Source organism: Chaetura pelagica, unplaced genomic scaffold (assembly GCF_000747805.2).
Source record: "Chaetura pelagica isolate M959 unplaced genomic scaffold, ChaPel_1.0 scaffold10, whole genome shotgun sequence".
In the NCBI taxonomy this organism is placed as follows: Eukaryota; Metazoa; Chordata; class Aves; order Apodiformes; family Apodidae; genus Chaetura; species Chaetura pelagica.
In genome coordinates, this window is record NW_009952263.1 from 5428759 (window position 1) to 5491695 (window position 62937).

Genomic DNA, 62937 nt, shown 5'->3' on the forward strand with positions numbered 1-62937 from the left:
TGCATTATTTGTGTGTATCCACATTGACTGATGTCGCCTTCAAAAAGCAATATTGTGCAGGTAATAAGATGTTTGTGACTGTCCATTGCACAGTTTACCTTCTTTAAAAGCTAACCTTGTTTATGCACAAGACAATCAAATGTAAATCTACATCAGCACCCGGGTGTAGATTAAATTTGTGTAAATTACTGAGCACAATGTAAAACATTAAAAGAAATTTTATTTAATTACACATTTAATGTTGGTAAAGATAGTATCAGGGCATGAACTAGCTGACATACTGTAATTTCTTTTTCTCTTTTCCTCCTTCTTTCCTTAGCACTCTTCATTTCTTAGTTTGCTCATAAATACATCAAATTACTCATTCGTACTTTTTTTGAAGAGAAGGGTGGTTTGGGTTTTTTATTTGTTTTTATGCAGTTGGTTGGGAGGACTTCTTACTTTGTCTGTGAGGTCTGTGGGTTTTGCTTATTTGGTTTATTTTTTTATATCAGTTTCATGCCCTGAGGGTAAGGCAAACGTTACACCATGCGATACAAAACAAAGTATCTTGGATGATGTATTTTTTTGCAAACAGTGTTAAGAGTTATGCTAGATTGGTAATATTTTTTCAGCCTAAAATATATTAAAAAAAAAAAAATCTGTGATCACAAATGTTTTAAACTCTAAAGAGAAAATTTGTATATTTGGGGAAAGAAAATAATTTTTACATAGCTTTTGTATGCAGATATTAAAATGTAATTATGAATATAGTGGGCATAGATAACTGTGTAAGCTTGAATTCTAAAAAAGAAAAAGCTTATAACTCAAAATTGGTCTTGGTGTCTCCTTCTCTTTGTTGCAGGCTCTTTCATCAGCTCTGTCACACGCTTCCAAGCTGTTGGAATGGGAAAAGGAGGACGCAGAGCACAATGTTGTGTCGGCTCTAACCTGTTCACGTTTCTAATCTCCTGCATCCCTTTCATCACCTACCTCTTATCTTCTCTCCTCTCCTCCCTTGGGCACCCAGTCAAAAGGTTTCACTTCCTTGATGTTCACGTCAGCCAAACTTACTCCAGGGAACTGACTCTAGATTTATGTCTCAATTAAATGTTTTAAGGGAACGCCCTTTCTTTCCTTCTCCATTCCCAGTCTAGATGTAAATGGTGTGACAGGAGCAATAGGCTTCCTGTCTCTTCACACTTTCCATTCCTCCATCTCCTACATGTTGGAGAAGGCCTCCTCATTCAGGTGTTCTCTCTGTTCTCACATTCCTTTCCAGTTTTGATTTCTCCAATTCAATCATTCCCCTCAGGAAGAAAAGCAAGACCTGGTGCCTGGATCCAAAACTCTTCTTGACCTGTCCCAGACGGGAAACCTCTTCAAGGCTGTTGCTTCACCATCAGTTCCACAGGCATCTCCTGGCTGGCTGCCAGCTCCTGGTCCTGATCCCATTCCACGGGAGGTGCTGGGAGCCCTCAGATGGATGCTGAGCTCACTGGCCTCCCTCTGCCCGGCATCAGTGGGAGCCTTCCCCACACCCGGCTCAGTATCCCAGGAGAGCGCTGTCGGCAGCCCCAGGGTTTCTTCCCACTGTTGCCCGTGGGAATAGGGTCTGCCTTCAAAGGCAGAAGCTCCTTCTGAGGAGCCTGAGGGAAGGCATGAAATCCATGCTCTGCCTCCACTTAAATCCCTTCAAGCCCTTCAGTTCAGGCACCTGAGTGAGGAAGCCTTGCCAAAGCCTCTGGTGGGGTTGCTCTGAACTAGCAGTGATGTGGGCTGCTCAGGCCCTCCAGGGGCAGCTCTGGAGCAAGGAAACAGCTTGTTTACTCAATGTGAAGAAATTATTTTGTTCCCACAGACCCCAGTGAATTGGCTGTGGCATTTTCAGGCTTTGTTTGTAGTGCTCAAGTCTGCATTTTTCAAGAAGTATCATGATGTCTGTGGAGAGGAGCAGTGTTCTGGCAGCCACGTGTGTTTGTCTCAGTGCATGTTTGTCACTGCAGAGAAGGATATAAAAGGTGGTGTGTTCCCCCCAGAGCACTGGCACTGGCAGCAGGGCTGTGTCTCAGTCTCATGTGAGCTGCCTTGTACATCCTGAGCCTGTTGTTGAGTGTATTGCTGCAGTTTGCCCTTCCTCTTGGTGACAGTGGGTGAGGGTTTTCTCCCCTTGAAAACTGCGCCACCTCTGAAGGATTTTCTCACTGTGAACTTAGGAGTCTTACATTAAACAGTCTTGTACTCATGATTATGTGTGCTGTGTGGTATTCCCAATAGCACCAATGGTTTCAAAATGAAGCATGTTCATATTAAGAGTAACTGCAGATACCTTTGAAATAAGTAAAGGAGAAGTACAGAAGTCTCTCTTCTCTATTTATCATATTGTACCACTCCTTTACTGGGTAGAGAAGACTCCTTTCCAGGTGGGATCACAGGGTATCTTTCCTCTCTCATGCCTGTGTCTGGGGAGGTAGCACTAACCCTGCAGGTACTGACTCAAGCTGCCTTGCACAAAGAAAGATGGGCCAGAAAACCACTTTGCCAGGATCAAAAAGCAGGTTTCAAGAATAATTTTTTTGAAAATGAGGAAGCCCCTTTTAATCTTTTAGGAGAGCTGAAGTCAAGAAAGACTGAAAGACTTCTGGGATCCCCAAGTCAGAGGTCCCAAAGAGAGGAAAAAAAGGCTCCAAAGTTATCCTGGTCTTGTGGTGCCTTGGAATATCACTAACTTGGAAACATGGTTCAAGTTCTGAACCCTGCTGTGCAGAACCAGGGAAAACAAGAAAATCTGTAGCAGATTGTGATTGGAAAAAGTGTAAAAGAAGTAGAAAAAGATATAGGCAAATCAAAAGCAAAGCCACAAATAAGTTATTTCCCAAATACCATTGGATTTGGAATTTGCATGAGGCTGAGTGGGTAGAGGGGAAGCTTTAAGCAGTGTCGCTCTGAGCAGAAATGCTCTAGTTCCAATAAATAAAAGCAGTTTTGCAAAATCCAGAGGAAAGTGGTATTTAAAATGGAAGAAGTATGTGTTACATGTAGCAAGGTCTTTGATAACCTCCCTGCTCAGAGTTAGGAGCAAAAAGGGGAAGAAATTGTCTTTGCTGGAAACTAGAGGCAGAAAGCTTTACAGTCTGATGTAATGCTTAAGATGGATGTGGAAGCTTGCACATACCTGAATGTGCATGTAAAGTTGCAGTAGGAGTTGGCTAGGACTGAAAACACATCCAAAGTGAAATCTCACAGACATATTATCCACTCTTAAGGAGCAAGCACCCAAGAAATAAAAAGTTAAAAAGTCAAACACCTGGAAAAAAACCCACAAATACAGCAATATCTGAAGATGAGACAATTTCTAGCAAGTGAATGAAGCACTAAATAAATGAAGACTGATGAAAGAGAAAGAAAGGGGAAACATCACTATTGGAAGAGCAGAAAGTTCAGAACAAAATGTGTGCCCGAGGATGAGCAATTCAATGTGCACGGGGACTTCACATGCTCCAGACAACCTGAAATTTCTTTGCTCATGATGAAAGCATGCATGCTGGCTTCAGATTGTTATTTTCTCTCTCCAGAATTGTCCTTCTTGAGAAAAGGCAATGTAAGCTAACCTTGCACCTTGGATCAGTGTTTACTGAGGTGCAGAAGTGCAGCTGTGATAACTGCAGGAAAGGGGCTTTTGCAGTGTTGCACCTGCACCTGCTCAGCCCTGTGCTCTGTGCTCTGAGGACCAGGGGAAAACTGTAAAAAGTTATGGAGAGAATCTGAAGGGTCAAATGTCATCTCCTGCTCTCACACTACTAAATTACAGACTGGCATCCACCAAGCTGGGACCTTAATTTCCTGCACAGTCAAATATAAAAAACAAAGCTGGAAGGGGGTCCGAGGCATCAAATCTTGTCTCCCCAGAAGCCAGAGCTGTAGATAATGGCAAAAAGTGGGAACCAGGCTGTGGTCATGGTGAAGTTGTTCCTTGTGCCTGTGACGTGAACACAAGTACCATCAGTTGCTTTCACAAGAGGCACAAAAATGTGTTTGGTGACTATGATACCAAAATGTAATCCATGAATTCAAAGCAGCACATCTTGGCAAAGCTGGTTAGAACCTGTGGACATGAGCAGCAGAGTGCCTGCAGGATATGCAACCATGTACATCCCAGAGGACTGAGTCAGTGAGGGGTTTGGAATGATTGTCTGATACCCTTGTGTTGCCAGGAGTTCCTTCCTCTGGATGGGAATCATTGTCCTCCTCAAAGACTCGGTGGAGTCTGTCTGGCATCAGCCACCAGTGTCTTCCCCTCTTCTTCCTTGTCTTCTGCCAACAGAGGGTAAAGGTTTTGCCTTGCAGCTCCTCTCCTGCATCGCCAGGGTCCTCTTGGGCTGAGCCCATGGGGTTTATCAGTCTTTGCCACCTCTCCTCATCTCTCAGCTGAGATCTTGCATGCTCTGACCACTAGTGTCTGCAGACCAGAAGCCACAACCTTCTGCTAGCCTCTTTGATTCCCTCTCCTTATCAGACCCATTTGCTGGAGGGACTGGTCCAAGCTGGAGTCACAGCAACTGGGCCCCAGTGCCCACGCTGGCCCCAGTGAGAGCCTGGGCCATCTGCCCTCTCCTGTGGTGAGCATCTGCCCCATGAGCAGGCATGAAGCCTTGCTCTGAGACAACTGCATCTCCCAGTGGAGAGCATGGGGCTTGGACCTGAGCGCTGGATGCAAAGCTTAAGGTATGTGGGGCCGTGCAGGGCCTGACCCTGCATCCCTACCCCCCAACACTCTGCCCCAACAACAATAAGAAGAGTGTCAACAAAGCAGTCTGCAGAGCAGGGGGGAAATGGTCTTGCTTGTCACTCCCAGGGGAGAGCTCAACTGAGCTGCTGTTGCCCTGTGTGCATGTCTGGGCAGCAGGGAGGGACCTACTGTCTCCTTCCTGGCATGGCTCATGCCTCTCCGCTGCCTTGGCAGCCTTCCTCCAACTTGTGCATCAGGAGAACTGCAGCCCAAACTGAATCTCTTCTGCAGATCTCCCCCGGCAGGAGCAGTCCTTGAGCCAGCTGGTAAATTCCTGTGGGCTGTAGGGAGACAAAGTGTGCTGCAGGAAGGAGCAATGGGCATTAACCCTTCATGGCCAGATTGAATGACTTGGATATCCTGTAGCTCATGTCAGTCTCACCCTTTCACTACTGTGCTCCTCCTGCCTAAGAAATAAATGGGCCTGCATTGCCTGCCATCTGCCAGTGGTGGGACATTTGCAGGAGCTTCCAGGAGGTGTCACAGCAGGGCTGCAAGACCAGTGTGAAGGAAGAAGACACTTGATACAGATGGTAAGAAGTGCAGTGAAAAGACTACAGCTAGCACTGGAGTTGCATGTATCAGGTTGTATAGCAGAGTTAAACAGTCCTGTCCCTGCCTGTCACCTGCTGATCACCAGCACAAGGATGCTCTGGCCAAGCTGAAAGTACCTGCTTTCAGGCAAAGCAGTGGCTGATGGTGAACTGGAGGCTCCTGCTACAACTGCCAAGTGTCATTTTCTTGTCTCCATGATGCCCAGGTTGTCCTTCAAATGGAGAAGTCAGTGCTGGAGGTGCAAGTTGCTGCCCTGTGGTGGCACTTGAGGCAAGTGGGAAGTGGCTCATGCTCCCCGGCCGCTGGGTGCTTTGTGAGCCACCTCTCCATGGCCAGATGCAGAGGCACGGAGGGCTGACACATTTACTTCAGAGGAAGGAGTGAAGTCTTTCACTTCACTCTGGATTACTCTAGTAGTCCCATCTGAAGCCTGGTTATTGTTTTTTCCCTTGGTCTGGGCATCTCATCTCTGTGACCCAAAGCCTCCTCACCAAACATGCTTTGGTTGTGCTGCCCAAAAGCTCCCTGAGGAGCCAAGTTTACACAGATGTAGCCCAAAATACTCCGATGTGACTCCACAGAACAGGGCATGACCTGCATTTGGCTGTGCTGGGCTCAGGGATAAGAAATGGGCCATTCTGTCTGTGTGTACCTTGAGGAGTTGGAAATGTGGGGCATGTAACAGAGAGACTCTGACAGGTGGGCCAGTGAAGCTGCCACAGCACCCAGAAGCTTGAACCTTCTCTTGGCAGGGCTTGCTGTGAACGAGCAGAGCCCTCGGTGGTGCTGCCTTGACTCGTTAACAGAGGCCCTGGCTTTGCTTGTGGTTCCAAAAAAGCCAGGACATGCCCTCCTGTGGGAAGGAAACGCCAACCTCAGGCTGCTAAACTGAACAGAGAGCAGAGGGACACGGGCAGCTGATGCCTGTTCTGCCAGGGAGCTGTGCCCGCCGGCTGGTTGGCGGTGGCTGAAGGGACCGGCTGACCTGTTGCCAGCCAAGCATCGGGGCTGAGAACCCCAGCTGGAGAGGCTGAGCTGAGGTGTCCAAGCTGCTGCTGTTGGAGGAGTGGGGACAGCAAGTGGGTCGCCAGCTTCAGGAGTGTCCAAGCCAGGTGCCTAAGAGGGGAAGTCCATTGGTGTGACTGCCTTGCAGCATGAGCAAGGGGCTTTCCCATTGCCAGTGGCTTCGTTATCTGTCACGTGCAGATCATCTCAGCCCTAAATGCAGTTCTTTGGGAGGATTTCTCTGCCACTGCCAGGTCACTACCTGCATGGTGAGAGGGCATCTGACAGGAAGCAATCAGGCAGGGGCTCCACCAGGTGGCTCTGGAGAGCCCACAAGCTGGTGCATATGGCAGCCCCTGGCTCCATCTGATGCTTTGCAGAAGACATGGCAGCCTTCAGCTCTCAGGAAACGTTTTTCTCAGCTTGGGTTGTCCTGTCCCTTTCCTGTACCCCTGTCTTTGCAGCATGGCAGGACAAACAGGCCCTCAGCTCTACAAATGCCCAGGGAAGGCAGGTCCTGACATCAGTTGTGCCTATCAATCCAGAAATGTATGGAAGAGGCATAAGCCTTCCTTCCCTGGAAGTCCTGCTGATGCCAGAGATGGGATGAGTGGCACAAGGATGTGCTTCTACTTACCAGTCCAAGAACTACAGAGCTGGAGAGACAATCAGAGAAGTCTGCCTGGTGGAAACGGGTGGTGACAACAGAGACAGATCTACTGCCTCTGAAGCCTGTGTGCAAAGCTCAGGAGTAAAGTATTCTTTGTCAGGATCTTGTAGTGTTAAAATGGGCATCTGTTGCTGTTATTATCTGTTGTTATTAAAACCCTGTATACACTCATCTGTGCTCCAAAGAAGTATCCTGTCACCAGAGTTTACAAGTTGTGAATATTTTTCCTAAGACCCAAGGGAGAAATGAGTCTGTGGGAGAAGCTGTCCTGGCCAGGAGGACTGGGGTTTGAGCTCCCAGCAGACTGTGTGTTTGTACAACTTTGTGTTCAGCACAGGGCTAAAAACCCAAACTGGACTGATCTATTTCTAGTCTATATCCCCAGAAACCTTGCTGAAAAATAGGAGCTACTTGCCCTTTGCATCAAAGCTCTTCTGGGACTGACTGCTCATTTTCACAGCCAAGGACAGCTTCAAGTCCCAGGCTGCCCTGCACTGAGGGTGAGGGAACACATCAGGCTGGGAATATCCTTGGTGAAATCACCAGGTGCCTCAAGCAGCCCATGGGCATGCAAGCCAGTGAGTCTGGAGCCCTTAGAGGTGGCAGCAGGGCTTGGCTGCTGGGCTGAACTCATAGTGGAAAGGGCACACAGACGCCACTCCTGGGATCCTTCTTAATTTCATTTTTATTTCAAGTTTAAAAAATGAAATTAAGTAATCATGCAATGTTAATTATACCTAATCACATTTCTAGCTGATCTGATCTGATTTGCCTCTAGCCTTGGCTTCAGACAGTTGAACGCACCTACACGCTATTTTTCCCCACACGTTTTTTTCCTGAACTGGGCATGATGACAGTGTTTAGACTTCAAAACAAAGCTAACAATCTCAATTTTTTTCTATAGTGGAAAAAAACATGGTTATAATGATTTTAACCAGGAGATGTGAAGGCAAGATAGGTGCCTGGGACAAGACAAGAGCCTGGACAAATAAGCTGGGTTTCAGAATCACTTTCATGAGCTGCAACACTGAACTTTCCACAGCTGCAGGAGACTGATTCCAGCAACATTTTCATTTTCACCAAGAAAGTAAATAACATTTTTTTTCCCCCTTTTTTTTCTGGGGTTTAGAAGAGACTTAAGTAGATGTTTGACTTTGAGTAAGTCAAGTTGTTTGACTTCTGCAAAGTCAAGTGAGCCTCTCTCAGATGTTGACATTTTGTGTCTGCTGCAGATTAAACTCTCCTCCTGACCTGTGTATATTTTAAGCAGAGAGGTTGATCAGTAAGAGGGAACACTTGGCTGCACCGACCTTTTGGCCTTCACACCTACACGCCACACATATGCACACACTGACCCCTGGGCATTTTCTTTTTCAGCCTGCAGTAGCAGCACCTGCCCTTGGATGGGAGGTCAAATGACAAGGTTTTGGAAGAAGGACAGCAGTTCTGGGTAGATGCTAATGCTCTCCAAAGAGTGGAAACTGCCATCACACTACAAGTACTGCAAAAACTTACATTATTTGTGAGCAGGAGCAGATTTTTCCTATTGTGTTCAGGAGGCTGCCGGTGATCCCTGCTGGGGACTCACAACTGCACCTGAGCAGGGACGGTGGCTGCTCTGAGTCACAGCGCCCTCGTCACCCACCCTCTGCACTGAGCCTGCTTAACGGGGCAAAAACCCAGAGAACCCGGGTTTTACACAGCATCTCACTTGCTTGGAAAGCCATCTTTCTAGCTAACCCGGTTTGAAGCCTCATGCTACAACCATCCCAATGCACAATCACAAATTAAGATATAAAAGAGGGTGATTTTTCCTGAGCCCTGATTTTGTGGCAGGAGCCTATTCTGTGTGTGGTCCAGACCATGCCAGGGCAGAGGATTTGCACCTCAGTTGTTTAAAATTCTGGGAGTCTTCCCACATGGAATGGATGGTGCATTATGCTGTGAGTCTTGATTTTGCACCTGGGCAGTAAGTGATGGCTTTGGTGACAGACGCACCGATGAATAAATGTAGGGCATCATTTATCATCTAAAATTTCTCTGCTGAGGAACACAGCCTGGCTGAGTCTTGATGAACCAGGACTGCTGGCAGAGCATCTGTAAGCTCTGTGATTTTAGTCTGATTCCACACAGACTGTTTGAACTGCTTCATGTTTCTTGAAGCGCTTAGCTGGTGTGGACACGAGTGAGTGAGGCAGGAGTTTTTTGCTGTCTGAAAATCATATCATATCCACAATACAAATGTCAGTTAAATGCTTTGTGCCTGGGCCTCGTCCATTTGAGGAGCCTAGGCAGAGAAGTGCACTGACAAGCCCAGGTAGTTATTTCCTTTGGATCTTCATTTGTAACTGCACAGTGGGCAGGTTGGAAGATTGTGTTCCAAACGGTGTCAGAGAAAAAGCTGGGTTTCCAACTAAATTAGATGTTTTGTGAAAACATTCCTCTTTCCAACTCTCTTCATTCTGCAGCTGAGGCATTCTTCTTCAGATAAAATGTTGCAGTTTATCCTGGGACTATAATATGGGCATGAAAACTAGGAAACAAACACCTTCAGCTGGAACAAAGCAAAAACTGCCTTTGGAAATACATCCATAGGATCTTATGCAGCTTGTTGACAGCTATCTCCCTAGCCAGACTCCCTCTGTCATTTTTTATCATCAGGCCTCTTTGCTCAATGCCAGAAACTCAAAGGAACTCCAAGCTCCAATGTCCCCAGCGTGTGCAGCAGAATGGGGGCACATAACACCCACACCATGTACTGCTAGAAACCAGCTCTGACATAAAACTGCTATAGGAGAGAGAGCTATTGGCAGCTGTTCTTACAGCTACCTTCTTTCCCAGAGTACTTTGCCAAAGTTGCAGGAGTCATAGGAAGGAGAAAACTCCAGCTAATCTAAACTACAGCAATCCCCAGGACAAGGAGCCTTCCAGATTGTATGATGAACAGGATTTAGAAATTACCTACTTAGATTTACCTTTCTGCCTCCTCTCTGCAGTTATTTGATTTCGCAAGTTTGACTAAGGAGATTGTAGTTTAAATACAGGGGCTTTGTCCAAACCAGTAGCAAAAAGTACCAGAGACCTTAAAGTGAAAAACAGGAAACTTCTACACCACAGGAATCTTGAATGTTCATCTTAAAGAGGGTTCACTGGTGATTGAAGGCAATAAGAATGAAAACTATTCAGAAAAGGGGACATTTATTTGTTTATTTGTTTGTTTGTTTTTAATGAGGAGAGGTAATCCAGCTAAAAATATGTTTTACCCTTCGCAGGGGGGGTAGAGATCTAAAATTCTGTGACTACCCCGAACCCCTGGGATAAATGTTTCAGACTTCACAGGTGGCTGAGGAACTCCATTGAATAGCTTTGCCTGGCCTCCAAAGCTTGAAGAGAGATGATGAAGCCATGCCAAAAAGGCCATAATATGTCCATTTACTTTCTTCCAAGTACCAGACAGACCCTCCAGAGATGGGAACAGACCTCACCTGTCACAGCCCCCAGCTTCCTCTCTGAACATCCCTCAGAGCTAAGCTGAGGGCTGCTGTTTGTAGTGGGCTTTAGTGGGCTCCATACAAGCAGGTATAACTTTCACTCCCTCTTTTTGTTTTCCTTGACAGGGATAATACAATCATTTTTAATTCTACATAAACGTCATGTTGCTGCCTGCAGTAATAAATTAAATTATTCATCATGTATGGTTTGCTTTTATGATCATGTGTTCATCCACCTGTGTTCAGCACAGGGCTAAAAACCCAAACTGGACTGATCTATTTCTAGTCTATATCCCCAGAAACCTTGCTGAAAAATAGGAGCTACTTGCCCTTTGCATCAAAGCTCTTCTGGGACTGACTGCTCATTTTCACAGCCAAGGACAGCTTCAAGTCCCAGGCTGCCCTGCACTGAGGGTGAGGGAACACATCAGGCTGGGAATATCCTTGGTGAAATCACCAGGTGCCTCAAGCAGCCCATGGGCATGCAAGCCAGTGAGTCTGGAGCCCTTAGAGGTGGCAGCAGGGCTTGGCTGCTGGGCTGAACTCATAGTGGAAAGGGCACACAGACGCCACTCCTGGGATCCTTCTTAATTTCATTTTTATTTCAAGTTTAAAAAATGAAATTAAGTAATCATGCAATGTTAATTATACCTAATCACATTTCTAGCTGATCTGATCTGATTTGCCTCTAGCCTTGGCTTCAGACAGTTGAACGCACCTACACGCTATTTTTCCCCACACGTTTTTTTCCTGAACTGGGCATGATGACAGTGTTTAGACTTCAAAACAAAGCTAACAATCTCAATTTTTTTCTATAGTGGAAAAAAACATGGTTATAATGATTTTAACCAGGAGATGTGAAGGCAAGATAGGTGCCTGGGACAAGACAAGAGCCTGGACAAATAAGCTGGGTTTCAGAATCACTTTCATGAGCTGCAACACTGAACTTTCCACAGCTGCAGGAGACTGATTCCAGCAACATTTTCATTTTCACCAAGAAAGTAAATAACATTTTTTTTCCCCCTTTTTTTTCTGGGGTTTAGAAGAGACTTAAGTAGATGTTTGACTTTGAGTAAGTCAAGTTGTTTGACTTCTGCAAAGTCAAGTGAGCCTCTCTCAGATGTTGACATTTTGTGTCTGCTGCAGATTAAACTCTCCTCCTGACCTGTGTATATTTTAAGCAGAGAGGTTGATCAGTAAGAGGGAACACTTGGCTGCACCGACCTTTTGGCCTTCACACCTACACGCCACACATATGCACACACTGACCCCTGGGCATTTTCTTTTTCAGCCTGCAGTAGCAGCACCTGCCCTTGGATGGGAGGTCAAATGACAAGGTTTTGGAAGAAGGACAGCAGTTCTGGGTAGATGCTAATGCTCTCCAAAGAGTGGAAACTGCCATCACACTACAAGTACTGCAAAAACTTACATTATTTGTGAGCAGGAGCAGATTTTTCCTATTGTGTTCAGGAGGCTGCCGGTGATCCCTGCTGGGGACTCACAACTGCACCTGAGCAGGGACGGTGGCTGCTCTGAGTCACAGCGCCCTCGTCACCCACCCTCTGCACTGAGCCTGCTTAACGGGGCAAAAACCCAGAGAACCCGGGTTTTACACAGCATCTCACTTGCTTGGAAAGCCATCTTTCTAGCTAACCCGGTTTGAAGCCTCATGCTACAACCATCCCAATGCACAATCACAAATTAAGATATAAAAGAGGGTGATTTTTCCTGAGCCCTGATTTTGTGGCAGGAGCCTATTCTGTGTGTGGTCCAGACCATGCCAGGGCAGAGGATTTGCACCTCAGTTGTTTAAAATTCTGGGAGTCTTCCCACATGGAATGGATGGTGCATTATGCTGTGAGTCTTGATTTTGCACCTGGGCAGTAAGTGATGGCTTTGGTGACAGACGCACCGATGAATAAATGTAGGGCATCATTTATCATCTAAAATTTCTCTGCTGAGGAACACAGCCTGGCTGAGTCTTGATGAACCAGGACTGCTGGCAGAGCATCTGTAAGCTCTGTGATTTTAGTCTGATTCCACACAGACTGTTTGAACTGCTTCATGTTTCTTGAAGCGCTTAGCTGGTGTGGACACGAGTGAGTGAGGCAGGAGTTTTTTGCTGTCTGAAAATCATATCATATCCACAATACAAATGTCAGTTAAATGCTTTGTGCCTGGGCCTCGTCCATTTGAGGAGCCTAGGCAGAGAAGTGCACTGACAAGCCCAGGTAGTTATTTCCTTTGGATCTTCATTTGTAACTGCACAGTGGGCAGGTTGGAAGATTGTGTTCCAAACGGTGTCAGAGAAAAAGCTGGGTTTCCAACTAAATTAGATGTTTTGTGAAAACATTCCTCTTTCCAACTCTCTTCATTCTGCAGCTGAGGCATTCTTCTTCAGATAAAATGTTGCAGTTTATCCTGGGACTATAATATGGGCATGAAAACTAGGAAACAAACACCTTCAGCTGGAACAAAGCAAAAACTGCCTTTGGAAATACATCCATAGGATCTTATGCAGCTTGTTGACAGCTATCTCCCTAGCCAGACTCCCTCTGTCATTTTTTATCATCAGGCCTCTTTGCTCAATGCCAGAAACTCAAAGGAACTCCAAGCTCCAATGTCCCCAGCGTGTGCAGCAGAATGGGGGCACATAACACCCACACCATGTACTGCTAGAAACCAGCTCTGACATAAAACTGCTATAGGAGAGAGAGCTATTGGCAGCTGTTCTTACAGCTACCTTCTTTCCCAGAGTACTTTGCCAAAGTTGCAGGAGTCATAGGAAGGAGAAAACTCCAGCTAATCTAAACTACAGCAATCCCCAGGACAAGGAGCCTTCCAGATTGTATGATGAACAGGATTTAGAAATTACCTACTTAGATTTACCTTTCTGCCTCCTCTCTGCAGTTATTTGATTTCGCAAGTTTGACTAAGGAGATTGTAGTTTAAATACAGGGGCTTTGTCCAAACCAGTAGCAAAAAGTACCAGAGACCTTAAAGTGAAAAACAGGAAACTTCTACACCACAGGAATCTTGAATGTTCATCTTAAAGAGGGTTCACTGGTGATTGAAGGCAATAAGAATGAAAACTATTCAGAAAAGGGGACATTTATTTGTTTATTTGTTTGTTTGTTTTTAATGAGGAGAGGTAATCCAGCTAAAAATATGTTTTACCCTTCGCAGGGGGGGTAGAGATCTAAAATTCTGTGACTACCCCGAACCCCTGGGATAAATGTTTCAGACTTCACAGGTGGCTGAGGAACTCCATTGAATAGCTTTGCCTGGCCTCCAAAGCTTGAAGAGAGATGATGAAGCCATGCCAAAAAGGCCATAATATGTCCATTTACTTTCTTCCAAGTACCAGACAGACCCTCCAGAGATGGGAACAGACCTCACCTGTCACAGCCCCCAGCTTCCTCTCCGAACATCCCTCAGAGCTAAGCTGAGGGCTGCTGTTTGTAGTGGGCTTTAGTGGGCTCCATACAAGCAGGTATAACTTTCACTCCCTCTTTTTGTTTTCCTTGACAGGGATAATACAATCATTTTTAATTCTACATAAACGTCATGTTGCTGCCTGCAGTAATAAATTAAATTATTCATCATGTATGGTTTGCTTTTATGATCATGTGTTCATCCACCTTGAGAGAGTGGGATTTATGCAAAAATAATTGGGTAAATTAACTATCTAGGAAATCTGAAGTAGAATTGAATAATGTCCTTAATATCCTTTTGTGCTTAACCTTTAAATCTTCAAAGCTCTAACATAAGCAGTTCCTGTTCTTTCTCACCTTTTTGTATGACAACATAGCACCTGTTACAGACAGATTTTTTGTGAGGCTTGCCAAAATCTCAAGAACATGAAAAACATGACCATCATCTGATCCAGTGTGTCATGGAGGAGATGCCCTTCCCAGTGGGCACAGGCACTTCAGTACTGCAGAGCCCTCATGCTCTGGCCTGTCTCCTGTTCTGGCCTGGCCTGCTTGTAAAATACACCCATCAGCAGACTGCAGACTAAGCCAACCAGCCTTTTCTGGCAAGTGAGGCCTCTAATGATAAAAGAGCTCTCCTCTCCTTGTTTTCAATATACTTTGAAGAAAAATAGTAGACTGGAGCCAATGACAGTCTGTGCCCAATGTGTGACATCGGACAGGTCTAAAAAAAACAGACGGAAAGAACTGGTAAGACTTTGTTTATATGCCAGTCAGGACATGTCCTCAAAAACAGAGATGTCATCTAGCCTTATCTTGCTGGTTTGCAGCAATTCAAGGCGAAGAAAAATTATGTAATGAGAAGATATAAAAATGCCAAAGAGCACATACACTCTCAAAAATAAACCCTGGCCATTGAAGATCAAGATGGCAGAGAATGATGCAAGTTCCCCAGGCTTGATTACAGCAATTACAAGAAGTATAACACAGAATCAGAAGCCAGAGGATCTTCTGCTGTTAACACTTCTTTAATTAAAATGTCCCATACATATGGAGAGGAAAGCAAAGAAACATACTGTGAGGAAAGAGTTGCTAATCTCAGCACAGTACAGAGGAGCTCTTTATAGTTTGCCACCCTCTCATTTTTCCCACTTGGATGTCCTGTGTTTTACACTGTAGATACATTAAGTCCTTTCTCACTCCTATGAAGATGGGGGAAATGACAGGTATTTTTAAATATAGATCTAGCCAGTAAATATATAATAATGTAAAATATTTCACAGTTTAGCATCAACAGTCTGAACTTCTTTAAGCAGTGCCAATTCAGAAAGGGATAGCTTTTGGTTGCACCTCACACATTTGCACATTAATTACCAAATGCATCTCCACTGCACTTCTATTTCAACAAAAGGTAATAGCTGTTCCCTCGGCTGGCAAGACCTTTGCTTCTCCTATGACACAGCAGCTAAAAGCAAAATCGTAAAAGTTTTGATTTCTCAAAAGAATTAAGTCCCCTGGTTCCCGATTTTTCTTTCTTCAATGTGCCATTTAAAAATCCTGACTTTAAGACCTTTTTCATAAACCACGTGTAAGGCACATTGCATTTGCAGAGTGATCTGGCTCCACCAAGTGACGGATGCTGTGTTTGCTGCTCTTCACCTGCAGCCAAACCAGCACGAATCTGGCCCGAGATCCTGCAACAAGCCGGTGACACCAGGATTTCACTGGAAAGCTGTCGACTCCAGCAATCCAATGCCCCCTGGATTATTTCACTGTAATACCTATGGGAGAAATCGGGGTGGTGTGGAAGGGATGCAGAAAAGCAAACTGTTTCCCATAGACTAATCTTGCAGCCTTCCAAATGCTAGGTGAGATACGTATGTCTACAAATGTGATGGGAACTTGAGGGCAGTGTAGAAATGACCGTACCCTGTGGTCTTTTTTTCATACAAAGATCTGCAAGAACAAGCACTGGAAGGGGCAAAGAAGTAGAGAAGCTTTCTGGAGCACAGCCATGAAGCAGGATGCTCTCATACCTGCTCTGTATAACTGTATCACTTTTGAATGGAAAGCTAGAAAAGGTAGAACAGCAGAGCTGGTTTGTTCAGGTACAATGGCAGTGTGCACGCAGAGCACTGGCAGCAATGTGCCTGTCCTTCATTGTGTTACACTCTGCTCCACCAGCATCCAGGTTTCTGCACCTGTTCATTACTTAGTTAATATTCAGCTCTCAGATGGCAACAGGCATTACAACAGCTCTACTCCAGGACACTGTTTTATCTATGGGTGAGTTTGCTTTCTGTCACATCAGGTATCACCATCGTTGAGATCTGTTGTACAGATCAGACACAATTTTGGCTCACCACTGTTCTACTCAATTACCAAAAAAAACCACCAGGGAATAATTAGTGGACAGCCACATATCTTTAAACTTTTAAACTGTTTAGAAAAGCATTTTTTTAAAAACTATAAAGAAAAAAAAAACTTGTAATAATTAATACTGTGTTCAGCAGTTACTGGGGGGTAGGGAGAAGAAATAATACAAGTCTTTTGCCCATTTACTTACTGAATTCATTCTGCTCATATATGTATGTATATGTGCTGGGGGGGTGCTTGAGGCACACTTTGAGATGACAGTGCTATGGATTTTGTGTTTGCTTCCTTCTGGCAGCATATTTTGATACTGCTGTGTAATGGAGAAAGCAAGAGGCCTAGTGAACTGGTGGATTGTTTAAAGATTCCTCAGTGGAGGAATGCAGAAAAGTGAAGGGCTAATATATATTTTACTCACATCTGTTTCTCCCTTTGTTCATTATATATACCAACATTAGAGATGTTACTATTGTATTATTAACAATATCAATGTTACTGATTGGTATATGTATTTTTGTAACAGTGCCATGGGATTAGGATATCCCTTTTGGCATTCCAGATTTTATCTGAATTTTGACCAGTATTTGCCAAAGTATTAATAATAAATTATGTCTGTAGTAGAAGAGACAACTGCATCTGACCTATATAATGGCCCCTATATACATTTTATTTGGAATTTTCCCATAGATAAATCAAAGTCTTTATGCACCTTTTCCCTACTTATTTGCACTAAACTGTTGAGTAACTGAGAACATTTTAGAATAAATCTGTAGATCAAGGAGACAGTGATATAATTAATGTGGCTGTGATGATTTAGAGCATATGCGTTTTACCTTAATGAGACATATGTTGTCTCATATTAAATTAACTTGTGTGTATTTGCTTTTATTGTATCATGGAATCATAGAATATGCTGAGTTGGAAGGGACCCCTCAGGATCATCGAGTCCAACTCCTGTCTCTGTGTAGGGCACCCCAAGAATCACACCATGTGCCTGAGAGCATCATCCAAACATTTCTCAAAGGCAGGTTTGGTGCTGTTGAGAGCTGGTTCCAGTGCTCAACCACCCTCTGGGTGAAAAACCTTTTCCTGATATCTAACATAAACATCCCCTGTTTCAGCTGGGAAGACTCTGAAGTAGATCATTGAAAGAAAAACATTCAAAGTTTTTTAAAAAATAATAATGAAAAAAAATCCAGAAGAGATTTCAGCCATAGGAACTGAAGTTTTATTCTGTAATTCTAGAGGCAACTGACAGCACCATGGTCCAAACTGCCATTCACTAACCAGTCCCTCCTTCCATCCTGAGGTGGGAAACATTATAGTGTCCTCCAGCTAAGGAGGGGAGCACAGACAAGACTGTGTAGTTTGCAGTGTAATGACATTTGATTGTACACGTAAGATTGTACACGATTGTACACTATGCTTACTTTTTTCTACATCCTTACAGTTTGCACCATCTTGTATCCATCAGTTTTCAAACTACCTCTTGCTTTGATAAAATTGATGATGTATGGATCAGATCTGCCACCCTGTCCAAGCTGAGTTACCCCAATGTTTCGATGCCATCATTGCTGGTGCCTGACGTAAGACATGAGGCAGCTGACATCATGGGTGGAGGATCTTAACTGAGTTTCTGCAGGACAACCTGCTGCCTGCGTCAACAGAAGCTTGCTATGAGTCACCCATGCACCCTTCTGCCCTGGTCGTTCCCTACGTGATTAATGGCTTCATCAAAAATGAGTTGACAAAACCAAATACAGTGAGTCTGATCATATGAACTGACAAAGCCACTGAAGTTGCTCCTGTTATTGAAACCAACAGAAATTTTTAAATAATTTTTTGTCAAGGACTGTATTATCAATTTCTCTTACAAACATCCAACAGGATTGTTATAGTTTCACTTATATGAAGACTTTGATCATGGAAACAACCGAAGCAACCATTGCATAGAATATTTCAGATCCAGCTTCTTGCTTAGATGGATAAAGTAACTTTCTGACTTAAAAGCTCTTTCCTTAGACCTCTAGCAGCACATGTTGAACAACAGAAAGTAGCAGCTGATTTGAACTCTGATGAGAAGTATCTGGAATGCTCCCAGAATCACAACTCCAATTCCTTTAATTTAATGTAACTGTATGAGGTAACTCTAACAACATGACTTAGTAAAGTGCAATCAAACCTGAACTGAAGTTAATCCTCCAGCAACTCTGGTCTCAGTAATAACTCTTTTGCCATGTGAGTATACCTATCTGCAAAAAAAACAACTCAGACACAATATAGCATCATCTTCATAGAGAAAAACATTAATCTCCTTACAATAGAGAGTCACTTGAGCTAGAACTATTGGCTACTTTGGAAGATGAACTATAAAATACTGAATAATGCAGAGGAGGCAGCTTGCAGATTAGCTAAATAGAGTAACAAAAAAATACAAATGTTTTCAGATATAAATAATCTAGAAATTAGCACAATTTGGTAACAGTTCTTCAAAACCATTAATACCAGAAGTAAGAAAAATGTGATGAGAAAATATTTTCTATTGTTAACTTTGGGGGGAAAAAAAGGAGTGATTAACTAGGACTGCCTTTGGATAGCCAAGAGAAAAGCTTAATTTAATCCTAGTCAGTGTGTTTGTGTCAAGCAAATGGATGACTAATGGCTAAAAGACCTTATCAGCATTGCTAGAAACCTCTAATTGCTAGCTGGCCAAATGCAAAATGTGTTCACCATATGTGACGCCAAGTTTATAGGGAGATGTACCATTTTGGTTAGACCAGCTGCTGTTTGGCTGGAAAAACTAGAAAGCTCAGTCTGGTTTAATTATCAACCAACCAGATAATTTCAGAGGCAGTTGCTTGCAAGGGGACACATAAAGATGTTGGTACCTATAGCATGGAGGGTTATGCCAAACTGTTGGGTTAAACAGAGTGGAAGGTTGGTGGGGTGTTAGGATGGAGATAATTGAACAATACTGTAAAAGCAACACTGTGCTAAGCACTTGTTCCTTACCCAGTGAAGTCCTTTCTCACCCCAAGCTTGTGGGGTCTTTTTGAGGTTTGTTTGGAAGGAGGTTTGTTCATGTTCGTAGGAGCTAAGAGTAAGGAGGGGGACAGAAAGGAGGAGAGGGAAGTGCAGAGAAACTAAAATGCTGGTTTGGATTTCTGTGACATTATGAACTAGAACCAAGGCTCTAATTACCTAATTTGCTTGTCATTTTTCACCTTGCCTGAGAGATCATGAATTTTTATGTTATCATTTAATATCTCAAAAAGGAATCTTCACTCTGGATAATGAAATGTGTTCCCACAGCTACTTATCTGACAGAAGGAAAGCAAATCCCAGCTTTTTTGGAATAAATTAAGAATAAGTTAAATAAATACAATTATTAGATTTACACCACTGTAAAATCTATGCAGACAAAGCCAGTGATTTTGAGCTGAAGCAATGAGAAATACAAAAAATTCCAAGGAATGAGTACATAGAAATGAATACATAATGTGACTGTGGTTTCCATTCTCAATCCATGGAAGGCTTTTCCAGTTTGAAAGGTGTTCCTGCCCATGGCAGGGGTTTGGATGTGATGATCTTCAAAGGTACCTTCCATCCTAAACCAGTCTATGATTCCATGGTCCTATGTTCCAGGTAAGTACCCCTTCTTAGCCTGTATTTAAGTTTGGAAATTGTATCAGTACACTTATTATTCTTATTAGAAAAGAGAAGGAACACAATGCACTATAAATTTTTTGCTATCCTAAAAATGTTGTTATTCATTAAATTCTACCTTTTTTGCTTGAAGGACTTTCACAATGTGCTGTTGAAGATGATGAAATACTTGGAAGGTTGATAGTAACAGAAATGAGCCTTCTCATTTTATTTGAGAGTTCTGCCAACAGTCTGACAATGCCATTTCCTTAATGAAAATGGTTCCAGCCAAACATAAACAAACCCAAGTAGAAATTAGGCATTGTTTTAAAAACATAATTACTGCTTTTGAAGTAATTGTGAAGTAATTTTCACTTAATCTCGTAAAAAGAGTACGTTAATGTCAGTAAAGGATAAACCTTTTGAATGGAGATGCCTAGCAGAAGAGAAGAACTTAAAGATGGGCTTTCTTATATCTGCAGTCTCTTTTCATCAATATAGACAACTACTGTTCAGTGGTGCAATTAGTATTTACGTAATGAACAGCTGTTACAAAGTAAAAGATTCAGAAAACCTATTTGGAAAAACAGATGTGGCCTGCAGCTAAAACTCCCAAATTGTAGGAGTTGAGAGGAATTCTCAATCATTAGTCCATTCGTGAGTTGCTTTCCAGAGGATATCTTAAACAGAAAAATATTTTGGGTACTGCATCCAAGTCTTTCTAAAAAATCCCTATTATTCTAATTGTTTACAGGTTCCAAATATGAACGGAACTCCTAATTTTTTTTTTTGTGTTGTGTTCAATTAGAAAGGCATGCATCAGATTTTCATCTGTACAATGTAGTGTCAGAGGTGGAAGATGCTTTTTGAAGTGCAGAAGAGAAGCCCTTTTACAGTGTATTACCAAGAAACACGTCCACTGGGCACTACTACTCAAGGGCAAGAACTCAGGCTGCACATTGTACGTGTGACTTTGACCATTCAGAGACACCTGATTCAACTAGAGAGTTTTCTAACTGAGGCAATTGAACAGTAGGAAATACAATTCCAATGTTTTTCCAAGACATATCCAGGATGAAGCATATTGGTTGTACAGATTGAGAAATATTAGGAGGATTGGTGTAAGTATTTATTTAATCTTCATTTAAAGTTGCCTCTACCACACACAGCCTGGAGTTCCTGTCTGACACCTTCATGGATTGTCTGTTAAAATCCACATTTGCCTGAAACATCCTAGTGCATAATGATACAGCATGCCTTACATTTTGGAACAAGAGAATCTCCGGAGCCATTTTCTGCCACTGTCAAAAATGCTTCATCACCACAACATCTGATGGTAGATAATCAGAATTGCCTCAAAAAGTGAAGACCCAGCAGCTCCAAAAGACATGTAACTTTACTACAGTAACAGGCAAGTATCATCATGAAATTAAGATGAAAATAAGAGTATTGAACTTCTAAATCTTTACATGCAGGCTTGGAGGAAGAGATATTTAAATACGAAAAATATATTATTAATTAAAACATCAACAGCAGGATTGGGTGGTAACAAAAAAAAAATAGTTCAAGCAGAAACAGACTTCCTGCACTGCCAAAAATTGTTTCATGTTCTACTAGCTGTTGCAGAAAGTGACTTCTCTGTCCTAATATCCTTTTGCAGTTTTGGCTTTTCCTCCAATTCAATCATTCCCCTCAGGAAGAAAAGCAAGACCTGGTGCCTGGATCCAAAACTCTTCTTGACCTGTCCCAGACGGGAAACCTCTTCAAGGCTGTTGCTTCACCATCAGTTCCACAGGCATCTCCTGGCTGGCTGCCAGCTCCTGGTCCTGATCCCATTCCACGGGAGGTGCTGGGAGCCCTCAGATGGATGCTGAGCTCCCTGGCCTCCCTCTGCCCGGCATCAGTGGGAGCCTTCCCCACACCCGGCTCAGTATCCCAGGAGAGCGCTGTGTCGGCAGCCCCAGGGTTTCTTCCCACTGTTGCCCGTGGGAATAGGGTCTGCCTTCAAAGGCAGAAGCTCCTTCTGAGGAGCCTGAGGGAAGGCATGAAATCCATGCTCTGCCTCCACTTAAATCCCTTCAAGCCCTTCAGTTCAGGCACCTGAGTGAGGAAGCCTTGCCAAAGCCTCTGGTGGGGTTGCTCTGAACTAGCAGTGATGTGGGCTGCTCAGGCCCTCCAGGGGCAGCTCTGGAGCAAGGAAACAGCTTGTTTACTCAATGTGAAGAAATTATTTTGTTCCCACAGACCCCAGTGAATTGGCTGTGGCATTTTCAGGCTTTGTTTGTAACGCTCAAGTCTGCGTTTTTCAAGAAGTACCATGGGGACATTTGCAAGAGGCTCCAGGAGGTAACAGAGCAGGGCTGCAAGACCAGTGTGAAGGAAGAAGACACTTGATACAGATGGTAAGAAGTGCAGTGAAAAGACTACAGCTAGCACTGGAGTTGCATGTATCAGGTTGTATAGCAGAGTTAAACAGTCCTGTCCCTGCCTGTCACCTGCTGACCACCAGCACAAGGATGCTCTGGCCAAGCTGAAAGTACCTGCTTTCAGGCAAAGCAGTGGCTGATGGTGAACTGGAGGCTCCTGCTACAACTGCCAAGTGTCATTTTCTTGTCTCCATGATGCCCAGGTTGTCCTTCAAATGGAGAAGTCAGTGCTGGAGGTGCAAGTTGCTGCCCTGTGGTGGCACTTGAGGCAAGTGGGAAGTGGCTCATGCTCCCCGGCCGCTGGGTGCTTTGTGAGCCACCTCTCCATGGCCAGATGCAGAGGCACGGAGGGCTGACACATTTACTTCAGAGAAAGGAGTGAAGTCTTTCACTTCACACAGGGTGACTCGAGCAGTTGTTTTTTCCCTTGGTTTGGGCATTTAATCCCTGTGACCCCTCGCTGGAAATGCTTTGGCCATGAGGCTGTGCAGGGGAAAGGCATTGCCAAACTCCTTGAGGAACCAAATGTACACAGTTCTTCTTTCAGCTAGGATATCAATAAACACTGTGAGGCCTGGGTGATTTGAAAGCCTGGGTTGGCCAGTGATGTTGTGCTTTGTATCAAATGCCCTAGACTGGGAGTAGACTTAGCTCTTTCAGTTGTTGTCATTGAAAGCAATAATGAGGCCCTGGCTCGTTCATGGCTTTGCTGTGAGTCTAAGAAAAGCCAGGGCATACCCTCCTGTGGGAAGGAAATGCCAACTTCACACCGCTTCGCCAAACAGAGCAAAGGGACACAGTGGGCAGCTAAGGACAGCTGTGTGGCACCTTGCCACGTAGCTGTGCCTGCAGGCAGTTTGGCTAGTCACCTTTAACATCCCTCAGACTTCTCTGCTTGCCCTTTGCATGAAAGCTCTTCTGGGACTGACTGCTCATTTTCACAGCCAAGGACAGCTTCAAGTCCCAGGCTGCCCTGCACTGAGGGTGAGGGAACACATCAGGCTGGGAATATCCTTGGTGAAATCACCAGGTGCCTCAAGCAGCCCATGGGCATGCAAGCCAGTGAGTCTGGAGCCCTTAGAGGTGGCAGCAGGGCTTGGCTGCTGGGCTGAACTCATAGTGGAAAGGGCACACAGACGCCACTCCTGGGATCCTTCTTAATTTAATTTTTTAAAATTCTATTTGAAAAGTCAATAGTGAAATTAAGTAATCATGCAATGTTAATTATACCTTGTCAAATTTCTAGCTGTGCTGATCTGATCTGATTTGCCTCTAGCCTTGGCTTCAGACAGTTGAACACACCTACCCACTTCATTATTCCCACGCATATGTTTTTTTCCTGAACTGGGCAAGATGACAGTGTTTTCAACTTCAGAACAAAGGTAACAATCTACCCTGTTCTTAATTTTTTGGTGGGAAGGAAAGCGGTAATAAGGATTTTAACCAGGAGATGTGAAGACTAGATAGGTGTCTGGGAGAGGACAAGAGGCTGCACTAATAAGGCAAGTTTCAGAGATTCTTTTGTGAACCAGCAACTTCAGTGCTGCACTTCTACTCAACTAGTGCAGCAACCCAACCCAGGGCTGTTTTCAGGACTACTTTTCCAATTCCCCTGATTTTAATAAGGAAGAAAAGAAGTCTTTTCTTTTTCCTTTTCCCAGGCTTCAGAAGGAACTTAGAGGTTATTTGACTTCCATTGGTGAGCCCCTCTCAGTTCTTCAGGTTTGTAACAGTCATCACAGAGAAAGGAGGAATCCCTTTTTGTAATGTGTCTGCTGCACATGAAGCACTCTCTTCCTGTGAATGTTATGCAGCAGTTTATTTGTAGGGGAAATACTTTTCTGCACTGAACATTTAACCTTCATTTCTACATCTCACACAGACACATACCCTGACACCTGGGCATTTTCCTTCTTGGTGAGGTGCAGTAGCTCCTGTATTTGGATTGGAGGTCAGGGGCTAAGGTTTTGTAAGAGAGGGGGCTACTCTGTGTGTATGCCAGCACTCTCCACAGAATGGAATCCACCCTCATTTTAAAGGTTCTGCATTTGCAAAAATGTATGTTCTTCATCAGACAACTAAAGTTTGTCTGTTGCTTTTTTAAAATGCCAAAGGAAGTGGAAGTATGGGTGTTGGTGAAGCCTGACTTTGTCCTTAACACAAAGCTGGGATTTGTGAGTAGGAAGCTGGTGCTTGAACTGACCGTGGCAGCTGTGGGGCACAGCATTTGCATGTCAGTTGTTCAAAATGTTCTTCTCACATGGAATGGTTGGTTATTATGCTGTGAATCTTAGTTATGCACCTATGTAGCATAAACAGTAGCTTTTGTCACAGACGTACCAATATGCTGATGCAAGGAAGCATTTCTCATCTAAAATTTCCCTGCTGAGCAATAGAGCCTGGCTGTGAGTCTTGATGCACCTGGGTTACTGTCAGAGCTCCTGTGAGGTCCAGGATGATTTTAGTCTGATTCTTTCCAGACTTTCTCATACCATGCCATGGTTCTTGCAGCACACAGCTGGCATGGACATCATGAGCTGCCTGAAAATCACGCAGTATTTTTTAGGTCTGCAGCCAGATGACTATGTCCTGACCTGCCTTTAAGCTACTGAAAGGGACATAAGCTGCTGGGCATGACAAGCGCAATTGCCAGATGTGACCGCTACTGATGTGAGAAGCCAACAAAAGTTAAATATAGAGCCATGAAGAATGGATGGATTTCACAGATGGTTAAAAGTGAATTATGTGAGGAATAGCCAGACTTCACAGTTAAGTGTAAGGGAAGGCTGGGTACCTGCTGGGGGTTGGAATCTTGAAAGGCATTCCATGCCTATCTATGTAAGAGTACCAGTAATGTCATATAAGGTCAAGATTATCTATGTGTTATTATCTGAAGTACAGAATTTGGGTAGGGATGTAGCCAAATTTGGACTGAGGGGGGAAAAGGAATTAGGGGTGACTTGTTTATTTGGGAGGAGACGAGGGTGGAGAAAGAAGGATCAAAACAAGCGAAAAGAGCTAATAGATGTAAATGACATAATCACAGCTGTCCATGTGTACCTGCCCTTTATCATTACAGCCTTAAGCTGGACAAATAACCAATCCTGTTGTTCTGATCATACCATGCATGTCTAACTTGTTTCCAGAGTCAGGAGGCCCAAGGTGCATTCACTTGCCAGCAAGAGAACACCCAGGATGGACAAATCGAGCATCCCAGCATCACCATGTTGGTATCTGTTCCAGGTCTGATGGTATCAACAGCTCCCTATCAGCCTGACATCAGTATTTACAATACACATGTTGATTACGTACTTCATAACAGGTTGATTGCTCTGCTTCAAAATGCTGTGAGTGGTTTACTGACTCATAAAGTTTATTGTTACTGAGCCAAGATACAATGGAGAGAGCGAGGACGGTCTCCAAACAGGCTGCAGTTGTCCCTTTGAGGACTCTAGACACAGAAAAGCACTGAGAAGCTCAGATAGTTTTTGTATTGTTTCCTTTGGATCTTCATTTCTGACTCCAGGTAATCTAAACTGCAGCAAACCCCAGGACAAGGAGTGTGCCAGACTATATGATAAACAGGATTTAGAAATTACCTCTTTACATTTACCCTTCTGCTTTGTCTCAGCAATCTTTTGATTTCACAAGTTTTGTTTTTATTTAGAGACATTTTGGCTGAGCCAGTAGAAAAAAGTACTAGAGAACTATAAAAAATCCAAAGTCTTACACCAGAAAGATTTTGACCTTCAGCTGAGCATGTTGATCATACAGCAGATCATGTGCACGATACATGTTTGTTACTGCACCCTGGATTGTGCCTTCTCCTTTTAGCACTCCATGTCTGGAGAGGTGATCTTGTTCATTGCTTGGCTTACCTGCTTGTCACAAAATGAGCATTGAAAGGGGGAGGATGGGGATGTCCTGTCTCAAGTATATTGTTTGAGAACAGGAATCTAGGAACGTAGTTCAGTGAGAGATTCCTTGAGTAGAGGTTTCTTCATGTGGTTCTCAGTTGGCTCCTGGGCCACAACCAGCCCAAGTGAACTCCTGCTTCTCTGCCTGCAGCTCTTGAGGCGCAACAGAAAGTGAAGTCTGCACCATCTCTCACCTCTTACTTGTCCCTTGTTTCCCTTTGAATTCCGACTTGAATTATGCAGTGGACTCTGGTTGCCATTTGAGTATAGACTCTGCTCAGCATTATTGAGAAAGAGAAGAAAGGGGCTGATGGTGACGGGAATGGGAATTCTGGAGCACCAAAGTACATTCCCACCTGAGCCAGGGATTCTTTATGTGATCCTGGGCCCAGGTCTTAAGTTAACTGTCTGCAAAATGGAAGTAACATATCCCTGCCTTCCTGGAGCACTGACAATAGCACTGATAGAAAAAGCACAATAATGAGAGTCATGTTTACACCTTTAAGAGCAGTGTAGGACAGCCTGGTCTTTTCCATATCTGGGACATGGAATGTCACCCTTTGAATGCAACACTGTTAGCAAAACTCCCTGCCAGCATCTGAGTCAGCTTTGTTTGAATTAATTCCCCTGGGTAGTGGATTAAATACAGCTCATTTTATCAAACTTCCCTAGGCTTCTGATGGGGCAATTAAGATCAGAACACATAGAGAATTAGTAGGTTTTTCATGGCTCTTATTGCGAAACAGTTGTATTGATGAAACATTTTCACTTGAGGCACTGAGGACTGAGTCTGTAGGGTGCTCATAAAATTAATTAAACATAGTGAATAGAATCTCTGGGAGGGCAAGACCTTCCTTCTGGCAAGTACAGTTGTTCTGAAGTGTAGTGTGCTGTTCTGACAGAGGAGCAAGAGCAGTGAAGTAAAAAAGGCTGTAGGTTTCCAGGCAGAGAATGGTCTAGTCCTTGCTCCCCAGACACTTTATCATGTTTCCAGCAGATGGAAGTGCCTTGAACCTCTCCAGCTCTCCCATCCCAGCGTGCTCCAGTCTTACTGCATGTCTTACTGCCAGGAAGGAGCCATGTGGAACAGAAAGTTTGCTCTTCTGTTACACTTTGGTGTTTTTCTTTCACAGGTTGAGTAATGTAAATTTCACCAATATTTTCCCTGTGATACTTTGAACAGTTGCATTAATGAGCACGTATTAATGCTGAGGAAGAAATGCTTATAGTATGAGTTTTAGGTTCAGGATGTGTTTCTCATTATAGTAATTTATGACTGACATTGCTGGCAGAATATCTACAGTGCAATCACAGAATGAGTTCATTATTCTGCCATTCGGGAGCTTGGATAAATTGTTTATCTCAGGAAAAGACTGGCTGCCTCCAGAAACTGGCATTTTCATGTTTGATGTGATATATAACACATGGACTTGGAGGAAGGCAAAAATGCTACAGGTTGAGGTGATCTCTACTAGTATCCTGCAAAGGACAGCAAAATTAATTCAGCCCTGCAAGTCCCACGAGGATGAGGAAAGAAAAGGCATCACGAATATATGAAGACGGGAAATGAAACACACAGAAGCTAAACATTTTTATTTTAAATCCCAGATTCCTAAAAAGCCTGCAGTCACATGCTCTCACTTGCTCTCTCCGTCTCCGTTTTTGTGCACCTCTTCAATTTTACCCTTCTCTCCCATCAATAACTTTTGACTCTTGGTGTTTTCTAGAGGAACTGAGATCTCAAGAATGCCTGTCAAGAGGCCTCAAGGCAAAGGAGTGTTTATTCAAGAGAAAGGCTTCCACGTGGGAGCAAGAGAAAGAGGGAGTGTGGCTGAATGCCCCGATTGTGGAAGAGCTTCAGTTGAAGATTACATGAAGTTGCAGCTAATTATTGTCAATGTACTCAACACTTTTTGCAGCCCATGATATATTCTTATTAGCCAGCATGGAATATATTCTTTAGCAGCAATTAATGAGGTCAGATAAGATGTACATAATGTAGTTCTAAGGCTGTTGGACTGACAAGATGGAGGTACAAGCTTCTGGAGGGGGAAGTGAATGAGAAGGGGAAAAGGAGGTTAACAAGTTAATTTAAGATTTTAGGCCTCATATTAAATTTGTTTTTTATGTTCTTTCTTGATAAGGATGAAGTGAGTTGTTTAAATTACTTAGACGTGATACACCCCAGTGTTACAAGGGCTGCCAGGGAGATTTAGAAGAGGAGGGCTTCATGGCTGAACTACACCTTCAAGGGTTTAAACTAACAGCTGTAGGGTATCCTAAGGGGCATGTGATCTATAGGCATGTGCAGCTGTGTAGTGGTTTTGAGGGATGTGTGGCATCCAAGTGGTAGACTTTGGAGTCTGAAGAGGGATTTGGATGCTTTTGAACTACACCTAAATATTATTCCTGCACAGTTTTGTGGTTCCAGAAAGTTCAGAGAAACTATTTACCTTTGAAGAGCTTTAGAACCAAAATGTCAGGTGTTTTTTTCATCGTTAACCCCAGCCCTCAAAGTGATCTAGATATTCTGCAGATAGGTAAGAGGGCCAGGGAGATGATTCAGCAATCTTTATTCACATTAGCAACCTCAACAGTAAAGCTTACTCTTCTCTGAGGGATTTATGATCTCTGTAGGGAAGGGCCAGCTAAAGAAAGGAATAAAATAAAGTGATGGTGTGGGAAAGCTTAGCTGGGCCTCCCTCAGCCAGCATATTCTGGTTTGATCTCATTTTGCTGTTAATATTTTTATTTGGCATCTTTCTGAAGTGTTTCTTATCGCAATGAAAGCACAAATCATGTTAATTAATGAGAGCAGCAGCCAAAAAAAAAACCCAACCAAAAAAACACCAGAGCTAGCACGTCTTTACCATAGTCAAGAGCTCTTGAAAAACTTGTCCTTGACGTTGTTTTGGCTGAAAGAAAATTAGATGCATAATCACTATTAGACTTGATTGACTTGATCTTTCTTTCTATTACACCGATGAAAAGTAGATGGCAGAAATTCTTAGCCTTGTAAAACTATATTGCCACATACACCTGTGACTAAATAGCCGAGCATCATCTCCTCGACTTGGCCATCTGTCACTGAGGGCACTGAAATGCCTGAGATAGCCCACAATAGCTTCAGCATGATAGAGAAATGACTGCCTGGTGACGCAAAATCTCTGCCAGGCACAGGCTTAGGGTATGTTGCTGTGAATCACCAAAGCGTGGCCGGAGAACCCATTCGTTCAAAACCTTGGGTGTTTTCTCATACTCATCTGCTATCATCCAGTGAACATTAATTTAGATAACCTTCTTCCTAACCTCACACTGCCCGCTGTGGGATGCTGTCCTGTCCCCCTGGTTACAAGACACCACGAGTAGGCTTCAGTCACAAGTAAACACCAGCGCTAAATGTAGTTGCCCAGCTCAGCAGAGAAGGGAGCAACCAGTAAAGATCTCAATGAAGATGCCATGTGTTGTGTTAAATTCATAACCTATCAGCCATTCAGTGGTTGCTTCCTAACATTCCCATATCAGCCAAACATTTTCTTGTGGGCTCAGATCTGACGGTGAAAGAGAAACAGAAAATTAACCACCAGAGTTTATGCAGATCCAGCTTCAGCTGAGAGATGATGAAAACATCTGGCTCACTCACCACCACCACAGCAAAGGAATGCAACTGGCTTAGCAGGGACACATAGTGGTTCTCCTAAGAATAAGATTAAGATAATTCTTACAGCTCCTGAATAAACCACCTGTTGCAGGGGTGTGAGATGATTATGGCAATTTAGACCAAACTAGGCAGGTATTATCTTTTCAAATCTTTGTGAATCCTCTTGGAACTTTTGAATCAGCTTTATATGCAGCCAGTAATTGCCTCTCTGAATGTCCAAGGGTTGGAGGGTTAGGGATCAATCTTCTTGATTTTGTGATTACACATACCAAAAATCATTGGGTGGCCAAGAGCCACAGGAGATGTACCACACAGAGCCAGAAGCAGTGACAGATGGCAGCAGGTCCCTGTATGTAAAGTGAAGGTGAGCAGAAAGTATGGCAGGGTCTCAGAAAAGTCTGCTTTGAAGGCCTCATTTGGGTTACCTTCTTTTCCAGCTGAAAGGCTGTGGTTATCCAGCAGCACCAGCACAGCCCTGTGGCAGACACATGGCATATTGCCATGGAAGTAATTTCTGAACTGCAGATCCAGGGGCAATATTGGAGTCATAGGGTGTCTGAAGGACAGACATTCCTATCCCCTACTCCTATTAATCTCAAAGCTGAATCAGGATTATATGTAAACAAGGAAGAAAGTGAAAGATCCGTGTAGCCTGAAGATCTTAAATGCAAGACTGGTCCTGAAGAGCCACTTACAAACTTTCTTTTAAAGTCTGCCATCATTCAGAGCTGCTGTCTTGGCATGAGTTCCATGGAGCAAAACAGAATTTTTGTCCTCCCACCTAAACAGATGATCTGAAAACTCTCTAATGCAGTAAGTCTGGTGCTCAACTTAAAAAGCTTAACAGCTGTATCTGCAACAGCTGAGTCCATAATATTACAGAGCTGTCAGTCACGTAAACTGTTCAGCTCTTGGTATGCCATTTCTCTTGACCTTGTCATAAGTCAGCCATTGGTCCTTTTTCCCTCCTTGATCACTTTATTTTTAATAAAATACTATCAGTTGCTATTGGACTTCCAAGACACAAGCTGAACTCTCAGAGTAAACAGAAGAGTTGCCTCTGTTGCTGGTGTGGCTTGCATGGTGGGATGGGAGATGCTGGAGGGGATCAGCAACAAGCAGGCAAGCAGAAGTAGGAGGGAGAAAGCTCCAACAGCCCCGAGTCATGAAAGACTTCACTTCCTACTGAGGAAGGGGGCTAGAACAGGCAGGACAAAATGGGATGAGGGCTGAAGCTGGTGGCACACCTGCCAGCTGGCTCCTAGATGCTTTTTGGCAGGTAGGTGAGGAGGGACCTGTGGAGGGCTGCTCAGGGGAGGAGTGGGTAAATGACCAGAGATGCTGGACGATCACAGCAGACTTCTCTGCTCTTTGTCCAGCAGATGGGTAGAGCAGGTACAAAAGCTGTAGAAGACACAGTACAAATACAGTGACCTCATTTGACAAGGACGAGAGGTACTGCTGGGTGTGGGACTGCATAGCAGGGACTTGAGGGCAGTCACAGAACAGCTGAATTGCTCATTTCCCTCAGCTAAAGCCCAGCCACAACAGAATCCAGCAGCACCTTCTGGAGCTGTGGCCTGGCATAAGCAGGTCAAGAGCTGCTGCTCATGGAAGCAGTGAAAATAATCCAAGGAGCTTGCTCCACAGCTCTGATCGGTTGCACACAAAGCTCTGTTCATATCTTCCTACACAACCAAGTGAGCAGTGATTAAGAAACACAGGCCGCTCCCAGCATCACAAACTAGACTTACTGTTAATTAAAAAAAGGGGATGGAGAGGAAAAGAAAATGTTATCCAGCTCCCCCCAGTGCCTCTTCTCTGTCTTTGCTTTATTCTCACTCTTGCTGGCAGACTTCATGGCCTGACTCCCAGAAGTGACTGAAAGGTTATATGATTCTGTTAGGACTGGTTTGTCTTATGGGGAAAACATCATCCTCTGGGAAACTTAGGCTAGTGCTGCAAGTTCATGCCTGCATGCCCACAGTTGATGGCCTCCACCAAGTCTGGGGTGCTGGAACCATGTTAGAGAGTGTGTGTGTGTGAGCATGCATGTGTGTGTGCGCAGGTGTTTGTGAGCACACTCACACAGTCACACAGTGGCTAGGTAGGGGATGGGAATCTCTGTATTTAGACATGCAAAAGTTTTATTGTGAGGCCTCCTGGTTTGAGAAGAAAAGAAATAAAGAGACTCAGAAAAAGGTGGATCCTGATACACAGATACATAAAAAAAATCAACAACAAAAGATAAGGAAAATTAAAGGTATTTGGTGGTATTATTATTATTATTACTACTATTATTAGGCCCCAGATTGACAGGAAGCATAAAAGCAGCTGTTGAGCCCCATTCTGTAGAGGGCTGCTTGCTTTTAAGGCTCATGCTCCCACCTCTCTCTCACTGGAATAAACTGGCTGCAAGGAGAGAAGAGGAGCAGGAACAGGGGGCAAAGGCTGAGGCCAAATAGCACAGTCACTTCTATACACAGGCTCTAAAGCTGCAGCATTCCAGCCCCACACCCTGCCACTTCCCCAGCCCCAAGAGGGGCTCAGCAGACTGTGTTGTAGTCCTGATTATGCTCAGCAGTGATTTAGGGCTCTTCCCCATTTTAATTCCCCCCAGGCCCTCCCCCAGGGCCAGTGCTGCAACACGGTGCTGTTTGCAGGGCTGATGTTCTCCCTGGCTCCAACACGGAGGCTGCAGTGAGAAATGGCAGTGCATTGCTGAGCAGCTGGAAGCAGTTATTAGCTGAATTTGGCACCCGAGCTGAACTATGTATGCATCTGGGTGGCTTGAATTGTTCTTAATTATATTTTTGTTTTATTGTTTTCATTTCGAGCTGTGCTCTACCACTGCTTTCTGTACGTCTCTGTGCTGTACGTTTTCTTTCCTTCCAGCCTGGGGTAATTGCTCCTTGTCGTGCTGTGTTTGCCATTTTAATTTTTTATCATCTCAGTCACTTTCTTTCCTTTCCCCCTTTTGATTATTTGGTTATGTCATTCCCATTTGCCCTGACATTTCAATAAATTCACTGCTACATTATCTTTGTCCCTAGAGCTGCGGTTCATCCTTCTCTTCTAATGTCTCTGTCTCAAAGTTGGAAATAAGCTGTTTATTTTTTTTTCCTAGCAGCTTCCCTTTCGGGCAGAGGAGCCAAGAGCAGCGGAGAGCAGCCCTGGCGCAGAGAGCTGCCTGCTGTGCTGCCAACCCTGGAGCCAGAGTGCCCCCTTCCAGAAGTACTGGGGAATGACACGGCTTCTCTTCCTTAACGGGAAGGACTAAAATCTGAAGCTGTTTGGTCATAGAATCATAGGGTAGAATAATAGAATAGTTTCGGGTTGGAAAGGACCTTTAAGATCATCAAGTCCAGTCATTAACCCAGCACTGCCAAGTTCACCACCAAACAGTGTCCAGAAGCACCACACCCGTGTCTTAAATGCCTCCAGGGGTGGTGACTCCACAGGTGACTCCACAACTTCCCTGGGCAGCCCGGCACAGTGACAGCCTGCCTGCCTGCCCAGGGTTTCTGACAAACCATTCAATAAAGAGATTTTTTTCCTAATATCCAGCTGAAACCTCTCCTGGCACTACTTGAAGCCATTTCCTCTTGTTCTATCACTTATTACTTGGGAGAAGAGACTGCCTCTAGTTGTAGAGAGTGATAAGGTCTCCCCTGAGTCTCCTTTTCTTCAGACTAAGCAGACTCAGGTTGACTATAGGTTAACCTATAGGTACTTAGGTGAGACTAGCTGAAAGGATGCTGGTGCAAATGTTGCATAGAGATATGAGGTGTGTGGGAGGGGGGCCTTTATATTTTCGGGAATGCCCTTAGCCTGAATGCACGTGTCTCTCTCTCTCTCACTGAGGTGCTTGCATTTTCCTTTGTAACACTTGCTTTTTGTCCATGCCAGCTAAGAGCTCACAGGTGAGGTGTCCAGTGGGCAGTGAGCTGGGCAGTGGGATCTACTCCTGCACACTCATCCTGAGCATGGGGAGGTGGTTCTCCTGCCAGGAAGTACTTTTTCCCTTTGCAATAGTTTATTCCACCCCGAGCAGCTAGTTTCTGTTTGATCAAGACTTGAGGCTTTAGCAGGCACTGAGCAATCTTGCTCTGTGAGTAAAGACTGCTCTGAGCTGGCCAGTCCACCTGCTCATAGAGAGAATGGCCTCTCTCGTGGTCTCAGCAGGGTGGCATGAGTGGAACTGCTTGTGGGCCTCAGCTTTGGCTGCTGTGGAGCAGCCCAGTTTAAAGGGATCAATGAAGCTGAGTTTCAGCTGAGCTGCTGGTCTTTGTGCAGACGCAGGGGAGGCACAGCCAGGCACTGAAGCCCAGGCTCTCTGCTGCATGTGGGGGAGATGCAGGATGAATAGATGATGAGTGGAGAGGCAAGGGGTTCAGAGGAGTATGATGCTCTCTTAGCCTGCCTCTTCTGGGGCTGAGTGCTTAAATGGTCAGCACTCTCTGAAGCAAGATCCTCACAAATAGTTTGGTTTCTGTACCAACAAAATGATTAAAAATTTGAGCTGTGGTTTGAAGTGTGAATTCAGTACAGCAACAGCCCTTTCTAAGCTGCTCATGTTGGAGACATTGCCCATGCAAAGCCACAACATGGAAACTGAGCCAAATCTTCATGTTAAAACTATTCTCAGATGGGAGGCTGTGGTCATATCTGCACAAAGAGGAAGTGTGTGGGAAATGTATGGTAACTGTAACACTATGTTTAAGGTGAAGTTAACACAGAATCAATTTCTTTTTAGTAATTTTAATTTTCAGTTAAGCCTCATTAAGTAACTTTGCTTTCTGAAATTAATACCATGTTTTTCAGTCAGCATCTGCTTCTAGAACTTATGATGCTCCATGTTTATAGTTATTGCTGGAGAATGGATTGCACAACCCTTTTAAAATATTCATCTTATTGCTGTTAAACTTTATTAATGTATGAGAAACACCATGGTCCTTCAAGGCACTCTTTTTAGACTTCATTAAAGTCTTAATGTTTTAACAAGTTAAGCCACTTCTTATGTCTTTTAACACCCTCCAGAGGAGAGAAAACCCACCCTGCTAGACACTTGTTTCCAAGTTCTGGTGCAGGAAAGCTCTTCAGAACTTCAAGCAACACAAAAGCTCCTACTGAGGTTCTCCCAGCAGTCAGCAAACACTATTGAATGAAACCCCTGAGCAAGGGTATGTGACATGTCCAGAAGCACGTAGCCAGTGAATGACAGACTAGAGACCAAAACCCAGCTGTTCCTCTCTAGACCTCACTTTACTAGACCAATTTCTCATTTTAGGCCATAGCTGCAACAACACTGAGAACATCACCCATGGTTGCCTTCATTCAGGTCTTTCCACCGTGAGCCTGGCCAGTGCTGCAGACTCCTGAGGACACCTCCCCATTCCCAAGCTGGCCCAGGGGCTGCCGGGTCTCCGCGTGCACGGAAGCACACGGCAGTGGCGCGGCTGAGCTGGGAGGGCATGGGCAGGGAAACACAGCTGCGCCCCAGCAGGACAGGGTGAAAGCTGGTCTCTCCTCTGAGGAAACTTCAGCAGTTGGTGGACATCAGGTGGTTTGTAAAGTGCAGAGTATCGTGGTTAGGTCACTGGGCTGCACTAGCAACCGAGCCTGAATTACGCCAGTCTCCAAGCCAAGAGGTAGCCTGGCTGTTGTTACATACATGACAGTGAGGGGATGTAGGGATGTCTGCAGGCACACGGGAATGGGTAGGAAAAGCTGTCCCCTGGCTGGGACTAGAAAAGGAAACTGTTGCAGCACGAAGGCAAACTTAGCTCTGTCCTAACTCCAACAGTATGGTTTCTGGCCATTTTGGGCGGTAAGCAGGGTAAAGAGGCAAAGCAAACGCTCACCATAGCAGCATTTCTGAAGGCCAAGCCTTGTCCACAGAGCTACACCACAGAAAAGTACAAGGACATCAGAGCATGCAAGCACTTTGCTTTTCAGCTTCAGAACCATTTTTAAAGAGCCTGACCTGTTTCAGAACATGCAAGAAACCTGGCGGGTGGGAAGGAGCAAACACAGGGACCTTCTCCATTATTTGAAAATAATTACTAGCTGTGGATGCAGTCATTTAGCCTTATTATCCCCACCCATCCCATGTTTGTCTTCTCCAACCAGCTGAACATGACACCCTCTTGCCTTGTCTCCAGTGCATTTAGAAGGCTGAGGCCAGGGTTAGGGTACATTGTGAGCCGTGGTGCCGTGGGGCAGCCGGAGGGAGGCTGACACCCCTCCAGTGCAAGAGCAAAGGCTGAGCCTGAGTAGCTCCCTGCAGCCTGCTCCTTTATGCCAAGGAATTTTTGGCTGCAGGTGCCAGGTAGTTCCTGGTATCGCTGGCAGGCAATCCTCCTGGCTATTTGCAAGTTTTAATTCAGCCCACCCATGTTCAGACAAGGCTTCTGTGAGAGAATGACCCTGTGCAGGGCTTACATGAAGTGAGCTGCCCGGAAAGCTTTGCTTACAGTGAAGTTAGAAAGTGACACCCCAATTAGAAAACCATGGAGGAACCTCTCCTATGGTGAAGGACTTAAAAGAGTAAACAGGACTTCTATGCCCAGTTTTATCACAGAATTTACTCTATGCACGTAAGTAAAGTGAAAGCAGTCACTGAGGGACAGAACTGAGTTCCCCAATACATTGTTATTTTAGCACAGTTCCTCTGTTAGACACACAGCAAGCAAGTGCCTATAATTATTGCTAAATTTCCCTTGTGAAATGTAAGAACAAGCACTTGTTTTCTGACTTGTTAACCCAGCGGTTTTGCTTATACTCTTATAAAGGGACTAACAGAACAGATGCTCCCCTGCAGATGTCAGGGGGTTCACTTTGGCCTTGCACCAAACTACCAACAAGGGGAAGCTTGTGCATGGGCAGAGGGCAAATGCACACTGCACAGTAGGTAATAGGGTTGCCAAGCCACACACACCACTCTGCAGCTTAAGAGTAAGCCAGAGAGGCTGCTATCAGGCAAGGATAAAGAGGTGAAAAGAAAAAAAATGCTCCGTGCAGCATGGATTGATTCCTGCACCACCGTCCGTCCTAAGAGGTACTAGTTCAGACATTGTGGAAATACAGCATAGTTAAATAATTTATCTGCCACTGGGGACCCAGACACACACATTAGGTGGCCATTTATCCACGTTTTCTCTATTCTAGAGTGTTGTGCAGAAGAGAAGTCATCTATCAGGATGTCATATCTGTGCACAGATCTAGATTGCTTCCCAGTGCTTCTGCACCTACATTTGGGCCAAAGGAGCAAAGGGAAGGGGATGGAGGGGCACCCAAGTTTCTCCTCAAGATCCTCCCACATTCAGGGACTGTGTGAGAACTGAGTCAGCTTAGGTCAAAGGCAATCCTCATCTGTGTGTTGGCAACTGACCTACCAAAGTGGCATAAGAGGGGGCATTACTGTCAGCCTAGTTTTATAAACCATCACCACTGCTTATGCATCACGTTGTCTCCACATTAAGAAAATGAAAACCAAGGTGCAGCTATCTAGACTTGCAGCTTATCCCAGGCTGCCTGCATGAGGTTTATGGAACATGGTACATGAAGGAGAAGAGATGATGTACAGCAGTAACCCAGCAGACCTCTCTAGATGTGTTTCATTTTGAGCTGCATCTTCTGTGCCAGATGGGATTTAAACACATCACATAAACCTTTGCTTTTCTACTACCTTGTAAGTAGCATACACTGCTGTTCCATGAAATAATTTGAGCCATAATCTCCTCAAGCTAAGGTACAGGGGCTGAGCAGAAATACCCTTGAAGACACTCACCCAAAATGAAGTATCTGACTTTACCAGTAACACCCTGATGGTCCTTCTCAAGCCAGAGCTAAAGGCAGTTCTGAAGAGCAATGCAGGGGAGCAACCATCACAGATAGCCCTGCAGCCTGCCATGGGGATTCAGGCCAGGCAGAAGCAGTTTGTTTTTATGGCTATAGGAAATGGTAGAGCTCAGCCCTCTACCATTGCAAGCTTCAAAGAGAAGAACCAGAGTGTATGTTTGCAGGGGCCTGGTGTGGCAGAGCAGTGTCTGCATGGCGGGAAGCTTTGTTAGCGTGGATGGATCTGTTTGTTTCTGGTATGTGCAAATCTGCAGCCTTCCAGCCTCCATGCAGGACTGCTCAGCTGCTCTTTCTCTTGCTAGTGACACAGCTACATGCTTGACCAACTTTCCTGCGGGCCAGCACAGCCTCCACAATATTTTTCTCCAGGCTGCCCATTAAAGCCCAGTCAGCTGTCGAGGTTGGGTGTCTGGGCATTCCTCATACTGGCATGTCCCTCCCTCTCTACTCCAACCTTCAACCTTAAAATTAAAAAAATAAAAAAAGAATAAAAAAAGAATGTATTAGCTGATTAATGCTCTGGTGGCCACTGGCAGCATTCATCAAGGAAAAGGAAGTGCCAATTATTTCCTTGTACAAACTGTTTCTGTTGTGGTTCAGTTGCGAATCCCGATCCCCTCCCACCCCAGACACAGCCCATGGGACATGAACCCAAGCAGGAAGGAGCTGGCTGCCCACACCCTCACCAGCTTGTACTTTCACACAGTGACACTCAGACCTTTGTTTTCCTTGTGATATTAGCCATTTCTTTGTGGAGTGAGGACAGAGACCGGGCAGGCTGCTGCAGGAATGTTCACTTAGAAGTCAGCGCTCTTGACTCCAAGACCAGCAAGTTTCCCCACAAACAAGCCCAAACACTTCATGTCTCCATCCCCAGATCATCTTGCCAAACTGGGAGGGCGGGAGAGGCAGAAAGCAATTGTGTTTTACTGGGAAGCATCCCTCCCACCCCCCAATTTGCTCTGGTAAGACTCTTGCTGCCAAACAGGGAAGAATTAGACCATCTGGAGCATCCAGGCAAAAGCCAGGAAAAGCCATTCCCAAGGACCTCCCAGGCCCTGAGGCCTCTGTGGCTCACAGCCCCATGCACAGGGACTCAGACTTGGTTGCAACAAGGGAAGCCATATGCAAACATGCCAACAGAGAAAACATGCCAAGAACAATAACAGGGGTCTGTGCAGTTTTTTCCAGTGCTGGCAGTTTTAATTTTGTTTTGTTGAGTTTTTTTTGAACAGCAACAGATACAACAGTTCCTTGAGAAACTTAACTCCTAAAACAGTAAACATTTAAAAGTAGGAAACTAAGTTGGAAAAATCAATCTTCTCCAGACAGCTTTCTTGTAACCTAGCTTTAAGTCTGTCTCTACAAAAAAAAAAAAACTAAACCACATACATTTTTTCAGTTACAAGGTTATATTCTTGAAATGCAAGTAAGATGTTTAAAATTACTATTTTAATGAAGCTATTAAAAAAGCCCGTTGACTGTAGTAAGCAAAGTGCACCAGAAAACTCCGTCCAACCACCTGGCAAGACAGACCAGTATCATGGGCAGACCAAGGTACCGGCTCCAACAACCATGCACCAGTGCAGCTTCCATGACCTTACAGTAGCTGCTGTTCTCATCCACTACTGCTGCTTTGTTCCTTTTGGTGTGCTGTCCCCCCCTCCAGATTTCACACAGAAAAACAGAAAGAACACAGAAACACAGCTTAGCTTGCTGACATAATGCCCATATTTAATCTTTTGAAACAAGAACAAAATCAAGAACAAAATCAAGAATAAAAATTTCATTTAAGTCATACAGTACATTAATCTTTCATCAATGACCCAATCTACAGTACTCGAATGCCTGGCATGAAGTCTATTATCTCAGCGTTTAACAAGTGTATAACCAGTGACACAGTAAAAGAAAAGCTCACAATACACAGCTAACACAATGAGTTTAGATTTTCTTCTAAGAGTCCAGCTAGGGTCTGTAATACGTGGGTCACTTTTGAACCGTACTTCAATCAACTCTTTTGTTCAGTCAATCTGTTTGGGGCTTTTTTTCTGTTTTTTTCCATTATGTACAGGAAGATTATTTCGAATGAAACCGCACAAGTTAGATTATCTATCTATAGGCATACATGGTCAATCTAACTAAAAATTTAATAAGCAGTTATTACTCAGTCCTGGTTATACATTCCTAAAGGCTTAATAATACAGTTTTAAGAAGAAAAAACAAACAAACAAAAATGAAAACAAAATGAAACACAACAAAATACAGTTATAGGGTGGCGATCTCTGTAAGAAGCCTCCTTCCCTCCCAAAACAAGCAAGAGTTAACTCACTTTCAACGTTTTAAATGGGGTCTACAAAGAAGTAATTTCAGCTCCTAAATAATACAAAACATGTGACTGTGTCCTTTCTAAAGTCCGAATGGTTCAATGTGTGATTTGGTGAAGCTCTCAAATAATACTGGTAGGATGCAGTTAACAGAAATTAGGACAATATGCCCTGACAGCACATTTTGAATAGCAAAATTGTATGTACTCAGGGGCTGTTACCCGGCCATTAAAGAAGCTTGAAGCAGGAAGATGGCTCTCCCTGCAGCAGCTGCAGAGGAGGGGAATGGGTGGGCTCTTCTGCTCCTCAGCCAAATCTTTCCCAACTCTTACTCTAGTACCCGCCCCCTCCTGCTCTTGGTCCCCCGGCCAGCATTCCTTACCACTTTCTGAGGGGAAATTCCCATCCCAAAGGTGACTGGAGCCGTGGCAAGGCGCACGTGCCTCCCCTCCTCTATGCGGCTGCTGATGCTCAGAGATCTGCCTCTGCTCTAGGTCCCACAGCAGGAGAGCAGCTTCTGTGTGGCAAGGAGGAGCTCTGGAGAAGCTCTGCAGTCTGGCAGCTTTCTGCCTCCTGGCCTCAACTACCACATACATCTAAATGCAGTAGCAAACTGAGAGGGTTCTCCTGCCCCAGAGTAGTGTTACCAAATGCTAGAGACCTCTAAGGAAAGTTAACTGAACACAAGGGTAATGGCGCATCTTCTTCCCACGTTAGCAAAACACAGGCATAACTAGTTAACACAATGGCTTTGACTCTTTTTTAATCTCTCTTTTCTGATGCCAAGTCCTGCTACAAATGGAGAAAACCCAGAGAGAACTGCTTTCCTACATGAAAACACAGCAGAATCTTAAGCCTGGAGGAGCTGCTTTATAATTTGTTACTGGCATAAACAACAAAAAAAAGTCCCATTTGTTTGGTTGTTTTTTGTGGTGTTTTTGTAAGAAAAAAATTCTGACTATCCTGTGAACCTTCTTTGCACATACACACACACACACAAACCAATGGAGAGCTCCAGATCAGGCATGGAAACCACAAAGCCCAAACTGTGAAAAGACATGGGGAATCTCACATTTCTGTGTTCAATTCTCATTAAGCAATGAAGCAGCAAAATGATGTATTGCAAGAAATAAACGGTCACAGAACACACATACACCCAAACGTACTCATGGATACATTTTTCCCATTTTTTTAAATTTATTTTTTTTCCCTAATAGATGCTGTTACTCATCTGATAGTTTGTTTCTGGCTGTGCTGAAGTTTCTGAAGAGCATCTGATGCTTCTCTAACTTTAGCAGACCATTAAGAACCTCAGTGGCAATGGAAAAATCAATCTCATTAGTGCCACAACAAACCACCTCGACTTGAGATTCTCACAACCCCCTACCCCAAGTTGAAACTGACTCTGCCCCTCTAGTGCCACTCTGTTGTTTATGGTTTGTTTTGTTTTCTTAAATTAACGAACACAGCATATTAATGCAAATTTGATGTTTTCTAAAAATTAGAAATGCTCAGATAATTAGTTCAGCAATATGCAAAGTGCATCTATTTGGTTCTTTCCATAGATCACCTTCTGTTTTAAGTTTAAATTCCTTCACAGTTTAAAATATTGTGAAGAAATTATATGTATACTTTATGTATAGAACTATTTATATACATACACATATATACACACAACTCTGTACTTTATATAGCCATAAACACTCATTACTTAGCTATTTATATTATATACACATGGCATAAACACACGCTCAGTGAAGAGTTGGTGCAGGCTGAAATCATTCCATCAGGTTTAATGGAATAACAACAGTGAAACCATGAGTGAGTTACCAAGAGACACAGACATACATCTATTAGATAAGTGAAAGACCAATTAAATCAGCTCTTCGATTTTCCTATTAGCGCAGATTGTTCCCACCCACATACACAGCTATTCTGCGTTCAGTTTACATGAGAGGGCAGTGGTGGTTCTTTTTCCTAAGTGAAAGAACAGTCCATATTTACTTGGGCTCATCACAACCTCTTCCGCAGAATTGTGCCACAGCTGGGGCTGGATGTCTTGCAGGACTCTGCTGTGCCACCCTTAGCTGAAAGCACCTGCTGAAGCGTTGCTGCATGGTTATGGGACAGATATTAGTTGTTCACAGTCTGTGAACTCTCTTCAACAAGTGGTACAACTGTATAAATACGTATTTTAGCACAAAACAGTTTAACACGAGGCAAGTCCAAGTACAAATGAAACCTAAAGGCCTATGGGTGAACTTTAAAGGCCAAGAGTTCTTCAGAGTGCATGTTGTTTAAGGAACGCAAATCAGGTAATTTCAAAAGAAGTTTTGTGAAAGTAGAAGCTTCATTTGGGTGATTTTTCATTATTAAGGTCCTTAGTGCACGGATTAGTGTTTCCTGAAGTGCCTCCACAGAATTGACATTTTCTATTCCAGAGCGATCTAAAAAGGAAGGGGGTTGGAGGGTGAAGAAGGAGGGAGAGAAAGAAAAAAAAAACAGGAAGGGGGGGCAAAATTAAAATAAAAAAATATACTGAACAGATCTACTTTGAAACATAAAGCCACTGCAAGAATCACTCACTAAATGAACAAGAAAAATTACTTATGGCAGAAGTTTCAAACCCACCAAAAGTCTTTCAAATATTATTTAGCATCAACTTTGTAAAAATATTAAAAGCTTGTGCCGCACTGGCAGCGTCCAACCACTGTTCCCGTATTTACTTACCCACGTTTCCAGAAAAGGACATGGTTAAGTATTTTGCTGAAACACAACTTTCAAGGCAAGGAGAGAGACAGGGGCAGGTGGAAGTAAAAGTCTCAAACATTTCTCAAGGCTGGAAACAGAACCCTAAACTTAAATGGGAGGTTTGAGGAGGAAATCCCTCAGGGCAAGCCACACTTTTATCTGCACAATGGGATCCCCAAGGGCAAAGGGAGTACAGGCCTTGACATGACTGGGTACTACTCAAGTGTGTTCTGAAGCACTTACAAAATGAAACATGATGCACACACAGAAGAATCCCAGTTGAGGAAGAGAAGAATTTCAACATCAAGAAAAATACTATGCTTTCATATAGCACTCTCCCCACACGTGAAGCATCTTTTCAAGAGAGCTGTATTTAAGAACGTGCCTGCCGTCCTTAGGTGGAGCCTAAGTAAGCAGCTTAAAAGGATGAATTTTTAAACAAAACATCTCATCTAATAGTAGATGCATAGTAGCTCTTTTTTCCAAGCTGTAGCCTCTCTTAAACATTATGCAAATTCAGCAGGGCATGTACATAGACAAGTGACGGACACAAACAGAAACGTGCTTTGATGCGTACATGTACTAAAGCACTTTGCAGAACTAGGACACAAATGACAACAGCTTTCTGGAATAGCACTGAGTCAGACTGTACAGTCAGAGTGGGAATCCCTTCCTTATGCTGTCAGTGTGAATCCAAAAGGACTTCTCAGGTGAACAGAGCGTAGGAAGCCCTATTCACTGCAGTTTCCTACTGCTATGGAAAAAAAAAAAAAAAAATATATATATATATATAATCCACTTAAGGATCCATCTTGAAGCAGTTGCTATTCTTTGCTCCTTTAGAAGGATTGTTCCAGAACCTTCTTACCCTAACAGTTATGAACCTTTATTAATACCAAACTGGTATTAATCCACTCTTTTATGAAGACTGTCCATTAGGCTGCTTTCCAAGACAGCACTGATTAAGATAAACCTCTCTGCCTGTATTTGTTAAGCTAACTATTCCACTTGCCCCTCACTCTGCAAAACCTTTAGGTTTGCTCTGTCCAGAGAAGGGATGACAACATTTGCATACACTGTGCCAGATGAAGTTTCCCAAAAGCTCTATACAGGGACAGCTGTACTGCCCTGCCTCTGAAGGCAGAACACAGTCCAATCTCTCCTGGTTGCCTCAAGTGAGTTAAGAGCCTCTGCTCTTCAGTTAGTCCACGTCTGTCTTCTCCCTCTTGGTTGACTTCCAATTGCTCCCAGCAGCCAGCAACAGTTTTTGTTAGCACTGTCCCAGTAAGAAAGACTAATAAAAGGCTTGCTTTTTTTACTCTTCTACGACAAGGCAGCACCCTGAGTTAAAAGATTATCTGATCTCTAGACATGCACAAACCATTCTTTCCGCTTTGCTTCAACCTTCCTTCCTCCTTCAGTGCCCATGATCCACGTTGCTCTTCCCCTTCATTTTCAACACATCCAGGTCACTGAAGCTAGAGGTGAAGCACTCTTTCGGAACAGTATCAAGGTAATTCCTCAGCATCACAGAAACACTTCTACATCCTCGCTGTATAACTATCCTTTTTTTCTTTCTTTGCCATATGGCAGCAAAACCAGACAACATATACAGTGACATTCCTTGCTACTACTCCTGCTTCTTCTTTCTGCATGCTCTAAATAGCCCTCAGAAGAGTGGTTATTCATCCAATGTTACATACAGATGCTTCTGACAAGCGTTGTCCCCACCAGCACTATTTAGAGACTTTTTTTTTTTTCACTTCCACATTTCCTCCTCAAAAAATACTTAAACAAATGAAAGTCTTTTAAAAATATTCTTTAAATAGTGCAGCATGGTATTTTATGTTCTTGATCGCTTTATCAGGATGCAACAGTCACACAACCTGCCTCCTTCTGCAATCGATGTGGATTTTTACTATCTTCCTTTCAGTCTTCTCTGACTTTCATTTTGAAGTAAATTAGGCCTAACAGCCTTATTCTTCCACCTTCGGTTCTACTTCCAGCCACAGCATCTTTTGCCTCTGCTTCAATCTCCGTGTCATTCTTTGTGATGCTGTTTCTCCGTTTTTCCTTCTCCTTTAATTAAGCTCCGCCTCCACATTATGAGAAATGCCTCTCTAGGTCACACTCCTTGAAGTGTGGAGTGTGGGGGAGATCTGCCTTTCAACATCTGCTTAATTGACAAATGCCCACAATCCTTCAGTTCTAGAGGCACCTTCTGGCAAGCCCTCAAACTGTGAGCATATTTCCCAGGAGCTGTGTTGGGGGCACTTCTCAGGTATCTGCTCAAGTGTCAAGCTTGCTCACTTATTCACTTGTGCAAGTGATGACAGCAGCATTTCCAGTCAGAAATCAGAAAGTCACGGGACTCAGAGCAACCACCAAGGTTACTGTTATGTCTGTAAAATGGTACAAATGTCAGTTTGGGCCCAAGTGCTAGAAGAGCAATGATGTTGTGCTTCGTAAAACTTCAGAAGTATCTAGTGAAGACATCCAGGAAGGCTGTGATCAGATCTGTGTAAGATCTGGAAGCTAAGATAGGTACTGCTAACATCCAAAGACATGATCTGAAAAATCCTTAGCCACTGCAAGAAGCCTGAATACCGAACACCTCCTTTTTTGTCCTGTTGCATGACTCTGACATTACATGCTGGGTATGTGATATACCATCCCTAAGCTAAGCCCCACTGGGAGCTAGCAACAGCACGGAGCAGTGCTTAAAGGGCTAAGCGGGGAGGGCTGACTCTGTGCTAGGAGGACATTTAACAGAACAAATATGCCCACTTACATTCAAAACTGGTGGCACAGAGATTGTCATATTCTAGGGCTCATAAGCTGAGCAAGCAAGACTGACTGTAGCCTAGATATGACACTGCAAAAAGAGGGAACAGGCTTGGTTCTCAGTCCTTATTCTAAAGGCTGTCTCCAGTTCTCATCAATTTAGATTTTCAAAGATAAAATATGCAAAGCACAATCTAGAAAAGCAACTAAATCCCCAGGTTTGTCTCTGCTACCTGAACATGTTGACTAACAGACTACAGCACTATGCTTAGTTCACTCCACCATTGGTCCTGGCTTTTGCAGCTTGTCAGCTTCTTACCACCCTCTGCTCCTCACCACCACTTCCAAATGGAAGTGGCTACATCTGCTCCATCCTGTGCTACACCATTTCAGTCAGCCCATGCACAAAGCTATTAAGACTGCCCTGTTCTGCCTTGTTTACAGAGGCTTCATGTGCATACAGCACCATGCCTGGGGTGCCCTTCCCTAAGAAGAAAGATGTGGGTATAACCCACATCCACTCCTGTGGAAGAGGTGCACTAAGAATTGAGCAGCCCCCAAATGCTGGCTTGTTGTGTAAATGGGCACTACTAGCGTTCCTGCTAGCTAGCTCTAGAGAGCTCTTTACCCACCAAGCAGGGATTCTGCATCTTGTATTCCAGGCATTATATGCAGAGCTAATGTGCCTAATTTGAGGCTTTAGATAATACTACAGAAGTAGGTGCTTAATCCTTCTTTGAATCTGGGCCAGGTTGCTCTGTATATCCAGGGACTGAAACAAGATACGAGGCCGGAGAAGATGTCAGTGGATTGGCAGACCTTGAGCAGTAAGAAGTCACAATGCAGCTGGATGGGCTTTCTTGCTGACATAGGCAGGGATCAAACTCTTGGATTTAGACTTAAGCAAGATACGCAATAGACTTCAATGACGATGCTTGGGAGTAAAAATATCACCTTATCCCAAGACTTAGGCTGTGCAAGTCAGGAGTAATTTCAATGATGCTGTCCTGTGAAACTCAGATGAGTCAGACAAATAGCTTCTAAAGAGCCATGGGCAGCTATAAGATGTATTTCTGCATTCTATAAAAAGCAGAAGGAAAACATAAGGCCTTTGCCACACATTTTTCCAAAAGGCAGTATTAGAGAGAGCAGGTATGGAAGAAAAGGAATTACAAGTTGCTAACAGCTTATAACCTACTAAATTGCAATAACAGGGTATGTATTTTACAGAAATCTTTGAATAGAGAGCCAAATTCAAAAGTTGGCAAAGGTATAAGTTAACTTTCTCTCCTTACCAGCAGATACCAGGACAACCGCTGTAAACAAACTCATTTCCTCATCACTAAGTTGCAGGGCATTTAGTTTCTCACTAAATTCAAACATGGAGTTGAGCAGATCACCAGCTCCCATTGAATGCAAGTCATCCACACTGTACTTCTTTCCACTCAGGAAGGTGACAGTACGTTCCTTTGCATCAAACAAAGACGCAAACCGTACCATTAAAACCTGTTGAAATAAAAAAAAAACAAAAAAAACCCAGATAAATACAGGTGGATTTCTAGAAAAGCCAAAGGAAAAAAACCAAACCTTTTAGCATCATTCAAACTGTCCCATTAACTGCTGTACAAGCACTCTATACAGAAACTGTCAGCATGCTATTGAGTTGTAAAAAACAGTGCAAGCTCTGGACCAGTATTCTGAGAGAAAAAAACACGAGAAAAAAATTAGCGACTGGATGCAGAGGAGGGGCTATAGCACATGAAAGAGAGGAAAATGAAAACGTAAGCCTCAGCCTGAGCCATGAAGACAATGCCATTCCTAAATATGCCAGTAGGACAACTTGCTTAAGCCACAGAACAGCCAAAGGCATCCAGAGCATTAAAATATATGTTTTCTTGGCTACACTTATGAGGAGCAAAATGAAGGTATTGAACCAGATTCCCTCTTGGCGTAAACTGGAGCAGCTCCATTGAAACAATGCTGATTTACACCACCTGATGATCTGGCCCACTTGGCATTCTTTGGGAAAGTACCATGCCGCATTGCTGCTCCCACAGGAATGTTAATGAGCTCTGGTAGAAAGGAGCCACATGTACAGTCTTCAAAAGGCTAAGGAAGCAGGGCTTGAAATGGCACCTGGTCTGGAGCTGCAGCTGGGAATACCCTTTTGGTACAAGCACCTGGGCTGGAGCAGTTGACGTGTGCTGAACTTACCCCTCTGGGCTGAAATTTCTCTTGTGGTTTCTCAGTCATATTGTGAAATGTTTCCCTCTGGAATGGCTTGTAAAGTTTCATTTGCTCATGTTCAACAACCTTATTTACATTTTCAAGGTTTAAGTTGCACACAACAGCCTTCTTATTTGGAGAAATGAACCAACTGGCACTGGATAAAACTTCAGACTTGCTGTAATCTCTTGGTGTGACAGTCACCTCTTCTTACTTACCCTACATAACTACATTAATTTACATGTTTACTACAGAAGAGAGGAGAACCAGGTTTCAGCAAAGACTAGTGCCTTTGATAATCTTGAAAAAGGAGGATTAAAAAAAAAAATTAAGATAATTCCAACACCACTCATGCACATTACATGAACTGTTCCTACATTTTAACAGCCAAATGACACGCAGCAATCTTGATGGGACACATAAGAACTATGTATTATTCACCTTTTTAGGCTAAGATACATGTCCTTTGATGACACTACTGAGTGAAGAAACCTAGGCACAGAAGCCCTCAGAATACAACAAAAGGGAGACAAAGGGCAGACAGACAAAGCTGAACTTGCGCATTAGCAGGGACCCACCAGGTACTCAACAACCTTTCAGTTCAAAATTGCATTCCCCTTGAAGAACTGGTCTTTAGAAACATGAACTTAAAATATTAAACCAATTCGTATTAACCCTGGTATTCAAAACTGAAGCCCATGAAGCTGTCTTAATATGAGGGCAAAGACCTTGCCTATAGATCTCAATGTCACCATTCTAACTCAAGGAAGACCAATTTAGACTTTGGTATAGCACATGATTGATTCAACCTGTTTCACTTCAAGGCAGACTCCTATTTGTGCATGCTGAGGATATATCTGAGCAACCCTATCACCTGACCCTAGCAATATAAACACAGAAACTCCCTGCAGACTTGCTCAGTTCCCCACCACCTATAGCCAAATTACCAAGTTTGTGAGTCTGTGAAGAAACTGAGTCACTACCCACAATCACCTAGATCTGGAGTACAGGCTTGTGGAGTCGGGGGAGGACCCACCCAAATCCAGCTGAGCTCCTTATTTTAAGCTCACTGCTTTTTCTCAGCTGGCTCCCATACAAAGACATGCAAATGCCACTATGATACATACACTGAGCTTCCCAGTATTGCCAGTTTTAAGAGGCCTTTTTAGCTTACATGTGTGAGTACATACAGCTATGTTGCTTCAGCATCAGCATTGTCTACATGCATCTTTGTACCCACAATTGAAGCAGCACTCCTTGAATACAAGCTCCTGGTAAGCAGTGCTAAGAAAGTTACATGCTCATGCCCAAGGAGCCAAAAGAGGCTTAAGAGGCAGTATTTTTACTCAGATTCTTCTATTAACATGCAGATGTTGCAATATCTTAGTTTAGTTACCCAGAAGACAGAAATGACCTTGTGCACACCAGGCTTTCAAGACATTTCTGCCTCTATTGCAATGGCTTAATTAATCCTGTTGGTTGGCTGTTTGTTGTTGGGGTTTTTTTCCACTGCTCTGCAGCATTGTTTTTTTCTGTTGCTAAAACGCCACACGAGCCTTTAACTACGGGTGCCAACTCACTAACAAAATCATTTATGTTTCTTATAAATAAGTGGCATGCAGCCACACATTATTATTAATTCCTCTGGATAGAGAAACTTTCTTATCAGCACTCCTCATAACTGGCAAAAAGGCGTATCAATGAGTCTCGAGAAAAGCCTGAGGTGAAGAAAGGCCAAGACAAAATATCTTACTTGCAAAACATGAAGGTTTGCCTTTACGTTACAGGAACGGTTCAGGTTTGATTTTTCTACCCTCCTTGAGGGCACTGAACAGTATGCCATTTTGCAGAGGAAGGAAACAACTTTCTCGTGTAATATGAACAGCAACAACTTAAGAGGCTGTAGCTGAAGAAGGTAAAATGCACCCCTTACAGCTACAAGAGTTGTAGATGTATATTAAAAGGTCAAGTGTAACTGGCAAAAAACACATTGCAGCAAAAGGAAGAAACAAAGAAACTGACATGCTCCAGGCACCAAGTCTTCCAACGTAACTTATACCTTCCAACCCAAAAAATACCCACTCTAGTATCAGTCTACATAAATGCCAGTAACAGATCCAACACATCACATGAGAAACGTCTTCAGTTCAGGTAAATACAAAATCCAACATCGCTCTTTGAAAGAATAAAGCAAGTAAGTAAGGGGAAAAGTAGCACCAAGCCTGCCCTCCCCAGAAAAGCACAGTAACACTGAACATTTGGGACTTAACTCCTCTGGTCCTCTATGTTAAAACTTCAAACCTGAGTATTGATCAAATGTGCATGGTCTCCAATAGACACAAGAGTGAAAGAGCAACTAAAACCTTAAGTTAAGGTCCCCTGGTGAAGGTCACTAATTATGCACAGCACTGAGCTCTCTGGTACCACTCCCAATTTAACACCACTAATTCACATACATGTCATGCTCACAAGTGGCTGAAATTAACAAAGACGACCTGGTGGGATTAGTCTAGAGTTGTCAGGCTGCAGCTGGTACACAGTATCTACAGAGCTGCAGCTGTGTACAGCTAGTTATCAGCATTACTGCTTTAGAGACAAAGGCTTCAGCACTCCACAGTTGCCACCAAAGGCTAGTGGTGGCTGGTCAGGATGGATGCTCTGGCTTTGGCAGGGAGTAAAGGCGCAGAAGGTAGGACATACAAAATGATAAAGATGTTCCTCTACAAAACTGGTACATCAATAGTTTCCCAAACTATCCAGCCTTCCAGACACAGTCTGCTTCTCTCCAGGCTGAGCAAAGGTAGCTATCGAAGTAATCACTGCTATACAAACCCAAGAAACTCCTTATGAGAAATTCATTAATGCCCACGGAAGAGGAAGGGGTAAAAGAGCTGAGCACTTTTGAGATACCTGACAGCTCACGAAGATTTGACCGAGCAGAAGCACTGGACACCATCAGCTTAATGACAGCACAGAGCCTAGCACCCATGACCAAGCTGGTTTTGCCCAATATAATTCAGTTCTATTTGTTTTTATTCTGAAGGAGGTCAGACTAATGCACAGCTTGTCAGGTCTGCAATAAGCACATAGTTGTCTCACCTCAAAGGTCCCAGCCTTCAGAAGATTAACCTGGTCATGTTGGGAGAGATCTCGGAAACCTGGGATGCGCTTGGCAAACTCCACCACTTCCTTCACCGCAGGGGTAAAACTCAGGGAAAACTCTTCCCAGACTTCATGGCCAGACTTGTTTGGGTCCACGTGGGGAGTCTTACTCATTGGGCAAACCTGATGTTTACAAAACACACGCAGAAAACAACTCTTAGAAGATGTAATTCCAAATACTGACAAATTCTTAAAAGAAGCATGTTTATTCTTCAAGAAAGCTTTGCAATAATGATGAATAGAGAAAAAATGTCAATATTCTTCAGTCAACTCCCAAAGCAACTGGGTTTCTCCCCCTCCCTTCAAAACAAACAAGGAAGTAATGAAAACCCCATAGTGGTCCACTACAATCTGTTTCTGCGTTTGCTGACTTTGGAAACTGCGACATCATTTACAGCAGAAGACTTGAGACAATCCAGATTATGCTCTTCCCTGATCTCAACACATGTCTGACACCTGAATTTCTCTTACTTGTATTATCCCTGTAATCTCACAATTAAAGGTGATTTCACAATCAGTCGATTGAAATCTCACAGTCACTACTACATTTGTTCCCATGTATCTTTCTTGTTTTGCAGAGAACTAAAGTGATTCAACCAAAATGACAAAGATGCCAAAACCAGAGCAAGGAACCAAGCCTTCATTTCCTGAGTCACAGGTTTACACCCTCATTACCAGGACAACCTTCCTTTCCTACATGTTTGCTTTTACTTGTATCACTGAAGGAGGATCACCAAGGAACTGATATTTCAATTTTGCTCAGTCATGAGACAACAAAATGCCTTTTCTTTTACACAAACAGTGATTTTTTGTAGGAAAGTCTGAATCCATTACAATAAACAGGCATACCCATCAAAGCTGACTGCCTTCTGTAAAATCCAACCAGATGCTGTGAGGTACTTTCAGTTCTGCTTTCTAAATTTAAATCTTTTAATCAAGTTTACATTTTTTAATATTCATTTCACCTGTCATCATCAAGGACGAGAATTCCTTTAAGTATTCCTCACAAGTATACTAAACAGTGTATGTAATTCTACACAGCATCAGAAAAGCAAAGAGAAAACAGTGAAACAGATTAGTATGCTGTTTTTGCAGGTCATCTTGAATTTGATACTTGCCTAGCAATTTTTTGTGTGGAGGGTCCTGTGGTTACAAGAACAAATTCAATAATTACATTGCAATAATATATTCAACAGGTATATACACGTGTGTATTTAGCAAACAGCTTGGGAAAACATGAATTTCTGGCTTTTTTCTACCCAAACAGCAGTTACTACCCAGGCAGTCAATATGCAGAAAGCTCCTCCCCTTCTCTCTCCCCAGAAGATTAGGAAGAGAACTGTGGAGTTCTTGGTTCAGCTGTGAATCACATCATTATCTGAGTGTCTGAGGACAACACCTTCCGAGGGGAACCTTTTCCATGAACTGAAAATCATGGCATATTTTGGCAAAAGGAAAAGTCCACACAAGGAAAAAGGAAAAGGCACACAACCAGAAACACGGCAGACACTAACCACTGCTCTGTCCAAGTTGTTTTAATGGTTCACCCAAGCATTGTTACAAATACAGTACTCTGAAAATAGGGCAGCTCTGGTTCAGCACTGCACTCTGAATTGGACACAAAAAGCACCTCAACTTCTCATCCTACAGTGATATACCCTAATCTCTAGGTACTTCATCCCAAGGGGAAACTGTCACTTTCCCTGCCCTCTCTACCCATATATTATGTCCAAGCTCTCTTGAGAGACCTCTGCCCAAGAGTAACAGAGTATCTCAAGTTGAAAGAGATCCATAAGGATCAGGCATATTTTGGCAAAAGGAAAAGTCCACACAAGGAAAAAGGAAAAGGCACACAACCAGAAACACGGCAGACACTAACCACTGCTCTGTCCAAGTTGTTTTAATGGTTCACCCAAGCATTGTTACAAATACAGTACTCTGAAAATAGGGCAGCTCTGGTTCAGCACTGCACTCTGAATTGGACACAAAAAGCACCTCAACTTCTCATCCTACAGTGATATACCCTAATCTCTAGGTACTTCATCCCAAGGGGAAACTGTCACTTTCCCTGCCCTCTCTACCCATATATTATTGTCCAAGCTTCTTGAGAGACCTCTGCCCAAGAGTAACAGAGTATCTCAAGTTGAAAGAGATCCATAAGGATCAAGTCCAACTTCCTGCTCCTTGCAAGACTACCTAAAACTAAACCATAAGACTAAGGCCGTCATCCAGATGCTCCTTAACTCTGACTGGCTTCCTATGGAAGCAGCTGTCAGCTTGTACAGTCACTAGCTCTCTTCAAAAGGAACCTCTTCAGGAACAACCTGTTCTGCTTTTCTGGCTGGGGGGTATTGAGTTAAAAAAACAAATCCTTGAACATCTGTCTCCACACTGCTTCAGAGCCTAATTACACTCCCTCACTGTACTGACTCATTTTGGTTAGACCCTGATCTCATTCAGTTCTCTGGCTCTGTCACTCATGTCCGGGATGGGGGGGCGCTGCAGTGCTCTGTTGAATTTGGTTTTGTTTCCTCATTGTCAGCTGTGTTAAAGCTCCCTGCAGCTGTCATGCATGGGTCACAAACTGACTGGTTGGGCTGCTGCAGGCAGTGCCACTCCCGGCCTGCCCATCCTGACAGGTTTAACCTCTGCTCCTCAGGAGTGCCAAGAATGCCGTTGTAGTGACTCCACATACTTTCCCTGTAAGGAAGAAAGGTCGGGAATTATTATTATTTGCCATGCCACAGTGCCTGGAGCCTGCAAAATTCAGGTCAGAGCCTGCTGGGGATGCCATGGTCCACATACGCAGTAGCTGAAGAAGGCAAAAAAACCACAAACAAACAACAAACAAAAAAAGGAAAGCCAGCATAAAAAAAAACTGCCATCATGGTGTAGAGACTTTCAGGAGCTTTCAAGAACCTGTGAAGAATCTTTACAAACTAGGAGGAAGAAAAACACTGGCAATTCAAGTACTTCAGAAAGGTCAGAAACCCGCACTTCTCGACAGGAGTGCAGGAAGAGAATGAGGATGTTATGTTCTCTCATCCCAGGCGGTTCCAGCAATAAAGAGAAGGACAATCTATTTTAAGGGGCTTACAGAACTGGTTGCCTCAATGGCAGAGAAACAGCAGGTACAAGGCAAATGGGAGTGACCTGTTAAGGAAAAAAAAACCCAAAACCCATATTCAAGATAACAGGAAGCATCCTTGTTAAGAATTCAGTGAGAAAATGCTGTAACAAAGTCACCTAAGGTATCTGAGCCTCATTTGTGTAAGTACTACAGAAAAGCCTCTGAATGACTCTCATGCGGTTTAGCTGTGCATCCTCCTCCTGCTTCTGTTCAGGTCTGAAGATATTCTAGGGGAGACGGATGCATAGCCTGTGGGTCTTATTGGTTCTGTGTTTTACACTGCCTGTATGAACATTTCCCCCTTAAAACAAAATAAACTTCTCCCCACAAAAAACCTGCCTAGCCAGCAGAAGGTATTTCAGAACACACTAGCAAGGTGTGCAGACTGGCTTCAAATCCTGGCCCTGAAGATTCACCCTATAAATTTCTTCTGAATACCTTGAAGGAAAATAAAAGCGTATCTTGACTGTGTATATTATTTTAAAGTGAAGTCTTCAAGGATTGAGTGAAGAAGGGAATTCGTAAAACTCCCTACATCTATTTCCATTTTTTAGTCACGCCAGTTAACAAGACCGTGAGTTTTCTTCAACCAACACTCTTTGATACTAGTCTACTTTCAGTTTGCTAAAAACTGAGTCAAGCAACCCCATCCCTTTTATGTTTTCAAGTCCTCCACACAACTTGAGCCATTATTCTCCCTCATCACAATCTGTGATATCAAACTGGCATTACTATTTAAAGTTTCAGCAGTTGTGCTGTGTGCAGCTTCACTGACTGAAGAGGCACGGCTGGATCACACCCTTCACAAAATCAAATCAAACAATGCATATCAATATACCAGATGCATTCTTCCTCCCGTGCTGCAAGAGTAAGTAGTATTCTTGTTTGGAGAAAAGCCATCTTCTGGGATCCTATCACACAGTCGCTGAGTATAACCACTGGTGAAGTTCATACAGTGGCCATTTGTGAAACACACGGCATGCCCACTTGGGTAATGCATTGCACTTCTCCCTTTGTACTGTCCACCAAGGTGCTGCTCGCTTTCTGGGTACTGAGGGCCACCGAGCCCGCTAACACAGTGCTCGCTGCTCAGGATGTACTGCTCAGCATTCTTCGACACTCTCTCCCCACTCTGGGACTGCATCATCTCTGCTGGGTTTTGGGACTGTTCTTGGTTGTACATGAAAGTGTCTTTGTGGGCCCTAGTGACCATACCAATCACTTCTTCCTTAGCCGTATCAGCGCTAGGAGGAGGAGGGCTTTTGATGGCTTCATGCTCTTGTTTGGGCTTGGAGGAAAGGTCTTCTTGAGGTGCTTGGTCTTGATGTTCTGTTAGTGCTTCATTAGGTAAGTGACCGCTGAACTGACTGTTCATCATGGTTTTCATGGCACTCTGCATTTCAATCAGCATCCTCTGTTTTTCACGTTTGGGAATACGGCCAAATCGAACAGCTACCAAGGCGAAGAAATGAAAAGCAGTGGAAAGAAGAAAAAAACAAAAGTCAATCCCGAAAGTGTTAGCACACACACAGAATACAAACCCCAACCACAAATCCTGGCACTTAAGGGAAGGCTTTAACTGCTCTCACCAATGCTACAGCAGGAGTATTAGCAGTGAAGTCAAGGAGCTTCCTGGACATAGGACAGGTGTGAGACATGAAATATGTACTGCTGTTCACATACAAAAGAGACAGCAGCTCTAAAGCACACAATCTCTAAAGCCTTTTCCCCTTTTGCTACAAACCCAGCTACTATACACACAGTTGTGTTAGTTAATTATGTGTCAGGTTTTAAGACTGGATCAATTAAATCAGTACAACTTTGCGTGCTGACAAATTAGCTCAGTTTATACACAGTTCATATGATATTTGAATAGAAGTCCTACAAGACAGCTCCTCATGGACTAATTACACAACTTGCCAAAACAGTAAGAGAATCAATGCTGAATGAAGCTTACCTTGGAAAAATTTCCTGATAACTTTGCCTTGACAAGGACACTTTCTGCTGGCAAGGGGATGGGCATCATTGTGGCTGCAGTGCTTTTGACCCTGCCCTAGGAAATCTATAGCTGCCTTTACCATCTTGTCCAACCACAGCCTTACAAGGGCTTATAACCAGCTTTGACTGATGTAATTGGGTTCATGCAGTAGACCATCATTAACATAACTAAGTATCTTTCATTAGAGCAGGTGCAACTTGATGCACAAATAAGCGCCTAGGGGATGAAATAACTCCTATGCACAACAAGAACTTGGAATAATTACTTAAAATAAGTTTTAACACTCCACCCAGTAAATTATGAGCAGCCCAAGATTCCTAGTTCTTGTGAAATAAACACCCACAGAAAATTAAAAAGTGAAACAGAAGGAAGAGTTCTGGTTTGTGACAGTAAGTTGTAGCAGACTAATGAACTACACTTTCAGCATTACATTTTAGAAAATGTCACAATGAATGGAGAGCCAGCAAGTTGGTCAGAAACACAGCTCAACACTACCCTTTCCTCCCTGCCTTCCTTCCTCCCCCAAAAAGGGAAAAAAAATAATTAAAAAAAAAAAATATATATATACACTCAACCCATGCACCCAAACCTAAGTCTTTATGGTCTGTAACAATTACTCTAAAGCTATCAGCTCGGGCAGAGTCACCATTGAAACAACAACAACAACAAAACATAAAAATGAAAATATTCTTGGTCATATTCAGGCAGGATACAGCTAAAATAGTAACTCACTAAAACAAAGCTGAAACTCCTGTTACAACCATCCTCTTGATGGACCACTGCAGTGCATCCCACTGCATTATTAGCCTCCAGAGAGAGGACAGCTCTGCAGCCAGTATTATGTTACCAGTTCAGGACAGTCACAGAGCAAGAAGGCAAACTGATCTAAACACTCTTGGACAGGGAACCTGTCCCTGACAATAAGCTTGGCTGCATGATCTGCAGTTAAGACCCTTAGCAATCTGTTTTGAGGGGGGCAGCACATTCGCTCTCAGAGGGTCACCACGCAGTACAGGAACGTACCATCTCTTGACATCCCAACAGACAGGCATTTTTTGAAACGACACTGTTGGCATCTGTTCCTATTCATTCTCATTATAGAACAGTTGTTATTCTTCAAGCACTTCTTATATTGGATGTTTTGCTGAATGCTTCTTCTGAAAAAACCCTGTAAACAAACACAAATACCCCAGAACTATTACTACAGCATGCGTCAAATCCTCCTGCCAAGATTCACCTCTTCACAAGCCCAGAAAACCTCACAGTATCTCATCAGCTGCTTCACAGCCATCAGCCCCGAGTGATTTTGAAGAACTCACTACTCATTGTGATACACTTCAACCTCCCATGACATCAAGTACAAAGATGAAAGTCAAAATTGCATCTTTTTACTTCAAACTCCACAGTTTGGCAACAAAAACATGCTATTGCACTGTATGGCCTTCAAAAGTGGTCCTACCACATAACACTCAAGTTAATAAACTCCTTCACAGAACATAAAATTTGGAGTGGTACAATATCAGAAAATACAGATCTACTGATGAGTGAAAATGCAAGCACCCACTTCTAGCTTTACCCTGGTAAAGAACTGCTTTTTTCACAGCTGTTCTGTTCTGTGTCCCAAGCCCAGGCGACAACTCACACCCACTATCTCTTAATGCAATTAACATTCACATGTCTTGCGTGACATGGTCCTTACCACCTCTGCCTCCAGTTTCTGTTCTCTGCTGTGCACCCCAAGTCAGGCAGGATTGGACAAGGGGTGAGAACAGAAGGTACTGCAGAGTTTGGAAGATGCTGTCTATTGCTAAGCAATTTGCCTTTTCTCACAGTTTACCCACAATTTGGAATTTCTCAGATTTAAGTTTAGCAGCAAAGTGCATCGATATCTTTTCAGCAGTATGACACCTGTTCCCTCATGGGCAAACCCAGAACGTTTCACCAGCAGGAAAATGAGGAGAAATATATCTCACCTTGCAGCCCTCACAGGCATGAACACCATAATGAAATCCTGAAGCAACATCTCCACAGACTTTGCAAAGAAGAACCATGCCATTAAATTCTAGAATTAGAACAGAAAAGCCAAGGATATAGAAAACCAAAAACAGTTGCAGGAACACGTTTCCAGCTTTTAAAACCTGAACTAAAAGCAAAATATGCCAAGTCAGTTCAACATACCAAAAAAACACAGCAGAGGAATGGACAAGAATGCACAAAAACCCTGAACAGTTCAGAAGGTACCAGTGCAAGGGAGGGGGAAAACAGACCAACATGAAGCACTCAACAAAACAGGGAGAAAGGACGTTCATTGGGCTTTCAATCATTGTAGCATTATACTCAACTGTAGAAAAAGAAAGTCTGCTTACATTTACACATGGACCATTTAGTTAACTAGGCCACTGAAGTTTGGGCTCAACCTTTTTTTCCACCAGGAAAACTAAGCCCATATAAAGGCAGCAGTTTGTCCAAGAGAGAATAAACAGCTTTTCTTAGAAAACAGAAACATTAAAAGTACACTTTATTATGTGTTACAAAGAAGTTATACATGCTACTTACTTGATAACAGTTTAGGACTGCTAACTCAGCTACATCTGCTTATGTAAAGCCTCCTCATCTGAGTGCATACAGAATGTCACACATACACACTACAACTTGAGAGTACTTTCTCAGCCCTGTAAATACACTTATGATTTGGTTTTATTCTTGTTTTAAGTTTTTAGCCACATATTTTATGTATCTGTCAATTAAGATTTTCTGCAAGTCCTGAGTGCTGGTATAACATATGTTTCAATAACACTACCTGGAATTTCACCAGTGACTTCAGTAACCATAATGTCACCTTAACAGTGAGCAACAGAAGCAGCTGGAAATAGTCCCACAGAACCATATTCTACCAGAAAAGCAGTTTATTTTATGTTTGGGTTTAATTTGTAAAGAGAAACTATTTATTTTTTTTTCTCCCCAAGGTTTTGAAAAGGAACCAAACCACCAAATGAGCTAGAAATGTTACCCATCTATGTATTCATCTAAACAGTTTACAACAGGTTTCATCTTCAGGATCTTCTGCCCTGATACCAAAAACCTAGTTACTGGTCAATTTTCAAGAGGAAGTAAAGGTTATTACTAAGAACTTAGGGTAGAACAGTAAAAAAAAAAAAATATCACACATACAAAACAGACTTTAAAGGTACAACTGTAAAGATACTTATGCTAGCTTCATAACAGTTCAAAATGGTAAAATAATTCTGCCAAAAAAAATCAGTATTCAAGATCTAGTCTAAATTCCAGCTGAGAGCTTGTTGAAACAGACGTTTTGGTACTGTTTGATTCCCACCTTTCCCAAACTGTTCAAATATAGTTCTTTATTGTTAATCTTCTCTGACCACCAAAAAAAAAGTATGAAGCAAAGACCTGGAGCTAGACTGTTAAATGCATTTTAAAAGGCTATCTTTTAGGTCCATCTTGGGAGCACTTTGTTTTTCTAAATACATAAATTGACACTTGGAACAAAGATAAAGGTCCTGGGTACAGCTATGCAAACATAATGTTTGGCAATTTATTTATTTTGTTCCTCAAAAAAATCTGGGGAGAGGGAAGGCAAGGGGCTAGGGGAGGGAGTATCAAAAAACAGAGAACCTAGATTTGCAAGACTGCTCCATAAATACTCCCAAAGGCAGTCTTCGATTACTGTTACCTTTTACTTCACCACATCGTTTAAAGTGTTTGATTTTTATTAAGAACAGTCTACATTAGTGAAAATCTGAAGTAAATCTGGACTGTATTTGTGGACCATTTGAAGTCAGCAGCAATGGGACCTCCATCTACTAGCATTTCTATGGCAAGATCATATGTATTACCATACAGATCATGCAAAAAGATAAAAATGGAGGCTTTGCTATGTGCCTTCAAAGGAAGCCGCACAAAAAACCTGGTTGTAATATATAAGGGGAAAAACTGTGGTTTCAGGAACCAACACCAAACATACTTGTGACTCCATTATGGCCTTTTGTCAAACCAGCAACACTCGACTGGTTTGGTTTAATAGTCTCCTCCAGCCGATCACTCTTGGGTGCCCCGTCAGAGCCCTCGCTGCTCCGGCCACTGCAGCCACCTTCCGAGGAGGAGCTGTTTGGAGAAGATGGTACAGGCGAAGAGGATGACTGGAAACCGCTGTCTGAGCTCTCACTGTGACATGAGGCTGGGCTAGATGCCGAGCTTGAAGAGCTGATGTAAGCTATCACACCCCCTAAGGCAAGAAAAAAAGGCAGCATGTAGTGACATAACAAGCAGACATGCACCGCTGCCATGTGAGCCACGCCGTGACCCAGCACCGCCAGACCCAGCCATCACGTGTCCCTGGGCGCCCTCCCTCCCCTGAACTCACTTCTCTCCATTCATTTTCAACACCTGACCTCCCAATCTGCCCCCATCCTCTTCCCATGTCTTATCAGCCTCCTCTGACCCCGGTCAAGATGAATCGGCTGAACCAAAACATGGAGCAACAAGCCATGGCGGTGGCAGGATGGGGCAGCAGGGAAGGGGGCACAGAGTGGCCCAGAGAGGGTTTCCCCAGCTGCCCTCCACGCAGAGCTCAGCCAGAGCCACAGCAAAGACAGGATCTTACAGTGCTGTTGAACCAGAATGCAAACAAGCTGGGTTAGAGACAGAAATAGGGCAGAGAGAAAGACTTCATGCAGGCTACGCGCCAGAGGCACAGAAAGGACGGTTGGGAGGCGCTCGGGATGCAAAAGGGAAGGGGGCAAGGGAAAGAAATGGTGCTGCAGCCTGGCCAGCCTTAACGCAGTGTGTCCGACTCCAAGTCTTTGCAGCATTCCTAGCACAGAACAACTCCGACTGCCAGGCTGCTGTTTGCAAACAGTCTCTGTCCTGCTGCATTTTGCAATCTGACACATTTGAGAATCCCTCAGATGAAACAGCTTTTTGTCCTCAGGCAGACCTGGGAGCAGTTCTGGCTTTTCACAGGCTCCTTTTTCTTGCTTGTAAGCATGAGAAATTGTTTTCACTTCATTTGATTTTGTCTCAGAGACTCAGCATTTCTAAAGTCAATATAAAAACATTTGATGTTTCACACAAAAATTTAAACAGCGAAAGCCACGCAACTGTTTAAATAAATAACATCCAGCATCCCCTCTGTTTTACGCCTGTATTACTCTATAGAGTCTCTTCACAGACAACTCAGGACATTGCAGTGGTAACTCCACACCAGAGTTAAGAATCAAATACTTTGACAGGGCCAAGCACTGCCTTCCCTTGGAGGAAAAAAGCCCTGGTGTCTGTAGGGCCCTCAATTAACCCAGCTGGCATGGCAGGTTGGGGCTGCAGCCCCTTACATCAGCCACTGCCTCCTGACAGACAAAGGCAGTGGTGTTATACAATTCTGGAAGTATCACTGCTTTCACGTTGCAATTCTGACTTGCAAATTTTCTTTACTTTTATTGTGCTCTTACGGTCCCCCTTAGCACTTCTGCGGCAGCTTTACTGGCCCATTTTCCCTTTAACATTTTTTCTCCAGTGGAAAGCACCACGAACACCCTAAGGAGGGTGCAGCCAAGGAAGCCCTGGCAGAAGTGACCTAGAGCAGAAGTCAGACCAAGCAGTCATGCAACACACACAGACTGCTTCTCACTTACACTGTCCCTACACCCCACCACAGCGTTCCTGCACGGACTTTATTTTCTTAACTAAATCCTCCAACAAGCGCAGCCTGCATCCAAGATAAGGCTTTTGGAGAAAGGAGGATTTCAAAGGGGAAACAGGTCCCACAAAACCAACAGATTACAACACTCTCAGGCGCCCGTGGCCAGTGTCAGACACCACCTCTTTGACAAAGGTCCTGCTGTCACCAGGCGCTGCACGTGCCACTGCCAGGTGCCAGGTCAAAGCTCACAGTCCGCCTGATCCCAGGGAGGCACCCAGCTCCTCAGCCGGCACCATCCTTATCAGCAAGGGGCAGAGCAGGGAACGACACATGCTGTCACCCTGCCCCACTATCATTAAACCTTGTCTCACTGAAAAAAAAAAAAAAGCCAGGACAGTAACACCCTCAGAGGTAACACCAATGACACAGGGGACCACCGAGAGAAGGTGGCCAGGGGGGTTCCACCCCTGTTTTTTGAAAGCCTTGCCTGAGGAGCCCCAGAGGGCTGAGCCCACAGGCAGCTTGCAAGCTTTGCCCGTGTCACAGTCAGGATTCCCTGAATCTCTGTTATTTTAGAAGTTGCATCTCCGTACGGACCCTACTTTTTGTTTGATCAGCAGTCAGAAGTTGAACCTGCAGCACAGCCCAGGGTGACAACTGGAAACAAAGGGCACAGCCACAGTCACCTCAGTGCACGCAGGTGACAAGGGACCCCAGTGCCTGGTGCGGGGGTCCTGGGTGAGGGGGCTTTGCTGACGGAACCCGGCAGGGGGTGGGGAAATACATCATTTCGGCCGTGCCGAGCTGCGCTCCCGGGCAGGAACGCTGGGCAGGGACACAAGGACCTTTCGGGTCCTACTGCTCAGGGCTTCACCTAAGCGGGGGCTACGGGTGGCGGGGCGGGCCGTGCGGGCACTGCGTTTCAAGAGCGACGTGGGGAGAAGCTGCGGCAGAGGCTGTAAAACAGCGGCGACCGGGCCAGGTTAGCGACGGCTTCACCCGCCCCCGAGCGCGCTGCTGCAGCAGGGGCTGCCCGCCCTTGCGGGCCCGGTCATCGGTAACAAAGGAGGGAGGAGAAGGGAGCGGGGTCACCC

The 62937-nt window shown here is 43.8% G+C and overlaps 1 protein-coding gene across 1 annotated transcript; it reads right to left on the reverse strand.

Annotated features, from left to right (window-relative positions):
- Positions 1 to 41592: 41592 nt before the first annotated feature.
- Positions 41593 to 60553, reverse strand: NR1D2 (nuclear receptor subfamily 1, group D, member 2). The gene is made up of 7 exons (XM_010007519.1): positions 60170 to 60553; positions 58158 to 58246; positions 57208 to 57352; positions 55024 to 55637; positions 50993 to 51178; positions 46963 to 47173; positions 41593 to 42579 (listed from the first exon to the last, which is right to left on the reverse strand). Exons 1-7 carry the CDS (start codon positions 60489 to 60491, stop codon positions 42383 to 42385), a joined length of 1764 nt encoding a protein of 587 aa, XP_010005821.1. The 5' UTR covers positions 60492 to 60553; the 3' UTR covers positions 41593 to 42382.
- Between the last annotated feature and the right edge of the window lie 2384 nt (positions 60554 to 62937).

Coding starts and splice junctions, on each gene's coding strand:
- NR1D2 (XM_010007519.1), bottom strand. CDS start 60,491: ATGGCAGCGGTGCATGTCTGCTTGTTATGTCACTACATGCTGCCTTTT. Junction 51,179..55,023: donor CGGGAGGAAGAATGCATCTG/GTATATTGATAT, acceptor TGTAAACATCAG/GTTTGCCCAATGAGTAAGAC. Junction 42,580..46,962: donor GGTTGTCCTGGTATCTGCTG/GTAAGGAGAGAA, acceptor CTTCCTTTTTAG/ATCGCTCTGGAATAGAAAAT.